Here is a 70,684-nt window from a genome sequence, read left to right as displayed (position 1 = left end):
ACCCTGGCCCCCAGCAGTGGACACTCACCAGACTCGCAGACGGAGGAGACAGAGGCTTCCAGCGGGTGCTGAGCCGAGGAAGGGCCAGGCCCTTTTATACCATTCCTGCCCGGCCTCCTTCCCAGGCTGGAGGTGGTGGACAGGTTTTACCACTTGAGCTGGTCAACTTCCTTTAGCTCCTTTCTGACTCACCATAGGTGTCTCGGGTAGCAAACCCCTCAGGGCTCCCTTTTTCCAGCACCCATCTGGCTAGAAGGTTATTGGGGCTTAGCCATTCCTATGCTGACCATCTGACCTGGGCTCAGAGGAGGTGAGGAGGAAAAGCTACTGTTTTGTGACCTGAGGCAAACTGACTCTCGGACTCCTGATGCTGATGGGCTTAACATTGTTAGGCTAAGAGAGTCAATTCTTTTTTTTTTTTTTAATTTTTTTTTGTCTATTTTTTATTTATTTATTTGAGAGCGACAGACACAGAGAGAAAGACAGATAGAGGGAGAGAGAGAGAATGGGCGCGCCAGGGCTTCCAGCCACTGCAAACGAACTCCAGATGCGTGTGCCCCCTTGTGCATCTGGCTAACGTGGGACCTGGGGAACCGAGCCTCGAACCAGGGTCCTTAGGCTTCACAGGCAAGCGCTTAACCGCTAAGCCATCTCTCCAGCCCAAGAGAGTCAATTCTAAGAGCATAGAATGAAAAGTGTTCTGGGAATATCTAGTCACTTCTGAAGGGATGTGTGGTGTGGTGTGGTGTTCTATTGAGCTATGAGCCGGTCCGCACTCACAACATATCAGTAACTCTACTTGGTAGGGGCGTCAACTCTGTCTGGAGGACAGTCCAGCTTTAGACCACATAGAAGAGAATAGAAGGTTCCACCACTTCCACCATGTGCCAAAGGCTGCCCCTTCTCAAGAAGGCCATGCTCCTGAAATCCCCAAAGTGTGGGTCGCTCTAAGCAAGGAGAACAGGATTGTGGAGAAGACGTGATGTGGACATCATTTTCGTGGTGATAAACACTTTCTGTAATTATTTCTGGAAATGCACAATGCTGGCAGAGCCCACAAGCAAGTCATCCATTTCCAGCTTTAAACATCTTCTGAAATGCTTTCGAAGGTGACTCTGAGCATGTCCCTGCCCATGACAATGGTGACCTGGCGCTGGGAATGAAATGCAGATCACTGCCATGGTCTACATGGCCCGGGCTTACCTGGCTCCTGCCTTTTTTTTTTTTCTGGGGCTCTGACCCATGCCACTCCCTCCCAAACAACTACCTCCCTGAGGGTCCTCAGTTGTCAGGGCAACTCCAGAACTCCTGGCCGCAGGGCAGAGGCTCTCCCTTGGCTCCCATTTGCCGTTAAGCTTCAGTGGGAATCACGGAACTCGCCGAGAACCTTCCCTGACTGCCCTAGCGGGTGGGTTCTCTCTGCTTTACTTCGTGTCACTAATAAAAACACAGCTATTTTATTTTAACTTATTCACTTGTTTATTATCTGCCTCTCCCTTGGGAGAGTAAGCTGTGTAGGGATAAGCGTATACCTGGCTTGTGTTCCACTGACTCCGGAATCCACCAAAGCCATCACATACTAAAAAGGTGATCGATATGAATTAAGCAGTGAGTCTCCCAACATGGGGATTTTAGTGTTAACATGGTTGTGTATGTATGTATGTATGTATGTGTCCTTGTGTATGCTGGAAAAATAAAACTGAATTGTGATTTTTCTGTTTTTTTTTTCCTTAACAAGTTATTTTATGAACCTCATTTATATTCCTTTATGACAATTGACAAGGAAAATTTACAATAATACAAAGACAATAATTCATTTCTGGGGTTACTTTTGAGTAATGCCCCAATTCTCCATAGTCCTTCTGACAGCCGTCTCTCTCTTTTTGTTCCCAAGCTTATCTAATGTTGCCACGTTCCTGAGGCTCAATCGACAGTGATGGACGGAGGAACGCGCGAGGCTCCTCAGGCCTCCGGAATGCTGTTCCTCTGATCCTCTCAACTCCTGATCCCACCCAGGAGGGGACATCACGCTGCTCCCCCATTCACCCAAGCCTGGACTACGTCATTTCCCCACTTGCCCCCTTCCCCACTGCAAGAATGAATCAAGCACCCTCACACTGGTAGCCACATACTCTGCTGATCTGACACGGCAGGAATCCGCCTCTTCACGGCCTGCGACAGAGCCGGAGCCGCAGACCCTGCTCGAGGGAGCCACACCGGTCTTGTGGGTTTCCAAAAGTTCAGTATCTGCCACATCTGCCTCCCGCCCTCTGATGATTCACAATATAATAAGAGCTTTGGAAAGATGCCTGTGTGTGTGTGTGTGTGTGTGTGTGTGTGTGTGTGTGTGTGTAAGAGAGAGAGAGAGAGAAAGAGAGAGAGAGGGAGACCAGGACCACTGGGCAGAATGCTGAAGTACATGCATGAATATATATTTGCAAGAACAGAGAGACAAAGAGAAGAGAGAGAGAGAGAGAGAGACAGAGAGAGAGAGAGAGAGAGAGAGAGAGAGAGAGAGGGAGAGGGAGAGAGAGAATGGGCATGCAGGGTCTCTAGCTGCTGCAGACAAACTCCGGATGCACGCACCACTTTGTGCATCTGCCTTTACATGGGGAATCAAACCAGGTTGTTAGGCTTTGCAGGCAAGTGCTTTAACCATTGAGCCATCTCTCCAGTCCCACAAATAGTTAACTTTGTGTTAAATGACTTTCAACTCACTTTAAAAAAAAAGAAAGATGTAACACCCTGGCTTAAAAGCAAGCCACAGAAGAGCTATGCAGCTGCTCGACACATCCGGCCAGCCAGCATTTACTGAGCATCTACGTGTGAAAGGCACGGGGACAGTGATGAATCCTGAACATGCGTCCTTGCCGTTGAGCAGCTGAGGTGAGGAGGCGTCTTCAGATAGCCTAATCTCCCTAAGCCACCCCTCCCCCAACTTTGGGGTCTGTTGCAGTTGGTTTCATGTTGCTGTGACAAACGTCCAACCACAAGCAGCTTATAGGAGGAAAAAGTTTATTTCAGGCTTACAGAATCCAGGGGAACAGCATCAGTGGTGGAAGAAACCAGCTCATTTCATAGATCCAAAGAGAGACAGAGAGAGACAGAGAGAGACAGAGAGAGAGAGAGAGAGAGAGAGAGAGAGAGAGAGAGAGAGAGAGAGAGATCACCAACACCAAAAATGAGCAGCCAGAGCTCAAACTGCTCAGAACACAACCAACAGGGCCGGACTCAGACCTGCTCCTTGTGATGTGGTCCCCGTAGCAGGGATCTGCCTGCTAGGGACTCAAATTGCTAGGGACTCAAATTGCAAGCTCAATGTTAGCAAAACACTTGATTGAGTCCGTGGGGGCCATTCACTCAAAGTATCACATTCAAAGTACCACAGGGCCCATGCCCTCTCTGACAGGGCTTGGCATGGGTGAAGCAGCTGGGCTAGAGGCCAGTATCCCGAAGCTCCAAGCCCAAGGGGATCTCTCCTCCACCAGGATGCCTTTTGGGAACTTGAGGTGTGTGGCGGTTTTTCACTACATGACCTCAAAGACATCTTCCAAGCCTGTGAGTCAGTAGTTTACAGTTAACATGGTTAAGTTCTGAGTTTCCTTCACTGATTCCTTCATTTAACCTGTCATGGTCAGGTTTGCATTGCTGGTAGAAATCACCCAACCAAGAGCACCTTGTGGGGGAAAAGAGGTTTATTTTGGCTTACAGGCTCGAGGGGAAGCTCCACGATGGCAGAGGAAACAACGGCATGAGCGGAGAGTGGACATCACCCCCTGGCCCACATAAGGTGGACAACAGGAACAGGAGAGTGTGCCAAACACTGATGTGGGGAAACTGGCTATAACACCCATAAGCCCGCCCCCAACAATACACTGCCTCTAGGAGACTTCGATTTCCAATTGCCATCAGCTAGGGAACCTAGCATCCAGAACACCAAAGTTTATGGGGGACACCCGAATCAAACTACCGCACAACCCAAACCCTCTTGGCTTCATCTTTTATTGGTCCTTGGAATGAAAGGCTCTATTGCTTCCTTGCTGTGATGTTTATTTTAGTCTCATGGTGGGTTGAGCACCAGCCATCAGCAACGGCCTTAGCAGTGGACTCAGACAGGATCGGATTCGATTCCCATCTCTCTATCTGGACAAATGATTTATTTTTGTGACCTCCGTTTCTTTGTAAAAGGAGGGCGCAAATGTTTCCTTATGTTCATGGGAGGAATTGTGTGGTTTTTCACATAACTTGTGCTCAGGGCACTGGTTGCTGGCCTCATTGTTGAGAGTCGTGGCGGGGTCTGTTATGTCAGGCAGGGTGTTTCCTGTCTAAGGAGAGAATTTTAAGGATGTGAGATTGTTAAGTATCACCGGCTTTAAGTTCTCATTTTTTTTTTCGGTGAAAATCACAAGGCTCTGGCCAAGTGTGGTAGCAAACATGGATCATATATTACTTGAGGGGTGGAGGTAGCAGGATCAGGAGTTCAAGGACAGCCTTGGCTATGTAGTTCCAAGACAGCCTGGGTTATGTAAGACTTAGTCTCAAAAGAAAGGAAGAAAGAAGAGAAGGGAAGGGAACGGAAGAGAAGGAAAGAGGAAGGGAGAGGAGAGGAGAGAAGATAAGAAAAAGAAAAGAGAAAACATCACGAGACTCCCCAGCAGCACCGTGCACAAGGGCAGAGTAGTTAGAAGCTAGGACATCTTCCTTCCTATTTTCCATTCCCCCTAATTTGCCTGCTACACAGGGCCTCAGGTGACAGCTCAGCTCAGCACAGGAGAATGCCATCTCTTGTGCTCTTACGAGGCCTTGTACAGACTGGAATGTGCTCCACCAGTGGGATCATGAAGAAACTAAAATGGGTTTGGTTTGAAATCCTGGAGCATGACAGGGCATGGAGAGGCTCGGGGCCTGTTTGGGCAAAGGAGCCACAGTAGCTTAGGATTAAAATTTGAGTTGGGAAAGGAGCATGGACCACAGGCTGAAGGGTGTCCACACAGCCCCATCACCCGGGTCAGGGGCGGATGGACAGGGCTGTGTCAGTTGCGGGGAGTGGGGGCAGGGCAACAGCTGGTGAAGGCCTGTGTGGGGTAACTGGGGGTGTGCACAAGGACAAGAAGGCAGGAGTGGGGAGCACAGTGTGCAAGAGGACAGACAGGGGCTTGGCGGGGCCCTGGGTACAGAGAAGGAGGGAGGAGACCCTGCAGCGGGCGGAGAAGGGCGGTGGGAACAACTGGGGACTGAGGGACCCCGTCACGCCATGGAGCCACTGCCAGACCTTGTCGCCAATGTCAGGCAAATGGAAGAAGTGATATTCCTGGGAGCAGGCCCGGACTCCAGTGCATCACTCTACCCTTCTCCTCTGCTAGTCAGAGGGCGGTGAGGGACCGCCCATCCTGCATCTGCTGCCTCCAGAAGAGTGACTGCTGTCTGCATTACCCCGGAGAGAGGCCTCTACAGAGCTACTCAGACGCATGTCAGGTGTGCGCATGTGCGCGGTGAGGCAGTTTGGGAGCAATATTTGGGGCAAGGATTTCCCAACTGGAGTCAGTAGCAGGCACCTCCGTGCCTCACTTGGGTCCTGGGGAACTCACCCCGGGTTATGGCTCCTTCCTAACCTCACCTGTTCCCTCTGCTTGTGGGTGATTTGTCATAGACACCGTCTCACCGGGGCTCTTAACCTCCGGATGAGCTGCGCTGGTTAAGAGTCAGCAATCTGCCTATCTCTTCCTCCCCCGCTCGCTCACACAGTTTCCAAACCAGGTCACCCTGCTGACAGGTTGAGGACGCGGCCAGGGGCGCTAGGTGGAGGCCCTGGCCGACCTTCCCAGCCTGACTGTGGTAGAGGCTCAGAGCCCTGTGCCCATGCCCCTCTCTCCCCCTACCTCCTGGGCAAAGCTAGCCTGGGGCTCTGGGACTACCTGTCATAGACTAAGACTTCAAAGATCTAATTCTGCCCAAATTGCTCATTGGTGGTTCAGCCGGACAGACTCCTTCCCCTGAACCTCCTAGTCCACACCTCTGTACACGGAGGGCAGTTTCCCTCTCCCCCAAAGGGCAGATAAGTCTTGTCCCTTAGCTTCATTCTCACCTAAGCTGTGTGCTTGTCTCTCTGCTCTCTCTCTCTCTCTCTCTCTCCCTGTCTGTCTCTTTCTCCCTGTTGCACATGCTTTCTCCCTCTCCCTGTCCCTCTCTCTCTCTCATGTTCCTTTCTGTCTCTCCTTTCCTTCTCTCTGCTTCTTGGTTCAGAGTCTGCTTTGGCGTCCCCTCACCCAGGTCCTTACTGACTCTTGCCATTTCAGCCCTAGGCCGGTGTCCCCCCCCCCCTTCTAAACTGCCCTGCTCTGAACCGCTCAGAATGAACCTCCTTGCTCCCTCAAGAACGCCAACGTCTCAGCACTCTATCTGAACCCCGACAACAGGGAAATATGACCCCTGTCTTCGAGGAGCCGCCCCCCACCCCCAGGTTTAGGGTGGGCTCTGCTCCTGCTAAGCAGAGATGTCCTGGTCTGAGGAAGAGACAGACACAGAAACGAGAGAGGAAAAGCTGAGACTCCCTGGTGTGCTGAGGGAGCATTCTCGGCTCCACGCGGAGCAGACCCGGTGTTGGGGTCGTCTCAGTGGGGGGCGCGCAGGAAGCCCTCCCAACCCGCAGTTTATCAGACACCATGGCGTCCACCCTCACGGCTCACTATTAATCCCTTCCACGGTGCAGAGGAAGAGTGGGGACCCAGCAGAACCTGCCATCGCTGGCCAGCTGGCCCACCACTGGCACGTGGATCGTGGATCAAGCTCTTGGTCTCTGCTCCCAGGCCATGTCCACACTTCTGAGCCAGATGGGTCCATACTAACGTCCTGATTATCACCTCATGCGTCAAATTAAAAGCCGCGGGGGTTGCAGCAGAAGAAAAGCAGGCGAGCTGCAAGCCAGGTGACAGGCAAGCTAGAAAGTGCTGGAGCAGCTGAAAAATGATCTTGCTGACACTCGGGTTTTACTAGAAAGCCTGCTTGGGGTGGCAGGTGCCATGGGTAGGAGGAGAAGAGAAAAGTCAGGGTGGCGTGGGGGCAGGGAGTGAGGCCAGGCTTCCTCTCACAGGCTGGCACTCACTTGCTCGGCTCCGGCCTCAGCCTGCATACCCCCACTCTGCCCGCAGCACTTCTTCTGCCAGTCGCCTCGGGCCCAGGCACCCCAGAACCACCTTAGTGGCCCATCTACCCCGCTAAGGGTCTAAGTTGGGCTGCACTGAGTTCAACCCTCGGTTTACAAAGGACGGGTCAGGGACTCTGGAGGAGAAACTGGGCCAAGCCGTGGGTCTCCCATCTTTGCCTCCGCTCACCTCAGTGCCTTTGCACCTCTCACTCTCTCTGCTGGGAAACGCCTTTCCCAACCTTCTGATCCCCCTGCCTCCGCCTCTTCAGTGGTTTCCCACCGGAGTGCGCCACCACAACCGGCTTCCCTTCCCACCTTCTGCCCCCGTAATTAATTTTTGTTTGTTTGTTTAACCGCTGATGTTGACAGCAAATTCTGTGTGCCTGTGTCCTAGGTCCCAGGAGCACAGCACTGAACCCAGCGAAACCTCCCCTGCCCTGTGAGAGCCGGCGTGCCAGTATGGGTGGCAGATGATAGGTGAAGCAAACACAGACCTGACATGTAAATCGTTTCACGTGTTACTAAACACTATGTAGGAAGATGTGATAAGAAAGAAGCTTAGGGAATCTGGGGGAGGGGAAAGTATCTTAAATGGAATAGCCACAGGAAAAACAAAAAAGCTGAAAGAAAAGGTCAGCTCAGGGCTAAAGGGGAGGGAAGGAGGCCACAGGGCCAATGGCATCGAGGCAAGGGTATTCTGGAACGAGCACAGAAATTGGCATGACTTGTGTGGGTAAGCCAAGTTTGGTGGCGTGGGCGGAGCGGGGGCAGTGAGGGGAAATTGTATAGCAGCTTCTGCTTTTATAAGGAGCCAGGTGAGAAGCCACAGAGAGTGACATCATCTGAGGGTTTTGAAAGGGCCTTCAGACAAGCGTGGAAGCGGGCAGAACTGTAAGATGCCACTGTGGGAAACCAGCAATGGCTCAGGAATAAGGTGGTAGCCACAGAAACCCGAGATGTGGTCGGACCATGGACAACGTCTGAAGATACGACCGAGTAATGGATGGGATGTTGATGGGAAGACGGCAGAGACTCGCTTTTATCTTGCGTGATCGTCAGGGCGAAGCAGCCCGTCGTAGACACGGAGGGGGCCGCGGAGGGGCTGCGCTCTTGGGAAAGCTCAGCTGTGGGTTCTGGCACAGGCTGAGTTTGAGAGCCCTGTTAGATGTCCACTTAGAATCATTGTGTTGGAAATTTAGAGGTAGGAGTCCCAAGTTCAGATGCGTTCATGATGTAGATATCTATTCAGAAAGCAACTGTGCATAAATGATATTTGGAGTCATGAGCCAAGATGTTGTTATCAAGGGAATGAATGAGAAAAACCCTCTCCTACATCATTCCACTCTCAAGTGGTAGAGGAGATGTGAAGGAACAAGTTAAGAAAGATGAGAAAAACTGAAACAGACACATTCCAAGAGAATGGGGGTATGGTTTAAGAATAAGACCATTATTGAAAGGAAGGGTTAAGTCGCGAAGAGAAATGCCGGAGACATAAGTGGAGCAGAGCCTGAGAGAGACCGATTTATAGAAACAGACGGTGGTTGGCATAGCGAGGCCTGGTGGCACATGCTGTTAGTCTTAGAACTGGGCAGGCTGACGATCTCCATGAGTTTGAGGCCAGCCTGGGCTACACAGTGAGTTCTAGGTCAGCCTAGGCCAGAGTGAGACCCTACCTGAAAAAAAAAGTACCATGGTGCAGTGGATGGGTGGGTGGGAGATATGAGATGTCGATCAAATAGCACAAATTTTCATAAAATGTGGATCCTAGCTACAAATAACTGAACTTCTGTGTAAGTAGGAAGAAAACTCAGTAGCATAGGCCAGTAAGCTGGAAAGGACATAGAAAGGGAGGGAGGGGAAACCAAATAGGATGATATTGTATATATGTAAGGAGAAGAACAGATTAATGGGGGTGAAAAGGCCTCAGTGAGGTCAGGGAAAGAGATTGAGTAAGGGAATGTGGAGGGAGGGCTAATCGCAATCTAAGAGGATATAACTAAGTCATATGGAAACCTACTTTTTTGGACAGTGGAACACACAGGAGCCACAGATTGTTACTAGAAAATTTTCCGTGTCAGGGATGGGATACCTTCCAGTGAGTTATTGGCCAGGTAGGTCCCTGATGCCCCAAAACATTACAGGCCATTTCCAAGGTCCTTGGTCTCCCACCAGGAATAGATGTTAAGACCCTATTGCTGAAGACTCCACTGCTGGAGATGAGCTGAAAACCTCCCCCATGTAGTCCAGGTGACAGAAAGCTGGAAAAAAAGCCGTGCTGTATGCAGTTCAATGGGAGAGAGGGAAATCACCAGTGAAGATACTCATCAGTGGACACTGCAAGCCTTATATTTGGCCACATGAACCAGTGGGTGCAATAGTGCCATGTCTGTCATGGAGGAAACCAACTGCCCTCTAATTTGACTGGAGGCCCACTCCATGAGAGGGAATACATCCCTGATACTGAAAACCTAAAACAGGGGTCGTCATGAGCCCCAGGGGTGTAATGTCTGCTGCTGTCTGGCTAAAAGTATATACTATGTTCAGCAAACTGCCCAGTAAGCACTTCTCTTAATGTTCATACCCATATATTAATGCCTCTCTCACTTTTGGCTAGAAAACCTTCTCTTTTCAGATGGAAGTGACCTTGGGATGACTCAGGAGGCACCATGGTGCTGAGAAGAAGTGACAGAGGAGTGATCAGCCCTGAAATATCTCAATCACACCTTCCATGGCTCAGGGTCTAATGTAGAAGAGGTGGCGGAAAGAAGGTAAGAGCCAAAGGAAGGGTAGGACTCCTTACAACGTGCTCCTCCAGACACAAAAATGGCCTGGATATCCATGACCTCACAGTGCCTGACACTACCTACACGAGACCATCATAATAGAAGGAAAAGATAATGACATCAAAATAAAAGAGAGACTACTTGAGAGGGGGAGGGGATATGATGGAGAATGGAGTTTCAAAGGGGAAAGTGGGGGGAGAGAGGGAATTACCATGGGATATCATTTATAAGTATGGAAATCGTCAATAAAAATTATTTAAAAACTGAGGGAGGACTGGGTTTCTCAGGGATAGCAGGGTGATGTTGGAGGTGTTAATTTGAATGTGGCAGTCATTACACTATCTATCTATATATATATATGAATGAAATCATCACATTTTGTACCATTGCATATATACAATCTTATTAAATATTTAGAAAGATGAGGCTAAGAATGCTCTGTATTGGGGAACATGGAGGACATTGGTGATCTGTTCTTTTTAATATTTTTATTTATTTATTTGAGAGAAAGAGAAAGAGGGAGAGAGAGAGAGAATGGTTGTGCCAGGACTTTAGCCCCTGCAGACTAACTCCAGACACATGACGCCACCATGTATCTTTGGCTTATGTCGGTTCTAGGGAATTGAACCTGGGTCCTTAGGCTTCATAGGCAAGTGCCTTAACTGCTAAGCCGTCTCTCCAGCCCCATTGGTGATCTCGACAAAACCAGGCTAAGGTTGTGATGGGGACCAGTTAGGGTTCCATTGCTGGAGCTAGAACAAGCGCTTCCTACCAGCACAGCACGTACACACTCTCCTGCCTTTTAAGCTGTCACTGAGGCAATCAAGTTGATTGATTAACTTTGATATCTGAAGGCTGTCAGATAGAAACTGACAATTATCTGATAGTCAAATAAATGATTGTTTAAACTAAGTAAACAACCACTTCTATCAAAGATAAAAAGGAGCCAGACTTTTTTTTCCTCACCATCCCCCAAACACCCCACAAAACGCATGAGAAAGCAGTGTCGACCAGCTTCACCAAGCAATGAGGCCGAGGGTCCCATGAGAGACCGGGACGCACAAGGAGACTCTCAGACTCATCCCGCTGCTCAGAGGGTACTTGGAGCACAGTGTCTAGCGGGGGACATCCAGAAAGAACCTGGCTGTCTCCCTGAAGTGGGAGGCCCAAGTCAACTAGAGCTTCAGAACCCCGGAGTAAAGAACCTCCCACAGACAGAAGCATGTAGAAGGGAGTCCCTTGAGCCTCAGCTGGGCAGAGATGCGCTCAGGTACGGGAAGATATTGCCCAAGCTAAAAGCACAGGAGCCATCTAAAAAGGGGTTGGAAAATATATCTGGAGACTACAGAGCCAGAAACACCTTCCACTCTCATCAGCCAGAGAGGAAACTATCATTTGCAAGACATCAGGTAAAGTACGCAAAAGGGTTATTCCTCAGTTGTGAGAAAATGTAAACTTTCGATTAAATGTCTGACCTCCTTAGGATCTGATACTAATAATAATAATAATAATAATAATAATAATAATAAATGTTGTTGCCAAGTAACTTAACTGCATGCTAGTTCAGGGATCAAGTGTGTACATAGGATGCAGACATATCGGGCACTCAGAAAGACAAAATCTGAAATTTCTGACTCAAGCATGAGCTGGGCTTGGTGGCTCAGACTTAACATGCCAACTCATAGGAAAGCCTCAAGTTCAAGGCCAGCCTGGGATACCTAGGAAGACCCTGTCTCAATAATTAAAAAGAAAATAAAACAAAAATTTGTCAAGTAGGTTAAGGAGTAGTAGATAGAATAAATCACAATAATAATAATAATAATAATAATAATAATAATAATAATGTAGGTAAGATAGAGAGTTCAAAGCTAGCCTGCACTACACAGTGAGACAAACAACTCAGAAAACATGATCTAAATATTCTTACTAAATTCAGGAATAATTAGACTAACTGAAAACAATGCATTTCCTGGAAGGGATTCACTTTAAGTATAAAGCAACAGGTTAAAAACAAAATGATGGAAGAAGAAATTCCTTGCTAATTTAAATCAAATGAGAGATGACTGACTAAATTGTCTTCATAGTAAATTTTTCTTTAAAAATTTTTGTTTATTTTTATGTATTTATTTGAGAGCAATGGAGATACAAAGAGGGAGAGAGAGAGAAAGAGAGAGAGGAAGAGAGAGAGGAAGAGAGAGAGAGAGAGAGAGAGAGAGAGAGAGAGAATGGGTGCACCAAGGCCTCTAGCCATTGCAAATGAACTCCAGATGCATGAGCCTCCTTGGGTATCTGGCTAACATGGGTCCTGAGGAATCAAGCCTGAGACGGATCCTTCGGCTTCACAGGCGAGCACGTAACTGCTAAGCCATCTCTCCAGACGGCTCCGTCTAGTTTTGATTGTTGACCTCAGTCTGCCGATACTCTAACCTGAGCTTCCAGAGGTTCTGTTTGTTAAGTAGACACCTCCCTGCTAAGCCATCTCTCCAGCCCCAGAGTAAATTTTAAAGCTGAGTAAAATGCACTTGTTCGAAGGCCTGGAGTGATAACTCACCAGATAAAATTGCTCACCACATAGCCTGAAGGTCTGAGAGGGCATGAGTTCTATCCCCAGCACCCATGTGAAAAGCTGGGTGCGGCCATATGCGCCTGTAGCCCCAGTCTTAGGAAGGGTGGATGTAAGAGAATCACTGGGACTTATGGGTCAGCCACTCCAACTGAAAAAAAAAAAAAAAAAAGGCAATTCTGGGTAAGAAAAACTCTGTCTCAAGTGAACAATGTGGACAATGTGGAAAGGCAATAGCGGGAAGCCACATGATGTTTTCCTCTGACCTCACACACATGCACACAGGGTGTGCACATTTGTACACACATGAGTATGCTATATCTACACACAACACACTATAATACTACACACAAACACGTACACATATTTGAAAGAAAAAGCTGGTAATGAAAAAGGAAATTCATACATGATAGTATAATAAAAATTAAATGTTTTGCTGCTAATTAAGACAATCAAAATATAGGAAATACAAGCTTCCATAATCGCAACAATAATATAGAGGAGTTGGCAATTATGTTCAGAGACCTAAATGCAACCCAATGCTTAATAAAACAGATATAGGAGACTTGAGTCACACTGTCAAACAAATTAAATCTCATTGACATTTGTACAACATGTCACTCAACAACTACAGAGCAAACTTTCATTTAAGTGCCCATGGAATATTCAAGAAGGTAGAGATCATCTGAGTCATAAAACATTTCAGTTTAAGAGGATTCAGGATAAATGCTGATATCTAGACTATATACCTAACTGCAACAAAATAAATACCCAAAACAATACTACCAGTTAATAAGGATCAATGAAGAGATAGCATACAAGAAAAGAGGCACTAATAGCCAGTAGAGATTGAAAAAATATTTCACATCCGTAGCTGTCAGGGACATGCAACTTAAGACAGATTTGAGATTCTATCTTGTTCTTGTTGAAGCAGCTGCCATCAAGGCAACTGACCTAAGTAAATAAATAAACAAATAAAAATAAATGCTGACAAAGTTGTGTGGAGAGGCGTACTCTTAGTTGATGTTGGTGGAAATGTGACGCAGCCACCTTCTCATCACTGATAAGACCCCCGACCAGAAGCGCTAACAAGAGGAGAGTTGTTACTCTGGCGTTCGGTCTCAAGGGGGAGCGTCATGGTGGCAGGAGAAAGCATGGCATGAGCAGAGGCTGGGCATTACCTCTGCCACACAGCAGGTGGAAAATGACAGTAAGACAGTGAGTTGAATTCTGGCAAGGGAGAGCTGGCTACAGAACCCCACAGCCTGTCTCCAACAACACACCTTCTCCAGCAAGGTTCCACCTCACAAATTATTATTATTATTATTATTATTATTATTATTATTATTATTAAGAGCAAGGGGGGAGGAAGGGAGAGAAAGAATTGGCATACCAGGGCCTCAGGCCACTGTAATTGAACTGTAGACACTTGTGCCACATAGTGGGCATGTGTGACCTTGCACCTGCTTCATCTTTGCGTGTCAGGCTTATGTGGGATCTGGAGAGTTGAACACGGGTCCTTAGGTTTGGCAGGCAAGCGCCTTAACCGCTAAGCCATCTCTCTAGTCTGTTCCCTTACTTTTTAATCACATACGCACACATATGAGGAGAGAAAGAAATGTAGAGAGAGAAAATGGGCTATTATTTTGTCTGATTCCAGCTTATTTCATGTAACAAGATCTCAGTTCTATCCATTTTCCTGCAAATGGCCTTTCATTCTTCTTTTCAACCAAATAAAACTCTATTGTGCATATGCACATTTTATCTTCCTTTCTGCATGTGTGGTGTGTGTGTTCATGTACACATGGATGGGAGTGTGCATGCACAAAGAAGTCAGAGGGTGATGTGGGATGTCTTCTGTAATCATTTATTTGAGCATGGGGGATCTGAACTTGGGTCCTTAGACTTGCTTAGCAAGCACTTTGCTCATTGAGCCATGCCCCCAATGTCAAGAGGCCCATTTCTGAATATCTGCACATAGTTTGAAACCTGAACCTTAACTTTTGTCAAAACTTGGTGGTGAAATGATGGCTGTGGGAAGAACAATTTCCAATGTAATTTTTTTTTTTTGTAGAACATCCTTCTAGTTTAAATATTTTCTCCCACAAGCTAAACTAAATAGGAAATATCCTATGTCTGTGCATTGTTAATGAAATTCTGCTTTCAAACTGTGAGCAATTGAAAATCGCTACTGTCAATCTGAGATACCACAGAGCTAAATTCACACAATGCGATGTTGAAGGATTAAAGAGATGTGGCTTAAAGGAATATAACTTCTCAAAGAAAAAAAGGAAAGGATATGTATACTATCATTCTGTTTAGGCAAAATAGTTTCAAACTTATTAGGAAAAAAAAAAAGTAGATCAGTTGTTTTCTGGGGTTGGTAGGCAGGAGGGAAAGGCTTGAGGGAAGAAATCCCAAGAGAAGTTGTGAGGAAAAACTTACCTCCTCTGGGATTTACACACACACACACACACACACACACACACACACACACACACGTGCATGTGCGCCTGCGCACGTGGCATGCTCCCATGCGCACCTACTGTGGGCACACATGGGCACATCCCAAAAGCAGTTGACGACAGCCATTTACAAGTGGCGCTGATGGAGGTGGATTCTCTTTGCCTGCCTGCTCACCTAAACGAATAGATCGCACTGGATCCCTTTGGAGAGAAATAAGAGACCTGGTGTCGGGGAGAAACGCGTGGAGAGCCAGGTCTTTAAACACCTGCCCTAGCCACCCTCAGGGTACGTCATGTCTTCGATCATGCAGGAAGAAACAGAGCTGCGGAGGGGCCGGACGACTTGCTCTAGGGTTACTGTTCTCTAATGTCAGAGCCAGCACCGCCGGAGGCTTAACTTCCTGCCACCAGCCTGCACCTGGCTGAGTCCTTTGTCTCTAGAGACTGGACCTCTGCTGGGTGTCGCTGGGCTGGGGCGGTGCAGTCACCTCAAGGGTGATGAGCCTACGAGCTTGTTTGGTCTGGAGTCAAGTGGGCTACCCAAAATTTCGACCGTCAGCATTTGGAGCTGGACCACCTGCCCTCCTTTTGCCTCAGACTAAGGGAGCTCTGGACTTTTCTTTGAAAACCAAGATAGCTCATCTGAGGCTACAACTCAGCAAAATATTTGCTCAGCATGCACAAGGCCCTAGGTTTTAATCCCCAATACTTCTAAAACAACAACATAAAGTCAACACGAGCTCTTCGTTCTTCCTGTGCTTGAATGGGAGCCGTGTGTACCTCAGAACAAAAGCCCTCTGGCTCTGTGACCCCCGAGGATGTGTCCAGAATGTTCTTGATGGCTTTACTTCAGGCTGGTGAGAAGAGAAATGGAGGCCGAGTTCTTTTCATTGCTCTTTTATTCCCATGCTAGCTACATGTCAGGGTCACTAGGGAAGACGTGTCCAGCCTCTTCTACCTTCTGTTCCAGTGGGGTGACCCCAGGGTTTCGACTGCAAAAGGAAATCACTGCCTTCGGCTGGAAGGGAACGCTCGTCGAGGTTGATGGGACACAGCATCTGGAGCGGAGTTCTAGCCTGGCCCCTGGTCATCCCCACTTTGCAAGCGCTGGCCGTGGTGCCCAGGACGGTCTACTTGCTTGTTTTCCTCTGGCCAAATAGGCCTGTCTGGGTTCCGCCCTGGGCACCGCTGAGGGAGCCGGTCTCTTTAGATGACGCCTCCGACTCCTTGTTGAGGAAGGCGTTCTCCGGCTTGTTCTCCAGCGGGCAGCACCGTGACTGGATGCAGCACGGGCTTTGCGGGCAGCACGAGCATTTCTGCGGGCAGCAGGGAGGTTTGGGTGGACAGCAGGGAGGTTTGGGTGGGCAGCACGGGGATTTGGGTGGGGACGAGCACTTCTGTGGACAGCAGGGAGGTTTCGCCGGGCAGCAGGGAGGTTTCGCCGGGCAGCACGGGGGCTTGGGTGGGCAGCACGGGGGTTTGGGTGGGCAGCATGGGGATTTGGGTGGGCAGCACGAGTTGCTTTTGGATGGGTCGCTCATCTTCTTCAGTTGGAGGTCCTGGGGGGGGAAACAAAAAGAGAATATTCTTATGAGAAAGAAGCCCAGAAACATACTTTCATTTTCTCCTTCCTGGTTCCCTCACTCCACCCATCTTCAGGGTGATGATGAGTGAGAACCTAGGAAGGCAGGACTGGACCCCTCAGGCGACAGCCAGTCCCAAGCTCTGCTGCTCTTAGAGATGTCCGTGTGTGTGTGTGTGTGTGTGTGTGTGTGTGTGTGTGTGTGTGTGTGTGTTCTTTACTGGGTAGTCATTTTCCAGACAAAGAATCGAAAGATCCGAATATGTAATACATTTTCCTAAGATCCCTAACCCAGTGAGAAGTAGCGTGACCCAGAGGTCCACTCAGAGTCAGGCTGTTGAGAAACATCGTCTCATTTACTGATGAGCAGCTGACGAGGCCAGCAGGTTTCACCCACTTTAAATATGAAGTTCAGACACTGGCCTCACCTCAGTTACTTACACACAGAGCCGAGCCAGGATCCATCTCACCCAAGATCACGTGCCTGTGTGGGTCCTGTTGTGCCCTCTGGAGTTTGGGTTTAATAGGGCCGCCAATTATCAGAGCCCTTCCTGATTCACCATCTTACTCCCTGCCAACTCAGCTCAAGAGAAGCCAACTACACCTGGTAATAAAACCACAAAGGATGCTGGTCCTGGTCCTCGAGGAGTTGAGCTTCAGGTTCTAGGTCTATGGCTCTGAGGCCACAAGCTGGGGCAGCTCCAGTCACGTCTTTGGGCTTTTCTGTCTTCCACTCTAAGGGGGCATTGGCAGGGGTAAGAAGCAGGAAGCCAGACCTTGTTCAAACTCAACCATTTTTGTGCTTTTTTTTTTTCTCAAGTGTTCTGGGAATAGCAAAACTGAAAACAACTTTCTTTGCCTCTGTCAACTGACAAGGCTCTTTTCCTAGAAAATCCAAGATTTCTTAGGAAGGTCTTTGGGCCCAAGTCCAATACATGGTCCCTGAAGGTTTTCTGTCCCTCCTTGTGGGCATATTGATGAAAACTACTGTCATGTCTCCAGAGCAGGAAAAAGGGTCAGGAAGTCTGTCACCAGGACCCAGCGACCAGGAATGCTGTCATCTAGCGGTGGAGGAGATGTGAGAGGAAAGGAAGTGAGTTTGTTCAGCCCCCTCTCTGCCCCCTGGGTGCTTAGTCCAGAAGACTATGCACCCATGTGCGGGAGCTGCTGGGTCTGGCATCCAGGGGGAGGTGGGTGGGGGTGGGAGCTGGAACGCTGATGGTGGAGGTGAAGTTTCAACTGCTCTCCAGCCTCCGGCACCCTCAACCTTGAAAACAGCCTCTGGCCCAAACTAGCTGTTTAAAATCAACCAGCTACTGCTACGTGTGTGTGTGTACGCACATGCACACATGTGTGGATCTATGTATAGATATGAGGAAGTAAGTGCTTGAGGTTTGTAACTGGCTGTGTAGCTGGATCCAATTGAGATTCTTTGCATTTTCTCATAGGCTTAGAGTCTGGAGCCTGGGTGAAGAATCCCTCCACTGTGAGTGTCCTGTTAAGGTCTTGGTCACCTGAAGTGACCCTGCTCACCCTGGCTGTTCCTCCCAGGAACTGTTCCTAGCTCCAGGACACTCCTGACAGTCAGAGAGACATACATCTTGTCTTCTTGTTCTGCTGCCTGTGGATAGTTGGAGCCCTGGGGACAGAAACTACAGATTCCTTTTCATAAGAAACATTACCTGAGGGCTGGAGAGATGGCTCAGTGGTTAAGTGCTTGGCTGTGAAGCTTAAGGGCCTCGGTTCAAGGCTTGATTCTCCAGGACCCACGTTAGCCAGATGCACAAGGGCATGCAGGCGTCCGGAGTTCCTTGCAGTGGCTGGAAGCCCTGGCGCGCCCTTTCTCTCTCTCTTTCTCTCTCTCTCTCTCTCTCTGCCTCTTTCTGTCTCTGTCACTCTCAAATAATTAAAAATGAACAAAAAAAATTTAACAAAAGAAACATTACCTGAGAGCTCTCCTACACAGAGAAAAGGTCATATCGTCCTCCCCTGAAAGCATGCAGGATTCTTGAGTTAGGTGGCTTATATGAAAGGCTATACCTGTCAGGCGACCTACTTGGCTGTCAGAACCACCCTTGTGACCTTGTGGCAGTCTAGGGGCGCTTGGCTGTTGGGAAGCATGGGCTGTTAGACTCGCCCCTTTTGCAGCTGGGGATTGAGCTAAATCCAGAGCTGCTGGACAACACGGGTCCCGTTGAGTCAGGCGTGGCTGACAGCTCCCCTCACTGGAGACACTTTCCAGCTGACAGGTGGTGGCCCAGCCCCCCGCCGGCCTCTTTCCACTCAGCTGCCCGAGCCTCGCTTCTCTCTCCACAGGCAGACGGCCCAGGCGCGTGCTCACGGCGACTCTGCTGTGCCCCGAGTCTCCTGGCCGAGCGTAGCAAGAGGGCGGAACACGTGCTGGGAAGAGCCACTGTGCAAGCCTTCCAGCCGGAGGTCCGAGCTTTCCTACACACCCACGATTCTGCAGCTGAACTTGGCCACGAGCAGTTCCCACCCAAAAGGAGAAAGGAAGTGATTTCTTGGGGAAGGTCAAATGGCTTGAATCTGCGACTCTTTGCTGGCCATTTCATGCAGATTTTTGTCCCGTCCCCCCATGGAAAAGCCTGGAGCAGCAATTCCTGAGGAGAGAGGTTGGGACAAATTATCCAGTCCCACCCTCCAAGACGGGACGTGCCATGCGGAGGCAGAGGCGACCAGATCCGCCTTGGGATGCCCTGACTCGCCTGGGAGGGAACAGGAAAAGGAGAGTTTCGGCAGTGAGACCCAGAACTTGGAGGTCGGGACAGACACGCGTCAGCAGAGCCACAGGAGAAAGAGAAGCCAGGCAAGGGACAGACAGGAGGGCCTCGCTTACTGCCACCGTTGTTGCCATTAAAGGCTGTTTCACAGGCAGTGCACACAGCCGTACAGGCCCTGGGCCCATGTTCTGGAGTCTGCGCAGCCTTGGGAAGTGAGCTGGCGGTGTCTCGAGGGTATAGAGAGCTCTGGGTCTGTTGTACCCATGTCCACTCATTCAAGGGACCCAACCTGTGACCAGGATCCGAGAGGAGGAGGAGGACTGGGCCCCTCCAGTTTTTATTTCCTATCGCTTTTCTCTCTGCAGCGTGGGCCTCTTCTCACTGTTTCTTTTCTCTGCCTCCTTGACCTTGTCCTGACCTCACTCTTCTGTCTTTCATTCTGTTTAGTTCTCTTCCTTCTCTACCCTAAAAGATCATTATCCTGGATAGACATTCAGAGCCCCCTTGTCTCTTGGAAGTCCATCCTACTAGGGCCCATCCCTCCGGTGGAAGTGGGCTGTTTCCATAGCTGTGCTCATTCTAGGGACTACGGCCCTTGAACCTTAGTCATCAGACATCCCTTCTGGGCCTGGCCCCCATGTCAGGCCCAGGAGCACAGGTCCCCAGAGTCACAGATGGAGAGTCGGATAGGCATCTTGTTTCTCCCTTTATGACATTGGGAGGGCAAGGGCAGGCTCTTTAAGGAGACTTTCCACCCGAGTCAAGGGGTCTCTTCCCTGAGCGAGGCCTATGGCCACGGTCACCTTGCTGTCCAGTGTCTGATCAGGTCCCACATCATCATTTTCTGATGGGTGCCCTTCCTTTCACCTGGGGCACAGTGAGCCCTCTTGGCTCCCTCCCACTTTCAAACCTTGGCTGTTAGCCCCACACACCCGCTCCCTGATGCCCCTGATCTCCCGGCGAGCGCCTCCCGGACCCCCGTGTCCCTTCCTTCCTGACCCAGTCACACACAGGCTTCCCAGGAAATAGGCCCAGTAGCAGCCCACCCACGGTGGCTCAGCATCAGAGCCCCATTCCCAGCTCTTCCTGCCATCCTGCCGCAGAGAGCATTGCTGTAGCACTGGGTCCACGTCAGCCACTAAGGCCCCAGCAGGGCTGTCCTCTCGGGGTCCTCCGCCCACCAGCTCCCTTCGCGCCTCTCGGGCTGTTCGGCCGACCGGCTCAGAGCAGGCGACTGCCCGGTTCTGCTCGCCCATCCCTGCACCTTCGAGCGGCTTCCCAGCCTTAACGATCTCTGTCCGCCCGCAGTCCCCTTTCTCACTAAATACCCTTCACACCCGTGCTTCCACGGAAACATCAGCCACTCGAAGACGCCCGCTGAGCCCACAGGCTCCTTCCTCAGATACTTTTCCTTACAGCTCCCTGTGCTGAATGATTGACACTGTAACATCTTTACAGTCGTCGTTATTGCATCCCAGTTGACTTTTCCCGTATTCCGTTAGTATCATAAACCCAGACAAAGTCGCCATCAAGCTTGCTACTGTTCTCCCCTCCAACACACCGGGTCACGTTAGGTGGGCCTCAGTGAGTGCGCGAAGGGTGGCAAGTTGAGCCAAGGAGAGGGGGACACACACAAGGCGGGACTCTCTGCTACCTGCTCTGGATGTGCGCTTCTGTTCCCGCTTTTCTCAATTCACCATTCCCATACTTGACTTCCCCCGTGAGCGGTCTCCCTGGCTGGCTTGAGCGGGTAGATGGCAGCTCTTCCTCAGCAGCCTGGTGAGTTCATGACGGCCAGGGGACAAGTGGCCCCGCCGCCCTGCTGCTGTGAAGATTCTAGTCTGTCAGCCTCTATGACATCGTAATTGTCTCCCAGACTCTATGACCTGCTCGCTGACACGCCTCCGCCCCCTGCTGGCTGAAAAGCCCGCCAGCCCTTGGCTTCTTTCCAAGTGCTCTTTGATTGATGCACAAGCCTCAAACCTAAGCACAGATTCATAACGTCAAATGTCTCCAATATCCAGGTGTGGAAGGTCAGTAGGACATAGCTCACCAGGCTTAAAGTCAGAAATGCATCTGAGATGGCTTAGTGGTTAAGGAGCTTGCCTGCGAAGCCTAAGGACCCACGTTCCACTCTCCAGGTCCCACATAAGCAAGACACACAAGGTGACAAGATTGCCCAAGGTTGTGCGTGCACACAAGGTGGCACATGCATCTTGAGCTTGATGACAGTGACTGGAGGCCCTGGTGTGGCAATTCTTTCTCCTCTCTCTCTGTGTCTCTCATAAAGGTGTGTGCCACCATGCCCAGCAAAGAAAGAAAGAAAGAAAGAAAGAAAGAAAGAAAGAAAGAAAGAAAGCATCTTAGAAAGAGTGATGTTTATGATGGGAAGTAGGACGTCCAAGTGTGTGTGAGAAGACACGTCACACCTTGAAATGGAAAGACACTGTTTGGAGTGGGAAATGGAAAAGGACAATCTGGGGGCGCAGCTCAGTGTGGTGGGTCCAGTGAAGGAAGACAGACAGGTGGACTGAGCTATAGAACAAGGTAGCGGCTGTCTTCATGAGTATGTTGTGTATGTGAGAAAGGGCTTGTATGTTATCTTCAGGGACAATGGGAGAAATTAATTCACTCTGATATTCCCAGCATCTAGCTCAATCCTTGGCACATGGAAGATCCTGAAAATCAGTTTTATCACCTAATCTAGTGGTATTGGACAAATAGTAAAAACACTTGGTTAATTTGCTCTTGCTTGGTTAATGTGCCAATCACTTCTAAACAACAGCCCAGCCCTTCAATAAGCATAGTGAGAGGCTGCAGACCCTGTGGCTCAGTCTTCACCATCTTCCCCTCCCTCCTCCCTTCCTTCCTTCCTCCCTTCCTTCCTTCCTCCCTCCCTCCCTCACTTCCTTCCTTCTTTTTCTTTTTTAGATAGAGAGAGAGAGAGTGAGAGAGAGAGAGAGAGAGAGAGAGAATTGGCACGCCAAGGCCTCAGCTGCTGCAATCATACTCCAGATGCTAGCGCCACCTAGTGGGCATGTGCGACCTTGTGCTCACCTCACCTTTGAGTGTCTGGCTTATGTGGGGTCTGGAGAGTGGAACATGGGTCCTTAGGCTTTGCAGGCAAGTGCGTTAAGCAATAGGCAATCTATCCAGCCCCATCTTTCCCTTTATGTCTCCAACCCTACACCACGCCACTATCCTTCCTTCTCTTTTCACCATGCGTGTTACTTTCCTGGTGGGCATATTCAGCCTCAAGGCCATGGAGACCACCTGTAACTTATTGATGTTCTCAACCTGCTTCAGTCATGCTGGTTCAGACTTCTCTGCAGAGTATCAGACTGTTTCATCCAGTTGCTTAGCTGGCTTTCTCACATGAATATCTAATGAATTCCCTAATTTACTTGCCTGCAATTAAACTATATTTCCCGGAAAACATTCTCACAGACTGTTCAATGCAATGTGTTATTAGAGTCATTGCTCTCTAGCAATTTGATGGGTTAAAATGGTATCCATAAATAGCTTGAGCTTCTGCTGGTAAGTAACTTCTATTATGTCCTATTTTGTTTAGAGAGCCACAATATATCATTGTTCTGATATCTGGTTATGCAGTTTTGATAGTTTTTACGTATTTATTTATTTGGGAGAGAGAGGAAAAGAGAGAAAGGGGGTGGAGAGAGAACTAACGTGCCAGGGCCTCAGCCACTGTAATTGAGCTCTAGATGTGTGTGCCATATTGTGTGCATGCATGACCTTACGCACATGTGCATCTGGCTTATATTGGTTAGGAGGAGTTGAGCCTAGATTCTTAGGCTTTTCAGGGAAGTGCATTAATTGAGAAACCATCTCTCCAGCCCTATAAAAGTTTTTGTTAACTATTTTATATGTGTACATAATGCATTTTGGTCATAACCTCCCCGTTACATTCTCTTGTCACCACTTCTCCATTCGCCTTCCTCTGAACCACTTCTTTCCAATCAGTCCCTCTTCCACTTTGATGCATTCTTTTCCCTTATTTCCCCCCCTTCCACCATCCATGATGGGATGTTGGTGGGTCAAGTATATTGTACATATAATAGCAGTTGCTGTGAGGTCATAAATGCAATGTTCACTTCATGTCCTGAAGATAGTGTTCCACCCCATACTTTGGCTCTTATATTCTTTTAAAAATTTATTTATTTATTTATTTATTTATTTATTTGCAAGCAGAGAGATAAACAGAAGACAGATACAGAGAGAATGAGCATGCCAGGGCCTCCAGCCACTGCACATGAACTCCAGACACATGTGCCCCTTGTGCATCTGTCTTATGTGGGGTCCTGGGGAATGGAGCCTGGGTCCTTTGGCTTTGTAGGCAAACGCCTTAACTGTTAAGCCATCTCTCTAGCCCTAGCTCTTATAATCTTTCTGCCACCTTCTGCAATATTCCCTAGCCTTGGAGGGTGCAATATAAATGTTTTATTTATTGTTAAGCACTCAATAGTCACTTATACTTAGTATTTTAATGAGTTTTGAGTCTCCCCCAATAGTCATCAAGCAAAGAAGCTTATCTGACTAAAGGTGAGAGCGGCCCTTATCTGTGGACACAGACAAAAATATTCAGAGGGTAATTTGATGGCACAACACATCCATTTAGCCAAATAACAGCAGTGACTTTCCTCCTGGGGCCTATGACCTCCCCAGCCACGGGTTTTACTCTCTCTGTCTCTCTCACTTAAAGTGAATTCCTTCCTTCCTTATTTCCTTTTTTCTTCTCTCTGTCCCTTTCTTCCTCCTCTTTTTATTCTTTATTTTTATTCCCTTTCCCTCTTTTCTCCTTCCTCTCTCCCTTGTTTCCCTCTTCTCCCTCTCTTCTTTTTGTAAAAATATCTTATGTTTATTTACTTTATTTGAGAGAGAGAGAGAGAGATACAGAAATAAGCAGATAGAGAGAATGGGTGCACCAGGACCTCCAGCCACTGAAATCAAATTCCAGATGAGTGCATCCCCTTGTGCTTATGTGGATCCTAGGGAGTCTAACCTGGGTCTTTTGGCTTTGCAGGCAAAGGCCTTAACTGCTAAGCCATCTTTTTCTTTTATTATCTTGCATTAACTGTTGTTCAATCGTGGCTTTTTATTTTTCCTGTTACCTGAGGCGTGTACTTTTCCTTCTCTTGAGTGAAGGACTATTTCAAGCATTTTCGGCACAGCCGGCTTACTGGTTATGAATTCCTCTAGCCTGCTTTTTAATCACGGAGCATTCTTTCTCTTTCAATCATGACAGATAGCTTTGCTGAGTATTATAGCCTGTGTTGGCAGTTTTTAATTGTTTGGAACTTGTAATTCATCATCCTAAGCTCTTCTGGCTTTTAAGGTTTAAAATTGTTGACTAATCTGCTGTGATCCCAGTGGGTTCATCTTGTGGGTGGCTAGGTGCATCTCTAGCTGCTTTCCATATGCTTTCTTTGGCCGATGTGTTTAGCAGTTTAATTATAATATGACAAATGGAGTTTCTTTTCTGGTCTAGGTGTGCTTGGCACTTTAAATGCCTCCTATATCTGTATTAGCCATTTCTTTCCTCAGTGAGGACATTCTCTTTATAATTTCTTCAGATGATATGCATTTAGCCTGAACCTATTCACATAGTGTCCTAAATGTCTTGAAAGTCCTGCTCATACTTCCTTTCCTTTCCTTTTCTTCTTTTATTATTTTTTGAAAATATTTTATATTTATTTATTGATTTGAGAGAGAGATACAGAAATAAGCAGGTAGAGAGCTAGAGACAGAGAGAGAGAGAGAGAGAGAGAGAGAGAGAGAGAGAGAGAGAGAGAGAGAGAGAATGGGCATGCCAGGGCTTCCATCAGCCACTGCAAATGAACTCCAGATGCATGTGCCCCCTTGTGCATCTGGCTTATGTGGGTCCTGGGGAGTTGAACCTGTGTCTTTTGGCTTTGCAGGCAAGCGCCTTAACCACTGAGCAATCTCTCTAGCCCCTTTTATTTATTTATTTTTATAGCAGGCTATCCTCTTCCATCCCCTCACTCTCTCACCCATTTCCTTTGGTGCCGTCCTTAGTAGAGTTATTGGTATTCACTGTGTGGTCATTAAGGCCTCTGTCAGTCTCTGTAGGGCATAGCTCATGGTATTCCCACCCATTCTGTGGCTCTTACATTCTTTCCAACCCCTCCTGTGCAGTGGTCCCAGAGCCATGGGAGGCCTATTAGAAGTCTGGTGTAGCACTGAGTTCTCTGTTCCTTTGGAGTTCTGTGTTGATTGACCAGCTGTTGTTTGTGATGTCTCCACTTTCCTTTATCGTCTTGCTGATTTACATCTTTTCTTGTTTTCTCTTGATCAGTTTGGCCAGTGGTTTGTCAATCTTTTATTTATTTATTTTTTGGAAGAACCATCTCTATATTTCATTATGATTTTTTATTAAAAAAAATCTTTATTTCCATTTTGTTGATTTCTGCTTTGGTCTTGATAATTTATTTCCATCTGGTATTTTTTAGGTTAGACTCTTTTATCAATGCCTTCAAATGGATAGTTACTTATTTGAGAGTTCTCTGTTTTTGTAATTATAATATAGGCACTTAGTGATGTACACTTCCCTCTTAGAACTGCATTTATTGCGTCCTACGTTGTGTTTTCATTCAGCTCTATGCTTTGTTTTATTTCCTTTTCGGTATGTTCAACAACCTTCTGCATCCTCATGCGTCTGTTTGTCCATCTCTTCAGTGTATTAGTCCATGTCAGATGCCTGTGTTGCTGGCTTAATGCTCATATATTTATAAAGCTGGCTTTATATGGTAGAAAGCTTTTTTTTTTTTCCACCTTCTATTATGTCGGATAATTTTGCTGGGTATAGTAGTTTGGTCTGGCAGCCATGATCTTTTAGTTTTTGTAATACTTTGTTCCAAACATTTTGACTTTAATAGTTTCCACTGGAAAAATCCTAGGTGCTTCTGATGGGTTTGCCTTGGTATGTGTATAATGAGTCATGTTTTGCTTGAAGCATGTAGTCCTTTTTGTTTTTCAGTGTTTAGAGTTTTAACTATAATGTAACATGGAGAATCTCTCCTCTGGTCTTGTGTCTTTAGTGTCCTGTGCACCTCATGTACCTGGATAGGTCCTCTTTTGTAAGACCGGGAACATTTTATTTAATAGCTTTGTTCAAGATATGCTCTACACAATTGGCCTTTGTTTCTTACCCTTCCCATATGCCCATGATCAGAATATTTGGTCCTTTTAAGGTGTGTCCCATAGTCCCCTCATGTTCTGTTCACATACATTTTTGAACTTGATATGATCCATTTCTTTCGTTTTGTTCCTAAGTTCTGATATTCTGTCCTACACATGGTTGTTTTGTTGGTGAGGCTTTTTTGGGACCCTTTTCAGACAGTTATTTCATTTTGGTTTTCCAATATCTTTTTCTTCAGCATCTCCATCTCTTGTTTGGATTTCTTCTTCATTTTTCAATTTAACTTTTTCATTGTCTTTTTTTAAAAGTGTTTTTTTGAGGTAGGGTCTCACTCTAGCCTTGGCTGACCTGGAATTCACTATGTAGTCTCAGGGTGGCCTTGAACTCATGGCAATCTTCCTACCTATGCCTCGCGAGTGCTGGGATTAATGGTGTGAGCCACCACGCCTGGTGAGACCTTTTAATTGTCACTTGGAGTTCATTCCTGCATCTGGTCATGTCCTGTGAGCTCATTTATGAGTTGAATCTCCTCAAATTCCTTTAGTTGTCTGTTGATCTCTTTTTGATTACTTTCAATTTCATAAACCCACCTCTGGAGTGATGTTTCTTGGCTCCCTTTGATTTCATTCAGCTGCTGATTGAGTTACTGTTGTTGATTTTCTTGTATTTCCTTCACCCAACCTTTGAGTTATTTTTGTCTTATGTCTTCTGTTTCATGGAGCCATCATTGAAACTGTAATTTGAGTTCTTTTTGCTGGTGTCCTTCAGCCATTCCTGGAGTTCTTGTTTGGTTACTCCTTGCCCATTTTCTTCCATTTTATACAGCTGTTTGCCTGTGGTCTCATTAAGTTTAAGATGCTTATCATGATTTCATTCTGGGATTCTGTGTCTTGGGTTTCCTCTAAACTTTCCTTGGAGGCCTACATTGTGGGACTGGGAAATCTTGGCGGGGCTCTCTTTGCTCAACTTTACGTGTTATTGACTTTGTGTTGTGGTATTCCCGTCTCAAGATCAGTTGTCTCACTGAGAATTCAGCAATAGCCTGTGCTGGTTGGTCTGATCATGGTGAGTGTGGGATGGCAGCCTATCCACTGGATCGGGCTGGGTGCCTTTGAGTCTGAGCGGAGTTTACATTGTGTGTGCCACCTCCAAGTGGATCTGGGGAAGACCTTGAGACTCCTGGCTTGCTCAGTGTGTAGACTGGGCCCTGTTCTTCCAGTGCTATTTTCTGTCTTTAATTTTGTAGCGAGATCAGTTTCAAATCTCTCTTGGGGCCTTGAGCCAGTATATAGTTTCCCTTTACTCCAGAATTTCTTCGGAATTTTTCATTTTTCTTTTTATGTCTTTCTTGCAAGGCGGGTGTGAGGGGTTGAATCCCTTCCGAGCAGGGCACCTGTTGCTGTCTGTCTTAAGGCAGGGCAGGACCCGGTGAGGAATAATACTTCCTGGTGGCTGCAAGCTCCAGCACATTGGCACCCTTCTGCTCTTCTCCGTCAGTACCTGGCAGTGTTTGCCCATCCCCTTGAGGCTCACCCTGCCCACACTCACACTGCCCCAATCCCTTGAGTTACCCCCATCCCATCCAGGCTGGTGATTCCTCAGGTGCTAGTGATTAGCCCTGCTGGAACCCTTGCCTGTTGGCCCTTCCCTCTGGTTGTTGGAGGCGCTCCCCAGGAGCCACCGCTGCTGCTGCTGAATGGGGCCGAGCCCTGTTGATCAGCCCCGCTCATACCCTTGCTGGCTGGCATGTCTGTTTACTTGTTTGCTGCACTCCCTAGCAGCCACCGTCACTGCCGAACGGGCAGCCCAAGCCTTAGCAACCAGCCCTGATCACACCTTTCCCAGCAGACCCCTCACCCCGCTTGTCTGCTGCATTCGTCAATCAGCCTGTGGCACCGCCACTGCCACGCGAGGCTGAGCCCTGGAGGTCCATTCCTCTCACACCCTTTGGCCCTCTCCCTGGGTTGTGCCCTCCCCAGCAGCTGCTGCTGCAGACTGGGGCTGGCTATACCTTCTTCTTAAGTTATCTTTCTTCTTGTTGGAAGGTTCCAAACCCCACTCCTTGTCTCCAAGCTCAAATAGTCTGACTTCTTGGGCTGGAGAGATGGCTCAGTGGTTAAGGCGCTTGTCTGAGAATCCCGAGGACTCATGTTTGACTCTCCAGATCCCACGAAAGCCAGGCGCACAAAGGTGAGGCAAGCGCAAGGTCACACATGCCCACTAGGTGGCGCAAGCATCTGGATTTTGATTGCACTGGCTGAGGCCCTGGCGTGCCAATTCTCTGTCTCTCTCTCTCTCTCTAAAAAAATAGTCTGTCTTCCCCTTGATCTATTCTACTGGTGAATTTGGACTTACTGTGTTGTCATTTACAATAGCTTGGATTGGCTTTTCCTTGGAATTTCCAGTTCCTTACACATATCTTGTAACAACCAGGATTCCTTCTGAAGTTTATTTTCTTCTTTCATTCCTGTGATTTATTTGAACATTCTTTTTTTTTTTAAATTTTTTATTTTTTATTTGAGAGCAACAGATACAGAGAGAAAGACAGATAGAGGGAGAGAGAGAATGGGTGGGCCAGGGCTTCCAGCCTCTGCAAACGAACTCCAGATGCGTGCGCCCCCTTGTGCATCTGGCTAATGTGGGACCTGGGGAATCGAGCCTCGAACCGGGGTCCTTAGGTTTCCCAGGCGAGCGCTTAACCGCTAAGCCATCTCTCCAGCCCTGAACATTCTTATAATTATCCTTTGATTCCTTATCTGGCACTTTGTCTAATTCACCCTTACTGGAGGCCCTTACTGTGGGCTTCATGCTTTTGGAAAACCTTGGTTCTTAGTGTTTCTTATATTACATGATTTGCATCCAGTTATCCAATTGCTATTGGTTTTATCTTAGACATGTGATTCAGAAGCCACATCCTCAGAGGAGTAGCTCAGGTGCCTGGTGTGGTCTCCATATTACTCGCTGAGTGGAGCACTACATCAGGAGTGACCAGAGCTGGTGGACATGTCATTTCAGTCTCAGAGATCTCAGTCCATCATGGTGGCAGGGTGTGGGTGAGTAGTTCACTTGGTGGACAGGATGTCCAGTATGTTTGATATATTTATGCACCAGCCATCAGCTAGACATGATAGCCGAGACCAAGAAGGAGGATCTTCCTTTGTCCTTCTTGCCATTAGTAACTTAGACATTACACTTCTCCTGCTTAACTTTTACCTATAGCTTCTCTAACATAATTGGACCCGTTGCCACAGATAGCCCAAGCTCAAAGTTCAGTTCTATACTTTAACCCTGAACAGATGAAAGAGAGAGAGGGAGAGAACGAACATGCCAAGGCCTCCAGCCACTGCAAACGAACTCCAGATGCATGTGCCCCCTTGTGCATCTGGCTTATGATGGGTCCTGGGGAATCGAACCTGGGTCCTCTGGCTTTGCAGGCAAATGCCTTAACCGGCTAAGCCATCCCTCCAGCCCCTGGATAGATTACTTAACAAATCCCATGCAAGGGATCAATAAGTCCTATATACAAATGTAAATTATTTTACTAACATTTATTTTTGTGAAATTTAAATTTGCTGAACAGATTTTATGTTTTTGAAGCATTTTAAAACCTCGAAACATTTTAAACCACATTACCACATTTAATCTTCAAATGAAAACGACTTGGTCTGCATTATCACTGTCGATGTTGTTCGGTTCTCAGAGGTTTAGGATGAGACTGCGGCTTTCAAGGGAGAGGGAGGGTTTCACCACCAGCGGTCTGATGGTGTGCTCACCGCTGCCCTCTCCTGGTCTGCTCTGGTATGCACCCATTATTTCTGAAGCTTCCCAAACCTGCATTATTGGCCCCCAGGGCCTGCCCAGTTTTAGTTCTGGCAATTTTAATTTTGTTGTTATTTATGGCAACTCTAGTCCTCAAAAAATACTCTATACAACACTGGAGAATGACCAATGTTTCTAATTACTGACGCATATTTCAAAACCTTGTTTTGCTTTTCATTATAATGCATTTTAATAAAGTAAAATATTTATAGAATAGATTAATAAATAAAAGTTCATGTTACTGCTTACTGAAAGAAGTTGGGTAACATTACTCTAGCACTCCAGTGCCCCCCAAAAGAGCTGAAAATGGCATGTGCCATATTTTAATTCGATGATGGAAGAATACATTTAAAATTTTTCAAGAAATACAACTAATACATTTTGCATGAAATTTGACAAAGAGGACTCAAAATTTATTTCCTTAGTGATACATCTGAAAGTACAATTCCTTTAGAAAAATGTATATTTCTAATAACATTGAGTAATTGATTGAGTTTATGCTCCTTTTTAAAAATGAGTGAAATTGTATTAAGTAGGTGTCCCTCTCCATTAGATAATATACATTAAGGTATATATTAATAAAAAATTGTGTGTATGAGTTAATGCCTAGGCTAAAGAGCATATGGGATAAGAAAATCTGTAAAAAAAAAATCCAGTTTTTTCTCAGATTAAATGCTGTATGTTATCTAAAGATATTTCATTTATTTATTTGAGAGAGAGAAAGAGGCAGATAGAAAGAACAGGCAAGCCAGGGCCTCTAGCCACTGCAAACGAACTCCACATGTATATGCCACCTTGTGCAGCTGGCCTATGTGGGTATTGAGAAATTGAATCTGGGTCCTGAGGCTTCATAGGCAAGCACCTTAGCCACTAAGTCATCTCTGCAGCCCTGCCGTATTTTCTTAATTGCAGATTGCATACTAAGAGTAAAAACATGTGCAATTTACTTATATTTTAACAACACTTATGAAGAAAATTATTGTATTTAGGATTTGCACTACAGGCTACATTTTGACATAGTATGAAATCTCTCATATTTTATGGAAGTTTTCAAATATTCTAATACAGCATTATCGTATATAAAAATAAAATGATTTTATTGAAAGTAGATCTCCCACTAGGACCATTATATATAAAACAGAAAAGAATTTGCCTATTACTTTACAATGACATCTGTTAACAATTACATCTGTTAACAAATCCAGAAAAAAAAAACCCACTCAGCTCTTTTGTGACCATTCAAAACTTATTCATAGACAGCCAATGACAATTGCTTGCAATCTTACTATATATAAATCTTGATAGCACCTGTTTTTCTGAATGGTTTTCCCTGGTTAGACAATACTGGGAAAACAACAATCAGTGTTTTGTAAGTGGTCATTAGGCTTCTGTCTGAGCAGTGATTTTTTTTTAACATGTTATTTAATTATTTGAGAGAGGGAGGGAGAGAAAGAAAAAGAGATGGAAGGGAAGAGGTAGAAAGAATAGGCTTGGCAGGGTCTCCAGTCATTGCAAACAAACTCTGGACACATGCGCCCCCTTGTGCATCTGGTTTATGTGGGTCCTGGGGAATTGAAGGGAGGTCCTTTGGCTTTGCAGGCAAGCGCCTTGACAGCTAAGCCATCTCTCTGGCCCCTATCTGAGCTATTTACATTGTGCATTACCCTGTCCCAAGGAACCAGCCCAAGGGGCAGACACAGCAGCACACAGGGTCAGAGTCAGGGTAAGGGTCGGGGTCAGACACAGACCTGTGCACAACACACACCACTGGCATTGTTTATTTTATTTTTATCTGAGGGACAGAGAGAGGTAGAGAGAGAATTGGTGCGCTGGGGCCTTGGCCACTGCAATAGAATGCCAGACACTTGCGCCACCTAGTGGGCATGTGCGACCTTGCACTGGCCTCACCTCATTTGGCTTACATGGGTTCTGGAGGGTCAAATATGGGTCCTGGGGCTCCACAAAGAAGTGCTTTAACTGCTAAGCCATCTCTCCAGCCCTGCCTATTGTTTGGTTTTGACAGCTCAGGTTCCAATTTTAGCACAATTTTAATTTTGCTTAAACTCTGTATTTGAAAAATGAGACTTTTGACCTTTTATGTAACCACCGTTTAGTGATAGGAGTGAGTTTCATATGAAAGACATTTTATTTTAACAAATGAGGCTAGAATGCAGCCAAAAAGAATATTTCCCCAAAGCTGGGCATGTTGGTGCACGCCTTTAATCCCAGCACTCCAGAGGCAGAGGTAGGAGGATTGCTATGAGTTCAAGGCCACCCTGAGAGTACATAGCTAATTCCAGGTCAACCTGGACCAGAATGAGACCCTACCTTGAAAAACCAAAGAAATATATATCAATAAATCAATAAAAATGACTAAAATATTAAAAATACACCCAGAGGTATGAAATTTTTGCTCTTCAATCTGCTAATTTGACAGTAACTCTGATTCTCATGAACAGTTAAGTCATCTTCATGATGTTAGACCTGTTAACACATTTCCTGTAAGTATCCTGAACATTGGCAGCATTTAAACACACACACACACACACACACACACACACACACACACACACGCCTGTCTGGGATCCTTTCTCAGGTTTCATCCTCTGCTTTAGGTGACCTCTTCCTCGGACTGAGTGTTTGGAGGTTATGGAAAGTGAACAGATCCCTGCCCCCACTCATGATAGTCCTCAAAGTTTTCACTGTTCTCCTTGCCCCCGGCCTTCATGGTCTTTAATGGGGCTGAGAGAATGGTCTGGAACAGTAGCCCTCCACCTCCCCGTCCCCCCAAATCTCTTTCTTGTGCTAGGACACACTCTATGGGTGGCATCTGTGTGGGAAACACATTTCACTGCATTAACCCAGATTCCACAGCTGTGGTTGACTAATTTAAATTTTTTTGTTCATTTTTATTTATTTATTTGAGAGAGAGAGAGGGAAAGAGACAGATAGAGAGAGAATGGGAGCGCCGGGGTCTCCGGCCACTGCAAACGAACTCCAGACGTATGCGCCCCCTTGTGCATCTGGCTAACGTGGGTCCTGGGGAATCGAGCCTCCAACCAGGATCCTTAGGCTTCACAGGCAAGTGCTTAACCGCTAAGCCATCTCTTCAGCCCCGCAGTTTGACTAATTTAAACCATTGGTAATGTACACTTGGGGAGGTACTATACATAACATCCCTCTGACTCTCTCTTTCTCTCTCTCTCACACAGATGTTAGGGACACCAGTGTGTCTCGTCGCTGAGTTTAAGAAACGGAGTCCCAAGAGTGGGCAGGCACACGGTTCCTGCCTACGTGTCATTATAGGGATGGAAAGTACAGTGCTTTGCAAATATGTCCCTAAGCCCAGGACATTTTATCCTATCGAGAAGAAGTATGAAAAGAAACCACAATGGGTGGTCAGCACTGCGGAGGCCTCACAGGAACCTGTGAACTGGCCCATGTACAGAGTCTCACTGGTTCTGGCTCTTGTGTGAAGAGACGGGACGTGTACTCAGTTATGGGATATGCTCAGGAAGAGCATTTTTTTCCCCCATGGATGTTGAAAAATATGCCCTGAGAAGTACAGCTACCCTTTACCATCTCTTCCTTGAGTGCCAGGCTCTCCCACAGCAAGGGTCCGGGACACAGAGAGCCACTGGCCTGCAGGAGGAGAGCTCGGCGACTGTAATCACTTCAGCGGCAGCAAGGGAAGTGGGGGTCACCTGCCCTCTGGAAAGCCCCCCACCTCCCCCATCCTCATTCTTCCAGCTCACAGCCTCTCACAACAGCTCACACTCTGCATATCTGCTTAGAAATTTCCCGCTTGGTGTGTTCATGGTAGGAAGGGTCTGTTTAAAGAATCAGGATCCATGAAGGCTGCACTGGGGAAATCAATCGGCACCAAGAAGTCGAGGGTTCCAGGAAAGCCAAGCTTTATTTCTTATTTATTCACTTTATTCTGATAAGGCCTTGGGAAACAGTTTTCGCTTGACTCAGGTCTCCTTGACCCAGGACCAGACCCAAATCCAAAAGCCGCCCAGCGCCTTGAAGGAGACTTGCAGCAACTCCGGGCTGATCCTTGGCATGGTGCCTCGTTTCCTCAGAGGCTGTTGGTCAGTGGCCACCCGTGGAGCCGTGGCAACAGCCGGGACATCCCGAGGACCCGATCTCACAGCGGTGGGAAGGCCGGGGCCGGGGCAGGGAGAACCGAGGAAGCCGGTAAGACACTAGGCAGCAGCCGTTCCCCAGGCCAGAAAGGCAGCAGGTGGGAAGGCGGCAGGAGCGGGCTGGGGCGGTGCGCGGCGCGGGGCAGCAAGCGGGAGCCCCAGGGGCCTGAGGGGGGCACGTGGGTGGGCATTTGGGCAGGCACTTGGCAGGGACCTGGCATTCTTGCTGGCTTTGCTGGTAGGACATTTTGGAGAAAAGTTGGTTTTCCTAAAAAGAGGAAAGAAAATATTTTGAAATTTTAGTGAGTATAAATAAACCTTTGTATTGCTCTTTTTTTTCTACACAACCAAAAATTCTGCAGTTACACATATGACTCCCGAGGCTGTGACAGCAAGTGAGCCGTGTTTTCTTCTCCCAGCACAGGAGAAACTCACAGTTGGACAGTCACAACTTGGTCAGCCTCCTTCTATAGAATTGGCCTGTTTCTCACAAGACATGTAAATTCAAAAGCAGCAGCTGCGGGAATAGGGTAGTTCTCAAAATCTTAAGTTAGCTGTTCTTATATCCTCTAATTTATGCATTCACCACATTTTTTTTCCAGCCCAGGCACGCATTACATCGCCTCTCTTCACAATCTCCTGCCTTTTGTATTTTGCATTGTGTCCTCTGGCGTACTCTTACTCTTTAGCCCCATTTGGCCCTAGGAACCCACAGAATGCCCCCTACTCCCCATGGCTCCGCACCTCACAAATCACTAGTTAATATTTACCACTGGTGAGCTGCAGAGGTGGCTCAGAGGTTAAGGCGCTTGCCTGCAAAGCCTAAGGACCAGAGTTCGATTCCCCAGTATCCATGTAAAGCTAAAGGTGGCACATACATTTGGAGTTCCTTTGCAATGGCCTTGGAGTGCTCATTCTCTCTCTACCTTCTTCTTTCTTTTCTTCCTCTCACTGTCTCTCAAATAAAAAAATTAAAATATTTTTAAAGGGCTGGAGAGATGGCTTAGTGGTTAAGGCACTTGCCTGCAAAGCCAAAGGACCCAGGTTCAGTTCCCCAGAACCCACCTTAAGCCAGATGCACAAGGGGGTGCATGCATCTGGAGTTCATTTGCAGTGGCTGGAGGCCCTGGCACACCCATTCTCTCTTTCTCTATCCGCCTCTTTCTCTATCTCTCTCTCTCCCTTAAATAAGTAAATAAATAAATAAAAAAATATATTTGAAAATTTTAAAAAGTTACCACTCGTAGGATGACAGTTTTGAGCTGCCTTCATGATTTAAAAGTATCTGATCATTTTAGAATTACCCTTTAGTTTTCCATGCTCTCCATGATAGACTGGCTCTTCCCATTTAAGAGAGGAGTGGCAGCCGCTGCCCACCCCCAGCTTTCCCCAGACAGCCCTTATTAGATCAGCAAGAACGCTCACCTTGTCCTCCTAACCCCAGGCAGGTGATGGGACTGAGGAGATCTGGCAAGTCCAAGCCTTTTATAAACCTACAGCTTCCGATGCAAGGAAATGAGCAGTAATGACACCAAAAGCTGCTCAGGTGACTGTGGTGACAAATTCCCACATTCCAGAGACTCTGTCATTGTCACAATGAGGTCCTCATGAGTGCCTTCCCAGAGCATTGCTTCCTTCCATAAACCGTAGTAATATTTCTGTAAAGATAACATCATGGTTTACAAGGTTTTTTTTTTTTTTTTTTTTTTTAATAGTGTTGACCTAGATTGGACTTTGGAGTTAGGGTTTTTGGAAAACATCCAAAGCGTGACTGGACAGAAAATCTAAAGCCACAAGTTCTGGGCTTACCTATGACACAGGTACCACCAGCAAACTTCTCACCAGTAACTGAAGCACTCCTTGGCCACTACTTAGGTAGGGCTCAGTGTGTTTGATTAAGATGCCAAAACATTAACCAACAGTGTGGCATCCCAGATAGCGCCCCCCACCCAGCCTGAAAATGGTTTCAGGGTGCTGGTTCCACTCTCCGCACAAACCAGGAAACTGACAGCCAGACAGGACAACGGAGGAGCCCAAAGTTGGCGCTTGTCAGTGCCGGAAGCTGTGTGTCCTGATTCCTGGAGCCACAGATCCAGGCGCTTTCTATACCCTCAAGCCATTCTTCTCCCTCATGGAAGCTTCTCTCTCCTGGTCCACCAGCTCATTCCCTTCTTTCCTTATGCCACTCCCAGTCCAGTTAGATTTTATTTATTTATTTATTTGAAAAGGAGACAGAGAAAGAGGCAGATAGAGAGAGAACAGGCACACCACGGCCTCCAGCCACTGCAAACGACCTCCAGACTCCAGTGCCACCATGTAGGTCTGGGTTACGTGGGTCCTGGGGATTGAATCTGGGTCATTAGGCGTCACAGGCTGCATGCATTTATTAGTGTCAACCACATTAAATAGGTAAAAAAAAGAAAAAAAGAATGGGCTGGAGAGATGGCTTAGTGGATAAGCGCTTGCCTATGAAGCCTAAGGACCCCAGTTCAAGGCTCGATCCTCCAGGACCCTTGTTAGCCAGATGCACAAGGGGCACACACATATGGAGTTTGTTTGCAGTGGCTGAAGGCCCTGGCTCGCCCATTCTCTCTCTCTCTGTTTCTCTTTGCCTCTTTCCCTCTCTCTCTCTCTCTCTCTGCCTCTTTCTCTGTCGCTCTCAAATAAATAAAAACAAACAACAACAACAACAAAAAAGGCAGCAATATTTGAGCCATGAGGATGATAATGGCAATTACATTTGACAGTCGATTGAAAATAAATTTTAATTTCCTTATATCCTCCTACTTATATGAGAGTTCCAGATGTTTGGGCTCTATTTTTAAATACCATTAGTTCTTTAGAAATTTTAATTTAATTTAATTTGAGGGAGAAAGACAGAGAGGGAAAGAGAGAGAGAATGAGGATGGACATGCCAGGGCCTCTAGACACTGAAAATGAACTCCACCTTGTGCATCTGGCCTACATGGGTCCCGGGGAATTGAACCTAGCTCCTTAGGCTTTGCAATTAGATACCTTAACTACTAAGTATTTTCTCCAGGCCTAAACATCACTAGTTCTTAATCCTTGAGCAACTGGGGTGCCTGGCAAGGAAAGCCCCAGAAGCCAACAAGATGGGCATCAGACCCACTCACGGATTTGGAGCAGTTATATCTTTGTGCACTTTGTCCATTGAGGGTACAAAGTTTCAAATGATCTGATTTGAAAAGAGGATCATGTTTGCCAGAGCTAATGGCTATTTCTGACCATTTTCATCAGGGAAAGTTGTCAAATTCACATTTTGGAATGATTATGGGCCAGGTGACCTTAAGTGCCTTGATGTGGAGACTTAGAGCTCAGGCGCGTGGCGAGCGGCCAGTCTGCACGTCTGACATGAAGGTCGGCCCTGGACGTGGGGAAACTCCTCACCCATGAGCGGCAGGTAGCGAAAGACTCTGGCTGGGAGATGAGTGGAGGGTCTTTGCCTGGCAAAAAGCCTGTGAGGTAACAGCTGGAACATTCCTGGACTCCACTCTCATCTGTCCACACATTTCCTCACCATTCCACCTACCTGAGGGCTCAGGAATGTCATGGATTACTATCTGGCTTAGGTGTGCCCCTTAATAGAAGGGCGAGGCGCCAGCCAGCCCAGCACCTGCACGCATGACATTCTTATCAAACTAATCCCCAAGTGATGAAAGCATGGGAAAGAGGGATCACCCTCGTGTCCTAGCAGTCCGCCATGGAGCAGGCCTTCTGCAGGCCAGGGGCACAAGCTCACAGGAGGCTCACCCTGGAAAACAGCACCCAGGCTGTGGCTCTTCCAAGGGCAGCCAAACTCGTTCCAAAGTCACTGAAGGGTCTCAGTGTGGCCTGGTCTTCTCTTTGGCACAGGGAATAGTCCTGGCCTGTGTCCCATCCCAGTGCCATGGCTCTCATAGTGGAGAGAAGAATGGGGTTAAGATTTATCTGCCATAACTCATTTCCATCACTTTTAAGAAATGACCTTAGGATCCAATCTGCATAGTATGGGTTAGAGACGTGGACCCATCATATATAAAATGATGGTCCAAATAACTGTGTGATGGGCTGGAGAGATGGCTTAGTGGTTCAAGTGTTTGCCTGCAAAGCCTAAGGACCCAGATTCGATTCCCCAGTACCCTTCATAAGCCAGATGCACAAGGTGGTGTGTGCATCTGGAGTTTGTTTTCAGTGGCTGGAGGTCCTGGTGTGCCCATTCTTTCTTTCTTTCTCACTCTCTTTCTCCCTCTTTCTTTCTCTCTTTACTAACTAACTAACTAACTAACTAACTAACTAACTAAATAAATAAATAAATAAATAAAATTCAAAAGCTCTTCTTAGCTGGGCCTGGCGGCACACGCCTTTAATCCCAGTACTCCAGAGGCAGAGGTAGGAGGATCACCATGAGTTCGAGGCCACCTTGAGACTCCATAGTGAATTCCAGGTCAGCCTGGGCTAGAGTGAGACCCTACCTCAAAAACAAACAGACAAACAAAAAGAATTGTGTGAGCTAAAATGCCCACATAGTGCACAGCATTCAGTGGGTGTTCCAAGAGCCATAGTTGCAATCATTCTTCATTACAACAGCTCTGGGTGTTCCCTGGTTATCCAGATCTGTTCCTGTGGGATTAAGGGACGCACACCACCATCATCTGGAACCACGTCCCAGCTCTCCCTTTCTCCGTCCCCAACTGCAGTACATGTCCTTGCACAGCTTGCTGAATGGCAGCAGCAGACCATCCTCGGAGCACAGGCTGATTCCCACGCTGACCGGCCCTGTGCAGTTCCTCTCCAGAGCCTCGGTCCTTCACTCGGCCAGTGAATATTGCTGCTGCCCTCTCGGTCCCCGATGTGGATATGAGGTCTGTGTGTGTACCTTGGGTGCCTCCCAATGGGTCATCTTGGCCGCCAGAGCTGTGGTGTCTCCTCTGTGACAAGCGCAATGGTCCCCTCTTGGCATCTTTGCCTCCACTCTCGCTTTGGGTTGAGCTCAGTGAGCGGGCAGCAGTAGAATGGCCGATCGGGAGCATGTGTTTACAAAGGGAGCCCTCAAGTCAAACGGTGCTGGTGAGTCCTAAGGCAGGCAGGGATGTGAAGAATTCATCCGGCCTGTTTATGCCATCTTGGAAAAGGTGCCACAAAAATGTTTCTAAAACCTTCAAGAAAGGAGACTCCGTAGCCTGGGCTGGCAGAGCTTCCAATGTCACGGCGTTCTCCTACCCGGGCGAGCGGCGGCCCCTCTCTCCGTCATCTCCGTGCTTGAGACGCTGCGTCGATGCAGCGCCGGCTCCCTCCGCAGCCCCGTTCTCATGACTTCTTCACCCCTTATTCTCTCCACTGCTCCGCAAGGAACAGACTCCATCTCCTTGCAACCAGCGTGTTTTCAGAGAAAGCGCAGGAAGGCAGCTCTCTCTCTACCCCTCACCTCAAAATTTGTTTCCAGGGCTGGAGAGATGGCTCAGTGGTTAAGGCGCTTGTCTGAACAACCTAGGGACCCGAGTTTGATTTCTCAGGACCCACATAAAGCCAGGTGCACTAAGTGGCACATGCCTCTGGAGCTCATTTGCAGTGGCAGGAAGTCCTGGCACACTGGAACCCACTTTCTCTGTGTCTGCCTCTCTATCAAATTTATATATATATATATATATATATATATATATATATATATATATATATATATATATATGTATATATATATATATATATATATATATACACACATATATATATATATACATATATATATATGTGTGTGTGTGTGTGTGTGTATAATATTTTTAAATTTTTATTTATTTATCATTTGAGAGAAATAGAGAGAGGCAGACAGAAAGAGAGAGGGTGTGAGACAGAAAGGACACACCAGGGCCTTCAGCCACTGCAAACGAACTCTAGATGCATGTGCCACTTTGTATATCTGGCTTATGTGGGTCCTGGAGAATCAAACCAGGGTTCTTTGGCTCTGCAGGCAAACATCACTCCAACCCTAAATATATTTTTTTTATTAACAACTTTCATGATTGTAAACAATGTCCCATGGCAATTCCCTCCCTCCCCCCACTTTCCCCTTTGAAACTCCACTCTCCATCATATCCCCTCCCCCTCTCAATCAGCCTCTCTTTTATTTTGATGTCATGATCTTTTCCTCTTTTTATGATAGTCTTGTGTAGATAGTGTCAGGCACTGTGAGGTCATGGATATCCAGGCCATTTTATGTCTGAAGGGTCACATTGTAAGGAGTCCTACCCTTTCTTTGGCTCTTACATTCTTTCCGCCACCTCTTCCACAATGGACCCTGAGCCATGGAAGTTGTGATTGAGATTGCAGGGCTGAGCATTCCTCTGTCACTTCTCAGCACCATAGTGCCTTCTAAGTCATCCCAAGGTCACTGCCATCTGAAAAGAAAAGGTTCTCTAACCAAAAGTAAGAGTAGCATTAATACATGGGTATGGACATTAAGAGAAGTGCTTACTGGGCAGTTTGATGAGCATAGTATATACATTTAGCCAGACAGCAGCAGACATTACACCCCTAGGGCTCATGACTACCCCTGTTTAAAGTTTTCAGTATCAGGGATGTATTCCCTCCTATGGAGCAGGCCTCCAGTCAAATTAGAGGGTGGTTGGTTTCCCCCATAATAGATGTGCCACTATTGCACTGCTAAGTATCTTTTCAAAAAGTAAAATTTGTTTTTAGATGGAGAAGTAGTGTGTGTTCACCTAGGAAAGCCAGTCTGACCCACTCATAAGAGCATATGGGAAATGCAAGGAGCCTTAGGCATGTTGCTCAGACATTTGAGGACCATCTGGCTCACCGGTGACGCCCTCCCTCTTTTGCCCTCCCGAGCCTGAATTTAAGCTTTCAGACATGAGGGTCGCACAAGGGGTGTCTCTCACAACCTCCTACATTGTTACTAAAAGCAGACATTGCACGGGTTTTATTCTTTCCTCTTAGCTGTGCCGTGTGTACCGCCTGTGGTAGATGTGAACACGGCAAAGGCGAAGATGAAGTGGCCGCCACGTAGTTCCCGGGTCCCAGGGAGATGGGGCCAATCCAGCCTGCGCCCGCATGAGGCAGGGATGCCGCCTCCGCAGCCTTATTCCTTGCACCGTGGGGAATCTGGAAGTGGGTGCAAGCTCAGCCCTGTGCCAGACCTTGCTTCCTAGAAGACCAGACGGAGCCCTGCCAGGGACCTTCATTCAAAGGTTCTTCATAGCCCTGCAGGACCCTTTCATACATACATAGTAGGCTTCCCTGTTTTCCCCTTAAACTTCATATTCTTTATTTACCTTGAGCAATCATGCATTCACAATTTTCTAAAACTAGATACAAGAACATATACAGCCAGTGAATGAAATTTCTGTCAAAATAAAGTAAATTTTGAACTAGGAAATTCTAAGATTTGCTAAAAGCGTAAAATTAAATGCACTCTAGGAAATGAAAGAAAAATTGACATCTACCTGGTTTTGTTCCTAGGAACTGTTAAAATTTTGTCTGTAGGACATTTTCATATTTATTTCAATTAGAAAGTAAACATAGCATGTACTAATCATGTATACCATGTTATTTTGAAACATATGAATACTGTGGAATGGTTAAAACAATATGAATTGCCTCAAATATTATTTTATGGTAAGAATATTCCAAGTCTGTCTTTCTGTCTGTCTATCTATCTATCTATCTATCTATCTATCTATCTAGTTATCTATCATCTATCCAACCATCTGTTTGTGTTATCTGCATATAGGACCTTTTGTACAAAATATGAAATCTGTGTTTTTCATTCCTTACTATTATTAAAGAAAGCTATAATGTATGCATAATGTTAAACAACAACATATTAATCCTAAAATGATGTTCACAATACAGAGCTTTCTTATGAGTACACATATTTTTTTTTTAAAGTTGTGAAAATAGGGCTGGGAAGATGGCTTAGCAGTTGCTAAGGCATTTGCCTGCAAAGCCTAAGGACACAGCACCTAAGTAAGCCAGATGCACAGGGTGGCACATGCATCTGGAGTTCATTTGCAGTGGTTAGAGACCCTGGCACACCCATATTCTCCTCCTGCCCTGCCTCTTTCCCTCTGACTCAAATAATTAAATAAACAAAAATTTTTTTTTAAAAAAAGTGTGAAGATTTTACAAACTGTTATGAAGAAAACTGATCATCAAATTGTTTACTTTCACTGTAGCATTTTGAAATGAATTTGGTATGTTGGAACAGTGTATTCCTATGATAACATATATGAGGGCTGGAGATATGGCTTAGTGGTTAAGCACTTGCCTGTGAAGCCAAAGGACCCTGGTTCGAGGGTCGGTTCCCCAGGTCCCACGTTAGCCAGATGCACAAGGGGGCACATGTGTCTGGAGTTCGTTTGCAGAGGCTGGAAGCCCTGGCGCGCCCAATCTCTCTCTTTCCCTCTATTTGTCTTTCTCTCTCCGTCTGTCACTCTCAAATAAATAAATAAATATTTAAAAAATATATGATAATCTATACATTAAACATGTAGCAAAAGGAATCCAAGAATTGACGACAGAGTTCTGAATAGGCCAAATTACCAAGTACCATTCTTGTTCAAAAATAGTCCACTGAACTTTGCTTCATTGTTGTTTAGTAAATGACTGCCTTCAATAAGGAATAGAAACAGAATGTAGGAAAATATATTCTTATATATTGGCCTTAACACAGCCAAACAAACATTGGTATTTTATATTTGGATTCTTTCTAGAAGCCTTTTACACAAGCATGCTTACTATTTAAAAATCTACAGGGTGGCTGGAGAGATGCCTTAGCGGTTAAGGCATTTGCCTGCAAAGCCAAAAGATCCTGGTTCGATTCTCCAGAACCCATGTAAGCCAGAGATGCACAAGGGGGCGCACGCATCTGGAGTTCATTTGCAGTGGCTGGAGGCCCTGGCACACCCATTCTTTCCCTCTGTCTTTACTTCTCTCTCTCAAATAAATAAATGAATAAATAAATAAATGAAATGTATTCAAAAATCTCCTGGGACTGAGGATGTGTCTTTATGGGATTGCCAGAGCAGCGTCTGCTGAAGACGTAAAACTGCCAGCTACAGAGACCCTCATGCGCTGGTGTATCAGGACTCATACCGTATGGCTTTTATAGGGCCTGGTGCTCTTTAAAAAAAAAAAAAATTGTTGTTTATTTATTTGAGAGCAACAGAAAGAGAAAGAGGAAAGAGTGTGTGAGAGAGAGAATGGACGCCCCAGGGCCTCCATCCACTGCAAATGAACTCCAGACGCGTGCGCCCCCTTGTGCATCTGGCTAACGTGGGTCCTGGGGAATAGAGCCTCGAACCGGGGTCCTTAGGCTTCACAGGCAAGTGCTTAACCGCTAAGCCATCTCTCCAGCCTGAGCCTGGTGCTCGTTTTTTTCTACTCAAAGAACAAAAAACTTCTTACTGTTCAAAACTAGATCTTATGACAATATACGTAGCTACTTTCTGAGTCTCCTGGGAATCATTTCTTCTCAGAGTATACTATAGCCATGGTGGCTGCAGCAATCTTTCAACATAAGACTTTCTTTTGCTCTGGAACAACAATCAGAACAAAAATCTCTCACCCTAAAAATGATTTTCTTAAATGGCGTCATTTTAACTCTTCCAAAATGCAAACTGAAACTTTTCATAGTTTTTGGTCATTCTAAAAATTGATCCTAGGTAAACTGATAATAATAACCAGCCAAGAGGATGAAAATAACATGCATGCTCAGCATTAGGAAATCATTAAACAAATTAAACCTCCTTCATGCCATGCATAATAGTGTTGGCCAATACTTATCATCATGAAAGTGTTGACAGTTATGATTATTTTAAAATATTTTATTTATTTATAAGCCAAGAGAAAGAATGAGAGAGAGACTGGGGAAAATGCCTCTGAACTCTTCAGATGAGCTCCATTTAAATGTGTCACTTTGTGCATCTGCATTTATGAAGACACTGGGGAATTGAATCTGGACCATCAGGCTTTGTAAGCAAGTGCCTTTAACCACTGAACCATTTCCCACAAAGCCAAAGGGCCCAGAGTTGATTCCCCAGGACCCACGTTAGCCAGATGCACAAGGTGGTGCATATGCCTGGAGTTCATTTTAGTGGCCGGAGGCCCTGGGGTGCCCATTCTCTATCTCTCTCTCTCTCCCTCTCCGCCTTTCTCTCTTTCTCTCTCACCCTCTTCTTCTCCCAAATAAACAAATAAAAATTTTAAAAGTTAAATGTTTCAGTTTAGTTAAAAACATCATGCAGTGATCCTATTTTATGATGTTTAAGAGTGGTAAAAAAAAAAAAAGAAAGAAAGAAATGCCAAATCATGATTATCTGGGGGTGATAAGATTTTGGGTCCATCTTCATCATCTTCCTTATGCTTTTCTGCATCAAATAATCTCCTCTTTCTCCTCATCTCCTGACAGTGCCTCACACCTATCAAGCAGATGCGTTGTCACTGAGGTATGTCCTCCATCTTCCTGTATTAGCAAATCTTTATACAATAGGCTTCATCTTTTTAATAAGAAAAATTATAGCTATGAGATTATAATTAAGTATAATTATGACACATGCACATGTAGGTTATAAAAGAAGTAAAATCAGGTCCCAGCATCACTAGGATGGCTAAGGTCTGGTAATGGACACCCTGTGGATTGGACGTGGTAAGCCAAAATATATTGGGCTAGATACTCAGAAAACATACATGAATAAAAACTCTTTACATGGGACTTATGTTGATATACAACATAGTTGAAACTTGAGTCCTGTCCAGGCTCCTAAAATGTATAGCAGACTCCCTGAAAGGCCCCTAAACCCCCTAGGCTTGGACTTCCCCAGAGGAACAATCTTTTTTTTTGTAAATATGTTTTAGTAATTTATCTATTTGAGAGAGAGAGAGAGAGAGAGAGAGAAAATGGGCACTCCAGGGCCTCCAGCCACTGCAAACAAACTCCAGGCACATGCGCCCCCTTGTGCGTCTGGCTTATGTGGGTCCTGGAGAATCGAACCTTGGTCCTCTGGCATTGCAGGCAAGCGCCTTAACCACTAAGCTGTCTCTCCAGCCCACGAACAATCTTTTAGTAGCTGGGATTTTATATTTTAAATTCACTAAACTCAGCTGGTTTGACCTACCTTAGATGTTTGAGTTATGAATTGTCCCTTGTTTGTCACCTTAGACTTGAACTCCAGTCTACTTGAAGTTCATCCTGCCGACATAGCGCTGGATTTGCTGTGTGTTTGTGTTAGATCTTTCCCTCCCCCTTCCTCCCCCCACACCCGGGCACCACCACGGTCTTCCTATCTTAAAAGCTCTGTTTATGCTTTTCTATCCCAGAAAGCCTGGGGCCCTCATCTCTGAATGGCTGTTCTTACCTATTCTCATTTTTCCTTCCATGACCCAGAAACAACCTTTAATTCACCCCGTCTCACTGCCGCCCTTGACTATTTCTACAGTTTGTTTGGTTTTTTTTTTTGCTTTAATTTCTTTTGGACCCAATTGAGATATAAAAATAAGTATTTCAATCAGTGTAAATTTCCTAAAGTAACCCTGGAGTATCGTTCACTTCTTCCTTGGGATGGTAACATTTTCTAGAGCAAAGCCAATGCTCCCCCCCCCCCCCCCCCGTGTGTAGTGGGGACGCAACGTGAATGCATTGCGCTGAAGCTTCCTGCTGGCATCCTGCAATGAAATGGGTTCAGGGCCACGAGGATGCTTATAGCTGTGACATAAATGCCCAGACACCTGTCCCTGAGGGGACATCACTCCCTTTACAGGGAAAGAGGGAAGGAACAGCACGCAGGGCCTCAAGGACTCAGGGACGTCACACCGTCACACCGTCATGCTTCAGGTGATAATTTTATTGTCCTTGGTCTGAAGGGGTGGGTGGAGCAGACAAGTGGGAAGTGATCTCAGCTCAAATGAGAGGTGGAGGGCACAGGTCTCCCAGTGGGATTCTGAGGGTGGAGAGACCGCCACTTTGTCCGTGCCCTTAGCATTCCTTCTCCCGGCAGGGCAAGATGGTGCCGCCGCTGAGGCAGGGGGGCTTTGGGCGCCGAGCCCTCCTGGGGTAAGTGGAGCTCTGGGCGCTGGGCCTTTGGGAGCAGCCTCCTGAATTAGAGGACCCACAGGAAGCTGAGCAGGGAGGCAGAGAGGGGCCCTGGCCCCGGGGAGGGCAGCATTTGGAAGCCTCTGGAGGCTTCCAAGATTGTTGTCTGTGCTGTGACATCACTCAGCCAACGCGCCAGGCCTGGAAGAAAAAGGACATCATTGTTAAGCCAGGGAGCTGAGAGGGTCCCTCCCAGAGCTTGGGGGGGTCTCCTGTCCCCAGGAGTTGGTGGCCGCCAGCAGTGGAGGTCAGCATTATGAACCTTCAGAAGTCCATCCCAGGAAGAGGCACCGTGGATTCAGAAGGGGGAAATGCTGGAGAGTAAATTCTGGTGGGAATTCCCAGGAGACTCATCAGTTCCTCCTCTCCCCGTAAAAGGATCGGCAAATAGCCAAACTCAGCCTGCTTCCCCCAGGCTGAAGTTCACCACGGCCAAATGTAAAACACGACCAAAGTCTACTCTCTCTCTCTCTCTTTTTTTTCTTTTTCCCATTCAGACTTCTTCTGGCTTAAAGTTTCTAAGCTTGTGAGTCTCCCCTGTTTCTCCAGCCCTCTGGTGTCTCAGGCTCTCTTCTGTTTTGGTCATTTGGGGTGTTTTGGTAGGCACATCCACATTCCTTCCCCTCTCTGTGCTCCCAACTTCTCCTACCTGGCTTATCAACCCCAGGAGAGACAGTAGGAGAAATCAAGTCAGCCTCAGCAGAAGCAGAGCCAGAGTGAGTGACGTCTGTCTCCCCACCCAGGAGCAGCCTGACTGTAGAGCAAGACGAGCAGACCAGCCTTCCCAGAAGGAGTCTGAAGGCCGTGTGGGGCCAAGAAGAAAGAGGCTTTTTTATATGTCCTCCAGCCGTAGCCTCCAGCCTACCTGTTACTGGAAGGCAGCCACAGAGCAGATGGTATCCGTGGGTGTTTCCCAACGCCCGGGACATTCCTCATCTGCTGGCAGCTGGCATGTGTTCCCAGGGAATGCCATATGAGCAAGTGAGCAGAAGACTGGGACCTTCAGCTTATCTTGGGTGGGAACAAGTACACTGGCCGAATCTTATAAGACTGGGGGCAAGAGGCTGATGGGGGGGTACGCATGTTATCAAGGGGGAGGCTGACAGAGGTACAACTGTTACTGAGTTCAGTTTAGGATCGAAGAGAGATCAGCTTCATTATCCACCCATGAGGTCTGAGGAAGACCCTTCTTGTCCACCCACCACCCATGTTCAACCCAGCTCAATGCCACGATCCCCAGAGGACTGTTCTGGTTCCCCGCATCAGAACTCTGCACCCTCTAGACTCCATGGAGAGCTCTCACAGTTGCCCTGGATCATAGTGACCTAGATGCATATCTGATCTCCTCAAGGGAACTCTTCCTGGATGAAGGACGCCTTGTCTTGGTCACCTCTGCATTCCTGGAGCCTCATGCTATTCCCAACACAAAGAAAATGTTCATGAACATTTGTTGAAGGTCCTAATCTCCATGGAATTGGGATAGAGTTTGTACTGCACAGGGAAGGCAGGCGGGAAATAAGACACAACCCAGTTTTGTTTAGTACCAGTCTCGCCTAAGGAATTCGCGAATACCCTTTCATAATCTGTGCAGAGAAGAATGTGGGTGACCTCGCCTTATGCAACAGGCTGAGAGTGGGGTGGATGGTTAAGACACGCATAGGCTCTGAAATGCCACAGAGGGGCTGTGTGTGTGCTTATTAGGGATCCTGCGTAAAACATGCCTTGTATAAAGTGAAAAGTTTTGCCTCATCATTAATGAAAATTGATACAGTCCCTGTTTGAAAGCGGGAGCACGCTCCTGTAAGCGCTTCCATCTTAGAACCACTGCACACAGGCAAAGCTAGTTAAGGGGCTGGAGAGATGGCTTAGCAGTTAAGGTACTTCCTGGGAAGCCTAAGGACCCAGGTTTGATTCCCCAGCACCCACATAAACCAGATGCACAAGGTATGTGTCTGGAGTCTGCTCGCAGTGGCTAGAGGCTCTGGCATGCCCATTCTCTCTCTCTCTCAACTAAGTAAATAAATAATAAGTAAATAAAATATTTTAAAAATAAAAACGCAGGGCATGGTGACACACGCCTTTAATCCCAGCACTCAGGAGGCAGAGGTAGGAGGATTGCCATGAGTTTGAGGCTACCGTGAGACTACATAGTGACTTCCAGGTCAGCCTGGGCTAGAGTGAGACCCTACCTCAAAAAACCAAAAAGAGCCAGGCATGGTGGCACACGCATTTAATCCCAGCACTCGGGAGGCAGAGGTAGGAGAATCACCCTGAGTTTGAGGTCACTCTGAGACTAAATAGGGAATTCCAGGTCAGCCTGGACAGGAGTGAGACCCTACCTCGAAAAACCAATAAATAAATAAAAGCTAGTTGGAAGGACTGTGCGTTGCTTGCCTCCGTGCTGTAATGCCCCCGCTTCACACTCTGCACTTGGCAAGCAATTGACTAAGTGAGAAAATAAGGCATTTGATTTTAGGGACAGTCCTGCAAGGCCTGAGGTCAGACTGAGGACACGGGAAGGCAGGGATCGAAAGGGCCTGAGTAGGGTAGGAAGCAGAACGAGGTTGGAAGAGGAGCTGCCCCTGGCGTCTCCAATCCAGCAGGGCAGGATTAGTGGGCTTCACTTGCTTTTGCCGGCAAGGCTTGGAGATGATGTGGTTTAGGAAAGATGTACTTCGGCACAAAACGGCAGATGGATGGGAGAATGAGGCCCATCTCATCTCCCCGGAACAGATCCTAGAGAGAGGCCCGCCTGACTCACACAGACCTTAGACAGCCTCTTCCTCCACTTCCTTTTCCTTCTCTCCTCTTGTTCACTCTTCCCCGCCCTCTGGGGCACCAGAAATAACTCTGATTGCTCCTCAGCATGCCTTGCATGCAATAAGCCTTAGTAGAAGGCGATGGGACTCTGATCGCAAGGCAGCTGTTCTTCCTCTGCCCAGCTAATCCCGACGCACCGAAACTCAGATTAGAGACGAGAGCAGTTCCCGGCGGTTCACCGATAAGCACTCAGTTCTTCTGGTCGCTACCCAAGGGCTGTGGGTTCTGCCCTGAATGCTCTGCACTGAGTGAATTAGGTCTATCCCTGCGTCCTTCACATTTCTACCAGAACTTGCCTCATCGCGAAGTGCCCTCAGAAACTTGTAGACACAGTAATTTTTACTACGGTGAGTCTCACCCCTCTGTGGGGGTGTACTGATCCAAGTTTCCCTAATTCAGGAAGCAAGCCTTGTCTAAACCCTTTGAGTTATCTTGTCCTCCAAATGGAACTACGAGTCCAGCAGTTCTGCACACAGACCCCAGAAATGTAATGTTCCTCAGTTCTCGCCTGTCCTTTCTTCATGGCTGAGGTTGTGACCATGAATAGAATTATGTAGGTTGATATTTATTAAGCATCGGCTATGAACCAGATACAAGTTAAACAAAGCCTCATTTCATACTTCAAAGATTTCACCCAAAAGCAAACAAATGTATATGTTACACCAGACAGTAACTCAAGAATGAGGAGAGAGAGAAAAGTGACCATTATGGTAAGAGTGGGATCAGCTTATTTAACATGCCAAGTTAGAGTGGTAGGTGTTTGGAGAGAGGTAACTTCCATTTCATTTCATTCAAGTTCTGTCAAGTTCGTTCTAGTCTGGACATAGGCTCGTATCCCTTAGAATTAAGTCTTTGCATTCCTACCCTCTTCGTGATGCCATGTCTCTGAGCCATCGTCACCTCCACAAACTCAGCCTCAGGTGAAGTTTCTCTCAATCTTGTCTCACATTGGTTCTAGGCACCCTACATCACTTGGGTATTCCCAAAGTAAAAGCCCAACCAAGTGCATTTTTTTAAATCTCTTGCTTCATTTTTCAACAATATTTTCTATGATTGTTATGTGGGATTGTTAAGTGTCGTTAGGATAAATCAAGGCCCTGTATTTTTGAGCCCCATCTTGTAAATTCATGTTTAGCCTCAGGCATTTTATTTTCTCACATTCCCTTTGCTGGATGAGTGGGGTTGTTGCCTTTCTAGTCTCTATCTGTCCTTTTCATCTTTCTCTATCTTTCTCTTCCCAGCCTCTCTTTCTCTTTCTCTGTGTGTGTCTGTTTCTCTCTCTCTTCTCAATGTCTTTCTTTCTTCTTCTCCTTTTCCTTTTCTTCTTGCTACCTCCATCTTTTAATTCATTCCTTCATTTCTTGCCTCCTTTCCTTTCACCTTTTAGTTTTTGAGTACTGTTTCCTTTGCTGAGTTTCCCCACCACGTTCCCTTGATTTCTGATCTGTCTTCCGAGGGTCTAAATTTGATGTCATCTGAAGTAGGCTCCTTGACCGCAATTCCATTCAGAGTGTGTATTTCTCGCCATACATATAGGTTACTATCATGAACAGTTGTAAATGCTTTGGGCATGAATAGAGCTCTGACTCATACGTCTTATGACCCTTTTCATTGAAGGCCATGGTTGATTGTACATATCAGTTATTAGGTTAAAAAATTTCCATCACCAATATTGACAAAACTTTACAGTTTGGATAGCTAAGTTGAGACTGCCCATACCACACTTGAAGACACCTCAATTATAGTTCCTTACCACAATTGGGTTTTGACTTTGATTGTGTTAGAGTCAATTTTAAAATGTCAAAAAAATCTATATTGTTACTGTCCCAAACATTTCTTATTTCAAAATGCAACCATGTTCATATTTTCCTAGGAAATAGGGATTGGTTAACTTCTGAACCTATTTTTTCCCACCAGATAGGATTGTACCCCAGTCCCACTGCCCTGACTGATCCAAGTTTCTACCATCATTAGGACTTGCTTCTTAACTTAGACCTTTTAGTCTGTGTTCTAGCAGAATAAATTGTCACCAGAAAGTTGGAGGAATACTGTGGCTTCTCTCTCTCTCTCTCTTTTTATCAAAAGGGTTAGTCTCTTGTTCTTTCACTATCCCAGAGGCCAGCATGATACCTCAAAAATGCTGAAAACAAAACAAATGGATGAGAGGAACAAAATGTACTACCAGAAAACTAAAACAAACACCCCCCCCCAAATGTCAACCAAGAATTCCTTTACATATAAAGACTGATGGAAGAAAATTGAGAGTCAAAAAATAAAGCCATCAATTCAGTCTATCAACAAATCCACTGAACAACTAGAAATCTATATGCAAAAGAATAAAGCTGACTTCTGACTCACGTTTTAGAAAATTAACTCTAGTGGATCAAGACTGACTGAAGAGCTGAATATGCAAAACCACCACCTTGTGGCAAACATTATCTTGGGGTTCCCTGAGGTCATTTCCTTTTTCTGTTTTTAATTTTTTTAATTTTTATTTATTTATTCAAGAGCAATAGACAGAGAGAGAAAGAGGCAGATAGATAGAGAAAGAATGAGTGCTCCAGGGCCTCCAGCCACTGCAAATGAACTCCAGATACATGCACCACCTTGTGCATCTGGCTGATGTGGGTCCTGGGGAATCGAGCCTTAAACCAGGGTTCTTAGGCTTCACAGGCAAGTGCTTAACCACTAAGCCATCTCTCCAGCCCCCCTGGAGTTATTTTCTGACATAGAAAAACCTATTTACTTGTATTCTTTGAGGAGATGGTCAAGGGATGAATCACTGAGGAGGTGTGATGTTTGAGCTCTCTCTTCTCTTTTCTCTTTATTATTATTATTAGTAGTAGTAGTAACATATTTTGTGTGAATACATCGTGTGTTGGTGCCCTCTTCTCCCTAGTCCCTGCCCCCATCCCACCGAGGACCCTCCTCAGGGTTGCAGATATCCCCATAGGGTTTATGGGTTGTGGGAGCAGCAGTTATTTTGGGGGGTAGGGAATGCCTCTGGACATGATGTCTCAACCTGTGGCTCTTACATTCTTTCTGCCTCTTTTCCTGCAAATTACCTGAGCCGTGGTGGGTGAGTTTTAAGTCTACTTCAGTGATGAGCTCTTAGGAGCCTCTGGATCTTTGCTTTGATAAACAAGATACTCAACACCCACCAAAGCAGAGCTCTCTCTTCTTACCGAAGCCTAGAGGAGTATCCTCCTCCTGCAGGCTCAACATGGTCCAGGAGCAGCTGTGTGGGGGGCCCGGCAGAGTGCTGAAGATTCCCTCTGAGAACTGTGAATCTTGACCGACTGAGCACAGACACAGGGCCATCTAGAGCTCAGAATAATCACAGCAGCTGTGGAAATGTGTAGCAGCATGCTCCTGCCAAACACTTAGGCTTCTCCATAGATTGCACAAGGCCTGGCTGGAGAGATGGCTTAGTAGTTAAGGCACTTGCTTCCGAAGCCTAAGGATCCAGGTTTGATTCCCCAGGATCCACAGAAGCCAGATGCACAAGGTGGTGTATGCATCTGGAGTTCTTCTGCAGTGACTGGAGGCCCTGGCACGTCTGTTCTCTCTGTCTGTTTCTTCCTCTCTCTCTCTTTCTCTCTCTCTCTCTCTGTTTCTCTCAAATAAATGAATAAATAAATAAAATACTTTTAAAAAGCACAAGATCTTGATCATTTATCCACTTCATAAGATGTTTATTAATATATGTAAGCACCAAGTAAAATTAGCAACATTAAATCCAGTGTGAAATAGCTAACTAAACAATTTTTTAAAAATTTAAAAATCAGGACTTCTTTAAAAAATGAGGATGAACTATTTGACCTTAAAAATGTTCTTGGGATTCAGGAGAAAAAGGGAAGAATTGACTTATTTTTAAGTTCTGAATCCTTTTAGTATGGATTTAAAGTACTGCTGTCTTACTTCCCCCATGTCAAAAGTATATTTCTAGTTAGAATTGTCACTAAAATTCAGTCTTTTTTGACAAAGTTTATTATTGGTTTTCTAAGTTTGCTTTGACTGAAGGGAGGTGACTTTGGGGAGTAAGCTGGGCAGTGTTATACACGGGGGAAGAACCGGCCAGTGGAGGGAAGTGATGCGCTTCAGCTCTCCGCTGCGCCCCCGAGTTTGGAAACTGCTCAGTCAGACTTTGAGGTGAGTTCAAACTTCAAGGCACCGAGTCCATGAGGGACATCAGGAGTCTGGCCCCAGGCTGCACAGGGTTTTGTCCAACACTTAACACAGTCTATGAGGCAGAGGGTTTTCCCCTCCATCTCCCACCCTTAGCCACGTGCCTTAGCACTCCTAAGGCATCCACCCAGCGGGCAAAGAGGAGGGGAGGAATAGACGGGAAAGGAATAGCTGGGAAGACGCCTCCCTGCACTGTTGACGTGAGCCTGCGCACTGTAGGATGAGGTGGGAAGGGAGCCGGAGCCCGTGGCTTGGAGATTCCAAAGTCCATAGGTGGCTAGCGTCAGAGGTTAGCGGGTAAGTTTTAGGTGAAAATATCAGGTTTCGAGATTGCGGAATAGGAGGATGCCTTGGACCAGAGATCAGAACCTTTACAGGACCATCTAAGATAGCAGTGAAGCCCAGGAAGAGGAAGAGGAATTCCTTGACTGTTTGCTTCGCCCAAGCTGGAGCTGGCTGCTCCCCCTTCCCAAGCTGGAGCCTCTCAAGTGATGGCTGCTACTGAGCTCAGTAGGGCCTGGAGTGACCCAGGCAGCAGCCCCTAGCCCCAGAGCTGCGGCAGCCCCAAGAACTGCAGAGCCCCCAGAACCAAGGCGCTTAGGGGGCCACTTTCAGGGGTACTTTGAGGTGGGACACTTGGGGTGCACTTGGAAGGGACTGGTACTGCTGCTATCTGTGATGGTGTGACGTGTGCGCTGGTGAATGCTCCGGACCTGAGGGGGAGCCGAACACAAGTCAGACCCAGGCCACAGAGGTCACCCTGTCCACTATGGTCTTTTTATAGTTCTTTCTCATTGACACATTGCAATGACTCACTTGGGCCAGTGTGGTAGTTTGAATGTGATAAATGGATGGCCCCATAGACTCAGTCATTCTTTATAATGTTTTTGTTTATTCCTATTTATTTACTTGAGAGCAACAGACAGAGAGAGAAAGAGGCAGATAGATAGAGAGAGAATGGGCGCACCAGGGCCTCCAGCCACTGCAAACAAACTCCAGGTGCATGTGCCACCTTGCACATCTGGCTTATGTGGATCCTGGGGAATTGAAAATCGAACATGGATCCTTAGGCTTCACAGGCAAACACTTAACTGCTAAGCCATCTCTCTAGCCCTCAGTCATTTTTAAAAATTTTCTCTCATATTTTATATTAATTATGTTGAAAGAAAGAGAGAGAAAATGGATGCACCAGGGCCTCTAGCCACTGCAAATGAACTCCAGACACATGCACCACCGTGTGCACACGGCTTACGTGGGTCCTGGGGAATTGAACCTGTAAGCTTCAATAAATATCCCTCCTTCTACAACTGTGCCTAGTTTGGGGGTTCATTTCAGAGACCTGGATGTTCCTCATTATGCTCATGATCTGGGCCATTGTGAGGCACTGACTGTGCCTCTGCAGTAAGACCGTGCACAGCCGATCCCATTTGTTTTGCTCCCAAGGAGAACTGGAGTAAGCCCAACTCTGAACCCGCCCCTCCCTTCTCTAACCCCGCATTTTTTTCCTTGGCATTTTTCCTCTTTAAATCTCACTCTGCTACCCTTTATATGATGTAGTTTTACAAGTGCAATTGAAGCAAACCTTTCTGGCAGCACTTATATCTCCTATTCCCATCAGTAACTAGAGCTTCTGAGTGGAGTGGTTATTATATTGTCAAGCATGTTGTGGCTAGCAGTAACGTGACTCTATGGTCTGCAAATAGCTAACACACGCTGCCTGGGGCTTCCTCACCGGGGACACACTCTGAGACAGGCCCAGTGACGAGGTCGGCCCCATCACCACGCGGAGATCAGAGATCTGTCTCCATCTTCCCTGCCTGTGATACTTGCTCAGGTTTTTCCAGTGGGCTCAGTTATGGGTATGCGGCTGGGATGCCGTGGCCTTGGCTCACGCAGGGACCCAGTTCCTGGTTCCTGGAATGATGTGGAGAAGATATCGCCTGGTCCATGCTCCTGTCATGAGACAGCTCAGTGGTGGATACATCCTTGTACTTGGTCTGAGGCGGATGACTCAGCAACGTGGTAATATCTCTGGAGCTGTCCCTGAGGCCTGGACGTTGACCGCCAAGGAGCTTTGGGACCATTTGATAAACATTTTTTGTCTAGTTCGGGATTTCCTAAGTCATTTATTCATCTACATTGTATTTCTCCTAAACGCTCATTGTCTCGTCTTCTCAAACTTCAAAAAAACCCGGTGAGATACTAAGGGAGAAAACCTGTTGTAAATTAATAATGTTCCTAAACTACTTTCCTATCTCCTCATTTCTGAGCCACTGACCAGCACACTCCTGAATTTAGATCTTCCAACTGAAAATCTTTCTTGTAAATAATTGATATTCTAAATCTAAAAGAAAATTTATACAAAATATAATATCAACAAAGAAGTAATATCCCCAGTATAGAAACAAGCATTAAAAATTAAAACACAGGCTGGAGAGATGGCTTAGAAGTTAAGGCACTTGCCTGTAAAGCCTAGGGACCCATGTAAGCCAGAAGCACATGTGTCTGGAGTTTGTTTTCAGTGGCTAGAGGCTCTGGTGCACCCATTTTCTTTCTCTCTCTCTCTAATAAATAAATAAAAATTGAAAAAATTAAAACAGAAACACCAGTAGAAAAAAAAACACCTGACTTACAAAGAAAGCAATCTGTTCTTTCTCACTTACATATTCATAAACAGACTCCCATCCAATGGGAAGATGTTCGGCTTTATAACACTCAAGCAAATACCAATAAAACAATGAAGTCACGTTTATCTGGGAAGCAGACTATTAGAATTGTGTATGTATGTCAAAAAACGCAATGGTGGGCAGGTGTGGTGGCACAAGTCTTTAATCCCAACACTCAGGAGGCAGAGGTAGCAGAATCGCTGTGAGTTTGAGGCCAGTTTGAGACCACATAGTGAATTCCAGGCCAGCTTGGGCTAGTGGGAGACCCTACCTCAAAAACAAAAGAAAACAAACAAAAAGGCTAGAAAGATGGCTTAGCAGTTAAAGCATTTGCCTGTGAAGCTTAAGGACCCAGGTTTGATTCCCCAGAATCCACTTAAGCCAGCTGACAAGGTGGCTCATGCATCTGAAGTTCATTTGCAGAGGCTAGAAGCCCTGGTGTGCCCATTCGCCCTCTCACCCTATCTGCCCCTCTCTCTCTTGGAGTCTGATTCTCCCCTAGACTGGAGTGTGTTTTATTTTATTTTTTAGAGAGAGCAAGAGAGAGAGAGAGAGAGAGAGAGAGAGAGAGAGAATGAAAGGAGAGAGATAAAGAATTGCAGTGCCAGGGCCTCAGCCACTAAAATTGAATTCCACATGTTTGCGCCACCTAGTGGGCATGTGCGACCTTGCACTCACCTCATCTTTGTGCATCTGGCTTACATGGGATCTGGAAAGTTGAACACTGGTCCTTAGGCTTCACAGGCAAGCGCCTTAACTGCTAAGCCATCTCTCCAACCTTCGAGTGTTTCATTAAAGTTGTAACTTATATCTCCAGCTGCCTGGCTGGAGGAGGTCTCACTGGGCGTGGGTCCTGGGGTCCAGCCCTAATGCATCACAAGGGGTGGATCTGACTCCAGCTCCAAAGTGTCAAAGAGCAGCTGTGTGCTCTGGTGGGGGCCTGCTTGCCGCTCCAGGTTGTGTTTGTTTGCCGGCTGCTGGTGGCTTTTCTCTCTGCATGGACTTATGACTGGGAGCCAGCTTCTTCTGCCGTATGATGGAACCTCCCTGGATCAGTAAGCTTGAAATAAATCTCTTCCTCCCATTAAAAAAAAAAAAAAAAAAAAAAGATCCAGCTGTGGTGGCGCACACTGGCAGGATGTTGCTGAAGAGGTGGAGGCAGGAGGATCAGGAGTTCAAGGCCAGCCTGGGCTACACATTTGCTTGGTGTAGTGTCTCAGCCTTTAATCCCAGCACTCGGGAGGCAGAGGTAGGAGGATCACTATGAGTTCAAGGCCACCCTGAGACTACATAGTGAGTTCTGGGTCAGTCTGGGCTAGAGTGAGACCTTATCTCAAAAAACCAAACAAGAAAAGAAAAGAAAGAAAGAAGGAAGGAAAGAAAGAAAGAAAATGACTCTTTCATGTTGATGATGGTCACTCATTTCAGGATCACAGTCTCTTGAGTAAATATTCAATAAGAAGCCAATCTTGGTTTTTTGTTTTTTTTGGTTTTTTTTTTTTTTTTTTTTACTTTTTTACTTTTTTCCGGGTGTTCACGATGTCCAAGCAAGGACGTGGTGGGTTCTGTGGTGCGAAATTCCGGATTTCCCTGGGTCTTCCAGTGGGAGCTGTGATCAACTGTGTGGACAACACAGGAGCCAAAAATCTGTATATCATCTCTGTGAAGGGGATCAAAGGACACCTGAACAGACTTCCTGCTGCTGGTGTGGGTGACATGGTGATGGCCACAGTCAAGAAGGGGAAACCAGAGTTAAGAAAGAAGGTCCATCTAGCAGTGGTGATTCGGCAACAAAAATCATACCGAAGAAAAGATGGGATATTTCTTTATTTTGAAGATAATGCAGGGGTCATCGTAAACAATAAAGGCGAGATGAAAGGTTCTGCCATAACAGGAACAGTTGCAAAGGAGTGGGCAGACTTGTGGCCCAGGATTGTATCCAAGGCAGGCAGCACTGTATGACCCTCCAGTGTGTTTGTAAAATATACCCATTAAAAAGTATTTGCTCCAAGTAAAAAAAAAAAAAAAAGAAAGAAAAGAAAAGAAGCAGCCAATCTCCTTCCACTGATGAGAACTCGCCTTGCCCCAGGCATTCCCTTACAATGAGAACATTAACCTTGCTGGAGATCACTTCATGTCAGGTGCTGGGAATAGCATACCATAGGAATTACAGACACAGGAAAAGAAAATGTGTGAAATCAGACAGGCCCGCCTCACTGGTGAGGTCACAGCTGTACATGGCCACATCTGGCTTTTTATGTGGGTGCTGGGAATTGAACTCTGGTCCTCATGTTTGCATCACAAGTGTGTCCTCAGCCCCTGAGCCATCTCCCCAGTCCCACAATAAACAGAAAAGGACAATAGCCCCAAGGATCAACTCACGGGCTGGAAGTGCCCACTCCCTGTGCATAAAAGGGTGAGGTGGGCTCACCCACTGACCCAGGCTTCTGACCCAGGCAGGGCAGCACTGAGCCGCAGTCACCAACACTGCCCTGTGGGGCTGACGCTGGTCAGAATGAGCAAGAGTCCGGTGAGGATCGGTAAAGAAGACTTTATTATTTTATAACATGGGAGAAGAAGGTTTGTGCCACCCAGGGGCACGTTCAGAACCTTCCACAAGATTTTATTTCCTGGGTGAACAGAAGTCAAGGGAGGAACAGGCTGTGGTGGGTCTTCTGTGCTTGGCTTCCTCCTGCACTGCTGGTCTGGGGTCTTCACGGCCCAGGTCAGCAGCAGCCGCCAGACTGCTGGCCACTGCCCCCGCTGCTGCCACAGCACCCACTGCTGCCACAGCACCCGCTGCTGCCACCACCGCTGCTGCCACAGCACCCGCTGCTGCCCCCGCTGCTGCCCCCGCAGCCCGAGCTCTGGTGCCTCCGTCGAAGAGACCTGCGGGGCCTGTGGTGGCTCAGGCAGCAGCCGCCACCCCCGGAGCTGCAACAGCCCCCGGAGCTGGAGCCACAGCAGCCCCCAGAACCAAGGCTGCAGCAGGAGGACGCGGGAGGACACTTAGGGGGACACTTGGGGGGACACTTGGGGGTTTGGCACTTGGGAGGGCACTTGGGGGGGCACTTGGGAGGGGGCTGGCACTGCTGCTGGCTCTGCTGGCAGGACATGACCGCTGGTGGGTGTTCCGGACCTGAGGGAGAGAGGAGCACAAGTCAGGGGGTTTGGGAGACCACTCCATCCAATCTGGCTCTGTAAGCATACAAGGGACTCAAGGGAAAAAAAAAAGCATAAGGTCTCCTGGTTTTACTTCTGATAACCCCAAACATCCTTTGCAATGCTAACCTGCAAATACAATCATCTTGCAAATTTTGACAGACAGGAAGCAGCAATTTTGCTTTTTCCAAAGTACATTATGGGGCTGGAGGGATGGCTTAGTGGTTAAGGTGCTTGCCTGCAAAGCCAAAGGACCCTGGTTCAATTCCCCAGGACCCACGTAAGCCAGATGCACAAGATAGCACATGTGTCTGGAGTTTGTTTGCAGTGGCTGAAGGCCCTGGTGTTCCCAATCCCTCCTTGTCTCTCTCATTCTCTCTCTCAAATAAATAAATAAACATTTTCAAAGTACATTTTTTTTTCCTGAGATGAATGTTAAATTGGGGAGGTAGGATAGTCTGAAGACAGAATTGGAATAATTTCCTCCTCCAGGTGGTAGTCAGTGACTTGGACATTGTTTTTAACATCATTGAGTTTGGTTCACTGCTATTGTATGATTAATGGCAATTCTCATGTGACCTATTTGGACTTTCAAGATAGTAATGATGGTGATGAGATGGTTACATGAGAAAATGAGACAGAAATCAGTGATTTACTCCCTCAAAGCAAACACCAGTAAACTTATTGATTATAGCAGACATGGTCTGGATACGATCCCTGCTCAGGAAACGATGAGCTCAGCTCTCCACCTGACCATACTGACCAGTTAACCAACAGGTATCACCTTAGCCATCCTTATATGTGGGCAAACATGTGCCACAACTGTGGCTTTGTGCGATTTCTGAGCTCAAACTTATTCCTTGATGCCCTGTCCTGGCTTCAGGCCTTTCTCTGTAATGCTGAGCTGAGGCTGTGTGGTTATAGGTGGACGCCCCTCCTACATCCTGTCAAAAGTATGTATAGTTCTTGCCAGGTGTGGTGGCGCATGCCTTTAATCCCAGCTCTTGGGAAGCAGAGGTAGGAGGATCACCGTGAGTTTGAGGCCACCTAGAGACGACATAGTGAATTCCACGTCCTCTATTGAGCCAGAAGTTACAGGTACCCAACCCACAAGAATGCCTCCCATGGGTGTCAGAGGCCCCTTTGCCTCCACCTACCAAACTATCTGCTCAGTTAACGTGGTCTTTGAAGCATGGCCTCACCCCACCCCCACCTGGGCTCTGGCTAGTCCCAGGAGGAAGGCTCTTCTCCTGCCCCCAGTAAACACTTACCAAGGTCACAGGCAGAAGAAGATCTCTAGGTCCCTCAGGAGGCGAGTGGATGGAGCTGCTCTGTCCCTGAGTCCTTTTATCCTGCCGCCGGGCCCCACCCCAGGCTGTGACACCATGCGGTCCCGTGACTGATGGTGACTGGATATTCCTCTCCATCCTTCCTCCACGGGCTCGGGGATGCTGCATCTAGCTTGGACTATGGTGTAGACACGAGGTGAGTGAGTGAATTCCTGGCATCCTTAACCTCACATTCCTGAAGGGAGCCTGCCTTCAGAGTGTCTCATTGCCGTCAGTCGCTTGGCTGCTTCTCCCTAGCATGGTCCAAGGTTGGGCGACAAACACCCGGAGGTCCTCTGCATGGGGACTCGCGTCCACGGACACTGCCGCCCTGGGTGGCTTTGTCACTAGTGTGTGCATTTGCACAGACAAAGACCTTGTTCAGCACAGACACGTCTATATGCCAATGACAAATGCACTGAGAAATCGGGTAAACAGTCCCTTTACCTATCACCACCCCCAAATTAAATATCTTACCCTTAACCAAAGAAGTGAAGTATCTCTTCAAAGAAAACATTGAGGCACTGCGGAAAGATCGTGGAAAGGCACCAGGGACGGACTAAACGTCCCTGCTCATGGACTAGAAGAATGGCAGTCATGAATGGCTTTCTGCCAGAAGCAACACAGAGATTCAGTGCCATGCCAGCCAAAATTCCAACACTCTTCCTGAGGCAGGGTCTCACTCTAGCTCAGGCTGACCTGGAATTCACTATGTGGTCTCAGGGTGGCCTTGAACTCAAGATGATCCTCCTACCTCTGCCTCCTGAATGCTGGGATTAAAGGCATGCGCCACCATACCAGGCCCTAACACCATTTTTAACACAAATAGAAAAATAATTTTAAAATTAAGATGGATCTACCAAAGAGCTGTGAACCCTCAGAATGTCTTCAACAAGAAGACTGTTGGCTGTATCACCACCCCAGATTCCAAGTTATACTACTGAGACGTAGTTAGCAAGGTATTGGAAGAAAACCAGACATGTAGCTCAGTAGACCACAGTGGAAGATTCAAGCATAAGTCCATGTAAGTACAGCTACCTAATTTTTGTGTTTGTTTGTTTGTTTGTTTTGAGGTAGAGTCTCTGAATATAGCCCAGGCTGACCTAGATTTCTTTTTTATTATTTTTATTTAGGGTCTTACTCTAGCCCAGGCTGACCTAGAATTCACTATATAGTCTCAGGGTGACCTCAGACTCACAGTGATCTTCCTCCCTCTGCCTCTCAAGTGCTGGGACTAACGGCTTGCGCCACCATGCCTGGCCAGAAATGATTTTTGACAGAGACCAAAAACACACATTGGTGTAAAGATAACATTTTCCATGAGTGGTGCCTGGAAAGCTGGATATCTATATGCAGAAGAATGAATTTTTTTAAATTATTTATTTATTTGTTTGAGAGCGACAGACACAGAGAGAAAGACAGATAGAGGGAGAGAGAGAATGGGCCCGCCAGGGCTTCCAGCCTCTGCAAACGAACTCCAGACGCGTGCGCCCCCTTGTGCATCTGGCTAACGTGGGACCTGGGGAACCGAGCCTCGAACCAGGGTCCTTAGGCTTCACAGGCAAGCGCTTAACCGCTAAGCCATCTCTCCAGCCCAGAAGAATGAATTTTGATGCTTGTCTTTCACCAGGCCCAAGAACCAACTCCAAGTTAATGTAACACCTGAAATTTTGAAACAGCTAGAGGGAAAAGTAGGTAAGGCATTTCACGATCAAGGTGCAGGGAAGGACGTTTTGAATAGGACTCTGCCCAGGAAATCAGACAAGCCCTCCACAAACAGGATCTCATGAAACTACCGCTCAGGAAACCATCAGCCAAGTCAAGAGTTGGCCTTCAGAAAAATCTTTGTCTGCTATATGTTTGACAGAGGATTAATACTGAAAATACCAAAGGACTCAAACAGTGAAACAATAAAACTATCAAACAACCCGGTCAAAAAATGGGCAGTGGAACTGAACAGATAGTTATGAAAAGAAAAAACACAAAGGGCTTGAAATGCTTTAGAAACTGTTAACATGTTTAGATATCAGAGAAATACCAATTGAAAGCTCCTTTGAGAGTCCATCTCACCCCAGTCAGAATGGCTATTAGCAAAAACAAAACAAAATAAACTAAAATGACAGCAAATGCTGCTGAGGGCCTGAGAACGAGGAACCCTTAGGCACCGTTGGTGCAAGGCCGAAGTGAAAATCAGTACGGAGGCTTTTCAAAAGCTAAAAAGAAATAAATCAAAGGACCCAGCTCTATTTCTCCTTGACACATTCCCTCAGGACTCTACATTTCCCTATATAATCATGTTGATTGCTGCTCTATTCATACTAGTTAGGAAATGGATCAGCCTAGATGCACTCCAGTGGATAATGAAGATGTGGTACATGTACACCGTAGTGCTTTATTTAGATATACAGAAAGGTGAAATTATGAAATTCGTAGGAGAATGAATATATTTGGAAAATATGATATTAAGTGAGGCAAGCCAGGCTCAGAAAAGCAAACGCTGCATGTTCTCTTTCATGTGGAGATCTTGGGGCTTCGAATGTTTAGGTATGTATGGAAGTTGGGGTATGAGTCAGTAGTAGAGGCCAAGAAACTAGAAAGGAAGAGGATGGAAGGGGAAAAGAGGGTGCAGGGGAAGGAAGAGGATGGAAGGGGAAAAGAGGGTGCAGCGGAGGGCACAGAAGATAGGTCAGTAGCGACGCAGAATACAGAGGGGTACAAGTTGAAGTGGGGTCTGGGAAGAAGATGATGGGAATGGGGGTTGCACAAAACTAAAGATGTTATGAATAAGCCATATGGAAACCTACTTTTCATTAACTAATTAAAAAGCTGTTTGGGGCAGAAGTGCCTGCTGGGGTGGAGAACACCGTGCCCAGAAATCAAAGGTTGTTATAGGAAAATCCCACTGCCAGGGATAGGACAAGCCCCCCTTCCCAGTGCTGTTTGTCACAGGGACTCATGATCATCCCCAAAACAACGCAGGGTATCGCCAATGCTCATGGTTGCCCACTGGAAGCTCGATGGAGGACACCATTGCCAAAGACAAGACACTGCCCGCTTTGATCGCAGAGCACTGGGAGAGATCAAGCCGAACTGAGCTGAGGACCTCCCTCCTGCCGGCAATCTGCCACCATCCTGAAAGGTGCTCTGCATCCCACTGAATTACAAAGCTAGACACTCACCAACAGGGCTGGAGAGATGGCTCCGTGGTTAAGGCGTTTGCTTACAAAGACAAAGGATCCAGGTTCGATCCCCTAGTATCCTTGTAAAGCCAGAGGAACAAGGTGGCATATGGGTCTGCAGTTCATTTGCAGTGACTAGAGGCCCAGGCACCCCTATTCTTTCTCTCTCAAATAAATAAATAAAATACTAAAAAATAAAAGTAAGTTCTCTGAATATTTGTTTGTGCCCCCAGGTTCAATCTATGTTCACTTTTGGCCAGAGAAGCTTCTTTGTACAGCTGGCAGTGACTACTGGGTAGACTCCTCACTGGATGAGACAAATCTATCATACCCACTAGGGATCAGGGAACATTGCAGCAGAGGTGGTGGAAAAAATATTAGAGCTGTTCTCATCTCTGGCCAGAGAAACTTCTTTTTGTGAATCAATGTGGATGCTGGGACGAATCAAAACTTGTTAAAGGGCTGGAGAGATGGCTTAGCAGTTAAGGCATTTGTCTGTGAAGCCTAAGAACCCATGTTTGACTCTTCAAATCCCACATAAGCCAGATGCACAAAGGTGAGGCACGTGCAAGATCGGTATGCCCACTAGGTGGCGCAACCATCTGGCATTTGATTGCAGTGGATGAGGCCCTGGCATACCAATTCTCTCTTTCTAAAATTAAAGTTAAAATATATTTTAAAAATCTAAAGAAAATAAGAGGCTGTTGTAGTCAGCACTAAATGAGACATCTCTGTCATATTCTCCAAGGCTCAGGGGACATTGCAGAAGGAGAGATGGAAGGTAAGAGCCAGAAGGTGGGGAACAGAGCTTTGGGGCACTATCCTCTGTACTGGAAGTGACCTCACAGTGACTGCAGGCCGTTGTTACTTCCATAAGTCCTGCACAATATTGAATCTATCAGCATCTTGTCGTAGTAATGGAGGAGGGCAAAAAGTATGAGATGTCAATTAGGAGAAGGTGTACCTGGAAAGGAGAGGGGCTTCAGTACAGTGGGAGGAAGACAATTAGAGGAAAGGATGATCAAATTATAGGATATTCATGCATTAAGATTCTCAATAAAAATGATATTAAGGGGCTGAAGAGATGGCTCAGTGGTTAAAGTACTTGCTTACAAAGCCTGGCAGCCTGGATCGATTCCCCAGGACCCACATAAAGCCCAATGCACAAGTGGCACATGCATCTGGAGTTCATTTGTAGTGGCAAGAGAACCTGGTACACCTATTCTCTCTCTCTCTCTCTCTCTGTGTGTGTGTGTGTTTGTGTCTCCCCTGTCTCTATTCTCAAATAAATAAAAATATTTTCAAAAGAATATTAGGAGAATTTGAAAATTTTAAACATGGAACTTGCAACTTTGGATAATCCTCAAATATTTTTTAAAGGAAGTGATTTAGGATTGTGACCTGCTGGACTCTGCTGATCCAGAACACACACACCCCCCCCCCCCCACAAATGCAACGGCATTAAGCCCACCCATTCTTTTCAACAGATCTGTGGGCCCGTTAGTGACTGTGGTGGTTTGACTCAGGTGTCCCCCATAAACTCAGGTGTTCTGAATGCCAGGTTCCCAGCTGATGGAGATTTGGGAATTAATACCTCCAGGAGGGAGTGTATTGTTGGGGGCGGGCTCATGGGTGTTATAGCCAGTTTCCCCATGCCAGTGTTTGGCACACCCTCCTGTTGCTACAGTAAACCTTAGGTTGGCCAGAGGTGATGTCCACCCTCTGCTCATGCCATCGTTTTTCCTGCTGTCATGGAGCTTCCCCCTCGAGCCTGTAAGCCAAAATAAACCTCTTTATCCCCACAAGCTGCTCATGGTTGGGTGATTTCTGCGGGCAACGCGGACCTGACTGCAGCAGTGACCTCATCATTTTCAATACTATAGTCAGGGCTCCTCACGTGTTTGCTCGAGTCAAGAGCCCCACCAGGTGGTCACTGTGGAAACTGGCCAAGGAGCATTAGCTTAAGGTCAGTCAGCATCTCTGAACATTGCTGGTGACTATTAATCATCTGTGCTGTTCAGGGCGATGGTACACCAAGGCAGAGGAAACCTGGTCACTTTAAGAGGGCAAATTACAAACTTGTAAGATTAACTTTAGGGCAAGTTACAAGTACGGGATTTAGCATCTCACAGAAGTTTTGAAAAAGAAGTTATTTGTAAGGTCCATAAGAAATGCTTCTACAGGGCTGGAGAGATGGCTTCGCAGTTCAGGCACATGCCCATGAAGCTTAAGGACCCCGGTTCTATTCTCCAGGTTCCATTTAAGCCAGATGCACAAGATGGCACATGCGTCTGGAGTTTGTTTGCAGTGGCTGGAGGCCCTGGCACATCCATTCTCACTCACTCTCTCTCTCTCCCTTTCTCTCTGTCTCTAATAAATAAATAAAAATAAATCTAAAACTATATATATATGTGTGTGTGTATATATATATATATGTATATATATATATATTTGTAAAATGTTCCTATAGTTTGTTCCCACATCTCATTCTTATAGTTCACCCCACAGTTCATTCTTATAATTCATCCTCATAGCGATCTCCTATGAACACAAGCAAGTATCAAGCTTTCCCAATTGTCTCTGATGGAACGATTGAGTTTTCGCTATCGAATGACCTTGGCACTCTGGCCAAGGGTCACTTTACCTATATGTGAGGGCTTGCATATAGGTTTTATTACACTCATATTTTTTTTTCCACTTCTGCCAGTCAGTATGTCTAATTTTATTCTAATTCCACACTGTTTTTGTTACTTTACATTTGTAATGAGTTCTAGAATCAGGAAATGTAAGCTTAATAGCTTTGTTTTAATCTGTTTCAATTATTTCGAGGATATTTATAATTGCTCAGGGTATATATTATACATTTGATATATATGTTGAATGCTCTCTGCTTAACGTTTGGTTGGGAAATTTTTATTAATCCTCTAATGTTATTTGTGTCACAGATCTGTAGTTTTATGCCCAGACTCTGACGTCCAGGACATGCGTGCTTAACAGAACATGTTTGGAAACGTCTCCTCATAGTCTTTTATGAAGAATTTGAAGAGAAATAATCTTGATATTTCTTCACATGCTTAGTAGCCTTAACCAGTGAAACACTCGGGCTCTGTAATGTACTTTAGGGTGAGGTTACTGATACCCAGTCTGTCTCCTCGCTAGATTTTGGTGCTTTCATGAGTTCATCTTGGGAGGTTAATGTTTCTAGGAATATTGCATTTGTTTGGCACATAATTGTTCACAGTTTTCTCTAGAATCCTTTTGCTTCTATAAACTAATTGCGATGTCCACTTTTAATTTTTTTATTTTATGTATTTTTTACTGCCTCTTTGTTTCGTCATCTTGGCCACTTCCTCCTAGGTCTTGCCCCTAGCTGTAGCAATTGTGTCCCAGTTGCATATGGGGTCAAAGGGCACTAGCGTATAAAGCATATAGAAAGTTAATTGGAGAAGGGAAGTCATCATCCATGCTCAGGGAGACATTCTGGTGATGTCATTGCACTGGGGTCACCTACGCTCTGTAAGTAACCCATGACCTATGTTCCTGTGAGGAAGCCTGACAGGCTTCTTGGCTCACTAAGCTAGACCTGAGTGCAACTGTGACTTTGGTCTGTCACTGATGACCTCTCTGGGACTAGCAGATGTTTTATATCCCCCCCACTCCTATCAGCCCCCACTCACAAAAAGCTCATGAAACAGTTTTTCAGCAGGTTTGGACCCTCATAAAACTAGTATTTCCTTGACTGTATAATAACAAAGATCTCGATTCACTTTGGAAAGAGAATCTTTATTAAAGAGAAGATGAACTTTTGTGGGTTGTTATTGAAACTTAGAAGTAGGGCTAGAGAAGATGGCTTAGTGGTTAAGGTGTTTGCCCGCAAAGCCAGAGGACCCCAGTTCCACTCCCTAGGACCCATGTAAGCCAGATGCGCAAGGCGGTACATGCATTAGGAGTTTGTTTGCAGTGGCTGGAGGCCTTGGAATGCCCCTCCTCTAAAAGAAATAAATAAAATATATTGAAAAAAACTTAGAAGTAGATATGGCTGAGACCTGGAAGCTAAGAATGAGGCAAGAATGTAAGTATGTGTATTGAAATAACTTCAATCACTTCTTTCTTAGTTGGTCATGACAACATAACATCTTTATCCTAGATTAATAGACGCTTTAGTGTGCTCAGGGTATTGAGAATCATTTTAAATTTATACATGAGAATATTTTCCGCCATTCTCTAGAACCAGCATGAAGAAAACTGACAAATAAGGCTTATACTTCTTATAACCTTTTTCAAAGAATGCATTATTTATTTATTTATTCATTTTAATATTTTTATTTTTAGAGAGAGACACAGACAGAGAGAGAGAGAGAGAGGGAATTGGTGCACCAGGGCCTCAGCCATACAATCAAACTGCAGACACTTGCACCACCTAGTGGGCATGTGCGACCTTGCACTTGCCTCGCCTTTGTGCATCTGGCTTATGTGGGATCTGGTCAGTGGAACATGGGTCCTTAGGCTTCACAGGTCAGTGCCTTAACCGCTAAGCCATCACTCCAGCCAAGTTTATTTCTTTTTAAAAATTTTATTTGCAAGGAGAGAGACAGAGAAAGAATATGGGTGCAGCAGAGCCTCTAACCACTGCAAATACGCTCGAAATGCATGTACCACTTTTCCTATCTGGCTTCATGTGGGTACTGGGAACTCAAACCAGGGTCATCAGGCTTTTCAAACAAGGGCCTTTTACCACTGGGAAATCTCTCCAACCCCATTATTTAATTATTAAACTAGTACAGAAAATATATTTCATTGTTTCTCATGCCTGGTAAGTATCAAAACCATAAGATTAAAGAAAACAATTACTTTCATTCATTCGCAAATGAAAAAAATTCATCTACTAAACCATAACCCCATGGGGAATGCCTTCAATCCCACTGAGGAGTGTTCCCAAATGGAATGGGGGCAGGGTCGAGGGCAAAGAGGGTACCAACCCATGATGTATCCATACAAAATATGTTAATAATAATAATAAATAAACATTAGAAAAGAAATAACAATATTCAAAAACTTCAAAGAGAAATCACCATATCATGTTCATTCTGTCCTTTCAGACCCAATGTCAAATCAGACTACTGAGAGTGTATATTTAACAAGAAATCAGTTACTTTCCCTTTAACTGGTCACTGGCTTGTCCACCAATTTCATATAGTACAAAGTGCCAGCTATATTGGTCTTTTCTCCTTTCATGTCAGCTTGTAGAAGAAAACACCCCAGTTACTGCCAACATAAAAGAGCAAACACCAGCTGGGCGTGGTGGCGCACATCTTTTATCCCAGCACTGGGGAGGCAGAGGTAGGAGGATCGCCATGAGTTCGAGGCCACCCTGAGACTCCATAGTGAATTCCAGGTCAGCCTGAGCTAGAGTGAGACCCTACCTCGAAAAAACAAAACAAAAAAAAAAAAAAAAGAGCAAACAGTATAATCAGAAAAAGAAAGTAGCTCAAATGTGAGGCTAGGTTGGCCAGAGTGGACTGCACCAGCTAGTGCCCATGTGGGGGGACTGAGCACTGACCACCATGCTCTGTGCAGTGTCCAGCTTGTGACCACAACCCTGATCTGGGCAGCTGAGCCGCAGTCGCTGGCGCTGGCCTGTGGGCATGGTGCAGAACAAGCTGGATGAGGGTTAGGAGAGGCTGGGCAGGGGCGGCTTTTCATCGGCAAAGAAAAAAGTGGGTGGTTTGGCAGTCTGGGCAAAATTCAGAACTTTCCACCAGGTCTCCATTTCTCAGGTGCCGTGATGTGGACAACAGGAGCATGAGAGGTGAGCAGAGTCAGGGGACGGTCTTCTGCACGAGCCTTCCTCCTCCACCGATGGCTGAGTTCTCCAGGCCCAGGTCAGCAACGGCCCCTGGACTGCTGGCCACTGCCACAGCTGCTGCCACCACCGCTGCCCCCGCAGCCAGAGCTCTGGTGCCTCCGTCGAAGAGACCTGCGGGGCCTGTGGTGGCTCAGGCAGCAGCCGCCACCCCCGGAGCTGCAACAGCCCCCGGAGCTGGAGCCACAGCAGCCCCCAGAACCAAGGCTGCAGCAGGAGGACGCGGGAGGACACTTAGGGGGACACTTGGGGGGACACTTGGGGGTTTGGCACTTGGGAGGGCACTTGGGGGGGCACTTGGGAGGGGGCTGGCACTGCTGCTGGCTCTGCTGGCAGGACATGACCGCTGGTGAGTGTTCCGGACCTGAGGGAGAGAGGAGCACGTGTGAGACCCAGGGCTGCAAGGTCACCTGTCCACTGCGGCCCTCTGCGCATCAGTGACCATCAGAAACGTCAGCTCCAGGGCCTGTACTTCCAACCCTCTCAGCCTCTCACAGCATCATCATCATCATCATCTTGGGAAGCCAAGGAAGCCCATGTAAGTCAGATGAGTATTACTGTCTGCTGTCCAGTAACAGAGAATGAAGGCTGAGTAACGTTATAAAATATACCCACGTCAGAGTAGGGTAAGTAGAGTAGGAAATTATTTCAAATATCTCTATCCTCTGGAACTTTCCAATTAAAGTCATCTCGTTAATAGTCTTTTTGTTTTGCTTTTGTTTTTCAAGGTAAGGTCTCACTCTAGCTCAGGCTGACCCGGATTTTACTATGTAGTCTCAGGGTGGTCTTGAACTCACGATGATCCTCCTACCTCTGCCTCCCGAGTGCCACCATGCCTGGCTGTCATTAATGGTCTTTTTAAAGAGGAAAGAGCAAGCCTTTACCCTTGCCATAACTTACAAGATGATTCTGACCTATAGGACGGGATTGCAAAGGACCACAGGAGGTTTCCA

At 46.5% G+C, this 70,684-nt stretch overlaps 5 protein-coding genes across 5 annotated transcripts; 1 reads left to right on the top strand and 4 right to left on the bottom strand.

Annotated features, from left to right (window-relative positions):
• Window positions 1-16,085: 16,085 nt before the first annotated feature.
• On the bottom strand, window positions 16,086-16,496 carry LOC101601864 (sperm mitochondria associated cysteine rich protein). The gene has a single exon (XM_004667067.3). It carries the CDS (start codon window positions 16,494-16,496, stop codon window positions 16,086-16,088), a length of 411 nt encoding a protein of 136 aa, XP_004667124.2.
• Window positions 16,497-34,369: 17,873 nt separating this feature from the next.
• On the bottom strand, window positions 34,370-34,669 carry LOC105944682 (late cornified envelope protein 2D-like). Its single transcript, XM_012950832.2, has one exon. The coding sequence runs from the start codon at window positions 34,667-34,669 to the stop codon at window positions 34,370-34,372; it is 300 nt and encodes a 99-aa protein (XP_012806286.2).
• An 11,739-nt stretch (window positions 34,670-46,408) lies between these two features.
• Lce6a (late cornified envelope 6A) lies at window positions 46,409-46,645 on the bottom strand. The gene has a single exon (XM_004667066.2). It carries the CDS (start codon window positions 46,643-46,645, stop codon window positions 46,409-46,411), a length of 237 nt encoding a protein of 78 aa, XP_004667123.2.
• An 11,093-nt stretch (window positions 46,646-57,738) lies between these two features.
• On the top strand, window positions 57,739-58,161 carry LOC101610562 (60S ribosomal protein L23-like). The gene has a single exon (XM_012950882.2). The coding sequence runs from the start codon at window positions 57,739-57,741 to the stop codon at window positions 58,159-58,161; it is 423 nt and encodes a 140-aa protein (XP_012806336.2).
• A 764-nt stretch (window positions 58,162-58,925) lies between these two features.
• On the bottom strand, window positions 58,926-59,315 carry LOC123455988 (late cornified envelope protein 1A-like). Its single transcript, XM_045138007.1, has one exon. It carries the CDS (start codon window positions 59,313-59,315, stop codon window positions 58,926-58,928), a length of 390 nt encoding a protein of 129 aa, XP_044993942.1.
• Window positions 59,316-70,684: the final 11,369 nt, after the last annotated feature.

Source organism: Jaculus jaculus, chromosome 19, assembly GCF_020740685.1.
Source record: "Jaculus jaculus isolate mJacJac1 chromosome 19, mJacJac1.mat.Y.cur, whole genome shotgun sequence".
In the NCBI taxonomy this organism is placed as follows: domain Eukaryota; kingdom Metazoa; phylum Chordata; class Mammalia; order Rodentia; family Dipodidae; genus Jaculus; species Jaculus jaculus.
Note: the sequence above shows the minus strand (reverse complement) of the source record. Positions and strands in the feature narration are given on the sequence as shown.

Bases quoted from the DNA above. Each gene is read 5' to 3' on its own strand.
- LOC101610562 (XM_012950882.2), top strand. From the start codon at position 57,739: ATGTCCAAGCAAGGACGTGGTGGGTTCTGTGGTGCGAAATTCCGGATT.
- LOC101601864 (XM_004667067.3), bottom strand. From the start codon at position 16,496: ATGAGCGACCCATCCAAAAGCAACTCGTGCTGCCCACCCAAATCCCCA.
- LOC105944682 (XM_012950832.2), bottom strand. From the start codon at position 34,669: ATGTCCTACCAGCAAAGCCAGCAAGAATGCCAGGTCCCTGCCAAGTGC.
- LOC123455988 (XM_045138007.1), bottom strand. From the start codon at position 59,315: ATGTCCTGCCAGCAGAGCCAGCAGCAGTGCCAGCCCCCTCCCAAGTGC.
- Lce6a (XM_004667066.2), bottom strand. From the start codon at position 46,645: ATGTCACAGCACAGACAACAATCTTGGAAGCCTCCAGAGGCTTCCAAA.